Below are 66,628 nucleotides of genomic sequence, written 5' to 3' on the forward strand. Positions count from 1 at the left end.
AAGTAAGAGAATGGGCTTTGAAAGAACCTGAGGTACGGACATGAGTACCTTTTTGTTTAGGGAGTTTGGAAGACAATTCGGAAAATGACAACGGTGTGGTGCCTTTTGGGTCAGATGCAACAGGAGAGGCTTCTGATGGGTCTTCTTCAGATTCATTCTCCTCCGCCAAATCATCAAGAGGAACATCAGGATTTGGCTCAGTCAAGGAAGGGTCCAACTCAGGCTGAGAGTCTTCCGTTTCAGGAGAAACATCCTCTGATGAGGTGCAAGGAGGTGGGTTGATTTTTGCCTTCAATTTAAATCGGGATAAAGGAGATGAATCAGAGATGGAGCGGGTACCTTTTGTTGGAGCCACTTTGGCCTTCTTGGCTTTCTTTGTTCCAGTAACTTTGGTCTTGGGTTTGCCCTTTGCCTTGGGGGTCAACACATCAGGAGATAATGACGATTCAGAGTCATGATCAGATGGATCAGACACAACTTTAGTGAAGATTGATTGGGAATGACTTGTAGCCAAGGCCGGTTTGGCTTTGATTTGACATTCGGAATAGGCGAGTGGAACCGCCGAGGCTAGGATTGGCTCAGCATCCAAGTTGGGGAACGTAACTCCTTTACTTGAAGCTCCAAGAACAGTAGATCCTATAGGACCTGAAAGAGCAAGAACCTTCTTTCTTGCTGTGGTTTTAGGTCGACGGCCTGTAGGAGGCGAGACAGCAGGGATTGATGCTGGGACGGGAGGAGTGGCAGTGGGAACTGACTCAGGAACTGTCTCCTGCTGAGACTTCACAGATTTGGAAGATGAACCACGGCCTCGAGTCTTCATGGATGCTAAAAGAGAAACAAGTGAAACACACAAAGAAAGAAACCCTAAACTCTTCGGTTATAAGTGAGAGATTCAACAAGAAAACACTGAGTATGAAACAACCAAAGTGAAACCGAATATATAGAGTATTCGGTGCACAAATGAGGCAAGTTCAAAAATGGGTAACCGGATTTTATGTGATAAATACCAAAATATCTCCTTTTTAAAACAAATTCTTTCACACCTCAAAATTGGAAACTTTTTTAATATTTTATAATATATTGAGATAAAACAAATAAATTGCATCAATTAATTTTTCAAACCCTTTTTTTATTTTTAAGTACACGGTTCAAAACAGATTTTATTTTACCAAATTTTTTTATTTTATTTTATTTTATTACAAAATTGCCGAAAATAAAGTGTAAATTGCCATACCATATGTGTCCATGTAAAAGCCAAGTCCTATTCAAAAGAAACAAGATAACCATATTTTTCACAAATTAGATAAATGAGTTATAATTCAAATACTAAGTGACCATAATTCGAAAAATATACCAATCACAAATCATATTTGAATCAATTCATTATATGTATGAGTCTTGCAACCATCTTACACAGTCTAGTCAATAGGCATGTGTGTGTGCATGTGTAATCAATTTGGCGACTCTTTTTGGCCTTTTGAAGCTAGGGTCATTGCCCATGTTTGGCAATGGTAGCCTTTTTCAAATTGTAACCATAATGGAGGCTATAACTCGTATACTGATGGTAGCCCTTTACATTGGTAGAGTATCCTCCAATATAATTTCTAATTACCTGGTACCAACTTACTCAGTGTCAGCTTTCACACATCAATATAGGTAGCACTTTTCCAAAATGGAGCCTGAAAAAGAAACTAGATTAAGGAAAGCTCATACACACAATGATTTGATCAAATATAAATTTAATGGTCTATAATTTTTCAAATATGGTTTTTTATTCCAAACAAGGTATAAGATTTATAACGATCATTTTCTAACCTACAAAATATATGCCCATCAAATTTCTTCCAAACAGGACAAGAGATTTACACAAACACATATGCAAGGCAAGATAATCAATTTATTGGCAATTTCAAATAAAACAAACCCCCAAAGATTTCCTGAGGGAATCGAATCTGACCATGTCTAAAGCTTTAGTAAAAATATCTGCAATTTGTTTGTTAGTCTCAACATATTCTAAAATCAATGTTTTGTTTTCAACAAGTTCCCTAATAAAATGATGACGAATATCAATATGTTTGGTGCGAGAGAGCTGAACAGGATTTTTGGAGATATTAATAGCACTTGTATTATCACAAAAAATGGTTAAAGTTTTAATATCAAACCCATATTCTGCCAACATTTGTTTCATCCACAAAAGTTGAGTACAACAGCTTCCAGCAGCAATGTACTCAGCTTCGACTGTTGACAAGGAGATGGAGTTTTGTTTTTTACTATGCCAGGAGACCAAATTGTTTCCTAAGTAAAAATAATCACCACTTGTACTTTTGTGATCATCAGCGTTTCCTGCCCAATTTGCATCACTATAACACACAAGGTTAGAATTTCTTTCTTTGGAGTACCAAATGCCTAAATCAAGAGTATTATTGATGTAACGAATAATTCTTTTTACAACAGTCACATGAGACTCCATGGGGTTCCCTTGGAAACGAGCACACACTCCAACACTGTAACTGATGTCAGGGCGACTTGCAGTTAAGTAAAGGAGACTCCCAATCATACTCCTGTAAAGAGTTGGATCAACTTTCTTCCCATTTTCATCTTTAGATAATTTGACCGTAGTACCCATTGGAGTTTTAGCAGGTTTAGATGCATCGAATCCAAATCTTTTCACTATACTTCTTGCATACTTGCTTTGTGAAATGAAAATTCCCTCATCTGACTGCTTCACTTGAAGTCCTAAGAAGAAATTGAGTTCTCCTACCATGCTCGTCTCAAACTCTTCCTGCATTTGTTTCACAAATTCCTGCACTAGAGAATCATTAGTAGAACCAAACACTATATCATCAACATAGATTTGTGCTATCATAATATTTTCATCAACATTTTTTATAAAAAGTGTTTTGTCTACTCCCCCTCTCTTGTACCCCTTTGAGACCAAAAAATGAGTTAGTCTATCATACCAAGCCCGTGGGGATTGTTTCATCCCATACAAAGCTTTTTGCAATTTAAAAACATGATTAGAATTGTAAGGATTCTCAAACCCTTTGGGTTGTTCCACATAAGCTTCTTCATTCAAAAATCCATTTAAAAAGGCGGATTTTACATCTATTTGGAACAATTTAAAACCAAGAACACATGAAATAGCTAGTAATAATCTTATGGATTCAAGTCTTGCAACAGGGGCAAATGTCTCATCAAAATCAATTCCTTCAACTTGAGTGTACCCCTGTGCAACTAGTCTAGCTTTATTTCTTATTATGGTCCCGAATTCATCAGTTTTATTTTTAAATATCCACTTTGTACCTATAACATTAGTATGACTCGGTCTAGGGACAAGAGTCCATACCTTATTCCTTGTGAATTGATCTAGCTCTTCTTGCATAACATTGATCCATGATTCATCATTTAAGGCTTCCTTCACATTTTTTGGTTCCAAAGTATAAGTAAAACAAACAAATTGAACCAAATTTACATACCTCTTTCGAGTGACCATACTCTCTTCAAGATTTCCCAAAATACGGTCAGAAGGGTGATTCTTTTTTACTCTAGTTGATGGTTCTCTTTGAACAGAGTCAAAGGAAATAACTGGATTTTCCTTCTCTGTTTGCCCAGTTGTTGTTTCGACAAAATCAACATTTGATACATCAACAGTGGCTGTTGTCACCTCCGAAGGCTGTGCTGTCAGATCTGTCATTTATTTATGATATTGAACATCAATGAGCCTGTCAATTTCCTCCTCATGGGAGTACTTAGAAAAATCTTTTAAATCATCTACAACCACATTAGTTGATTCCATAATAGTTTGGGTTCTCATGTTATAGACACGATAAGCCCTACTATTGGTGGAATAACCAAGAAAAACTCTCATATCGCTTTTGGCATCAAATTTGCCCAGATTCTCACGATTTCTAAGAATATAACACAGACACCCAAATACATGAAAATAATTGACAATGGGTTTTCTACCTTTCCAGATTTCATAAGGAGTTTTATTTGTACCTAGACGCAGAAAAACACGATTAATTGTGTAACAAGCTGTATTAATTGCTTCCGCCCACAATTTCTTTGTGAGTTTTTTGCTATTAAGCATAACTCTGGCCATTTCCTGCAAGGTACGATTTTTCCGTTCCACTACCCCATTTTGTTCAGGGGTTTTGCGAGCAGAAAATTCATACAAAATTCCAAAAGATTTACAATATTCATCATAAACAGAACTTTCAAACTCCTTACCATGATCACTTCGTATTCTTACAATCTTTCCAATGTTACAATTTTTTTCAACTCTAAGTCTTGTGCATAGTGTTTGAAAAGCTTCAAATGTATGTGATTTTTCTCTTAAGAAATCTACCCAAGTAAATCTAGAAAAATCATCCACACATACAAAAATGTATCTCTTACCATTAATACTTTCAACTTGTATAGGACCCATGAGATCCATATGCAATAATTCTAACACATTTGAAGTATTAATATCAGATAATGCTTTATGGGAAATTTTCAACTGTTTTCCCAATTGACATGATCACACTTACTGTAATGCCCCGAATTTCCTAATAAGGTTTAGGACCTTGATTAGGAGGTCGGGAGGGCCATAATTGATTTATTATGCTACTCAATGATTATATGCATGTCTATGTGAATTATATTATAATATGATGTTATATACATGCATGTGGGTCCACAACTGTTTATTAAACTGTTTTGGCAATTTGGGCCGTTTAGAGCATAATTGTGAATTTGGGTGCATTTTTTGATTCGTGAATGAGATCCCATCATTATGGAGATATGTTTGAGCCTTGAGGCATGAGACGATCAAGAAATACAAGTGTTCGGTCTAGTCATAACGGGTTTAAGTTTGGGGCTCGGGGTGAGTCTCGGGGTGGTTTTAATGATTAAAGCATTACCAGGAATTAAAGGGTAATGGGATATGGATTATTGGTGTTTGAGAATATTGAGAATAGCGGGAATTGGAGAGTGCTACTTATGATTAACGAAATAGGTGCGAAAGGACGGTTTTGCCCTTGGTGGCTGTTAAGGTTTTATTTTAGGCTTAAGGGAATTTAGGTCTTTTCACCCTTAGAGATTTATATAAGCCATTAAGGCTGTAGAAGAGAAGCAAAAACAGATTATCCTTTCTCCTTCTCTCCCGATAGGTTTTCTCCTTCATTTCTCTTTGGATTTTCAAGCTTTGTTTGAGGAATCAAGCCAAGGAACGAAGCCGGGATAAGCTAGGGTTATGCTCCACCATTGAAGAGGGTGTGTTGCTGAGATTGAGGTGAGTTTTTAGCCATTAGAACTATAGCTTTTTCTCTGTTTTCTGAGTTATGTTCCAGCTGGTTTTTGAGTTGGAAAGTTGAGTTTCAATGGGTGTTTTGGCTAGGGTTCTTGGGGTTGTGATGCTTAGGGCATGTGAGGATGGTTTTTAGGTTCATTTGATGTTTGGATGTTTGGAAGCTTTTGATTTGGGTTGGAAATGGTAGAATCGAAGGAGGAAATTTCTGGGCTGAAGGTAGCGCTACAGCGCCCAATGTAGGGCGCTACAGCGCTACCTGCAGAGGAGGTTGGGCAGTTGTGGTTCTGAGTAGAGCGTTGGGGTGCTAGGAGGGCAGCGCTGTAGCGCTACCCTGTTTCTTCAAAACCCTGTTTTAAGTGTTTTTAAGGGTTTTTTGGCTCGGGGTTTCAATCCTTAAGGCCCGGGATCGAATCTACTCACCGTGTGGGCATGTTTCGAGGTCCCGAGAGTAGGGTTTAGACCAAGACCCTATCATTGTTGATTTTCATTAATTGAAGATTATATTTGGTTATGACTAGGTGACTGCTAAGGGATTAAAGGATCGATCGTTCTCAAGGGTCGTTCTTGTTCTAATTCTCGCTCGAACCAGAGGTAAGAAAACTGCACCCCATGTGTGACATGCATGGTCATTCTTGATGCATGTTGGATGTTTAAATGTAAACATTGATAACATAATGAATGCTTAGCAATCTTTCTCATTTGCATATGACTATTATTGAGGCATGCTGGATGATTAAGTGTGATGCATGTGATGCACGAGAAACATGTGATTAGGGCATGCCATGAATGATGAATATGAGATTGGCCAGAGCTTGAGTCCCTGTGTTTGTGCATGATCATAATTATGCTAGCAACTGTTAAGTAAGCATGATGAATGCCCTACTCTTAGATAATTGACGTATGATACACATTGATAGCATTGCTTACTTGTGCATGGTACTGACTTATTAGTCAGATTTGGCAAAGGTGTCAGTATCAACTGTGAAGCTGTGACTCATTAGTCAGGTTCGGCAGTGGTACTGGGCACTGGTCACATGGTGCTGACTCATAAGTCAGGACAGCCTTAGCGTGTTCAATGCAAGCCAACAAAGATTAGATCTAATCGACAATCTGCATTGGATGACTCAAAGAGCATTAATGCCGGACCGACCTCAAGTTCGATGAATATTATAAGTGCTTGTGTGGCTTACCCATCAATCACTCATTTGTTAAGTTAGAGACTTACCCACCAGTCTCTCATCTGTTTAAGGCTAGTGGCTTACCCAGTAGCCACTCTTCTGTTTAAGCTAGTGACTACCCATCAGTCACTCATTTGGTTAGAGCCATTCAGGAAAACCCAGGTAACGGTGTCGTTACACGGGTACGGGCACTGAGCTCCTAGTGACTTGTTTCGCAGTAACTCATTATGGTTTAACAGAACCTCAAAGTTATATTCACTCATCTGATCAGAGCTATGAGCTCTGTATGATCATTTTGATCATCATATGCATGGCTTTGGGTGCTGAGCCCCGTAGTGATGTGCTTGTTGGTCACTCAGTATGGTTTACCAGAACCTCAAGTGTTGAAACACTCATCTGATTAGGATTGACTTGATAGTCATCCCTTCAAAAGGGCAGGATTTCTTATCCTGGATACCCCAGCATTGTTTGAACTCATTTGCACGCTTGAATAGAATTATGTTTGTTAGGCATGCCATATATGATTTGATATCATGATGTGACTGTTTATGAGCTTATGAGTGTTGGGCTTCGGCTCACGGGTGCTGTGTGGTGCAGGTAAAGGCAAAAGGAAGCTGGACCAACCTTGAGTTGAAGAGCTTAGGTGATGACGTGTACATATGCGGCTGCTCGACCAATACTTGGACGAGGTTTGAAAGAGGAACTAGGGTTAAACCCTGTTTTTCCGCTTAGAACGGCCTGATGTAAATATTTTCTTGTAATAGACCTTTAAATCATATTTTTGGGATCCCAATGTATATAGTAAACGTTCTAATGAAACGTTATATCTTAACCAAAAAATTTAACCCCTAAATCACTAATCATACTTAGTTACACGTTTATGGCCAAACGACTCGATTAGCGAGTTTAGCACTGTTTGCAATGTGCACTGTAGCGGTCCCTGGAGTTGGGGCGTTACACTTACCAAGCGATTCTTTACCCAGCTTGGGTATACCACGGATGAGACCTGCATTAGCAATCTTTTTCAAGTTTTTGAAATATACATGTCCAAGTTTTTCATGCCACAAGTCAGTAATATTAAAACTTGATGAAGACGCATGACATGTGAATTTTTGTGTGAGAGTGTAACAATTATCCAAAGAACGAGAACCTTTGAGAACAATATCACCACTTTGATTTAAAACATTACACTCATCATGCGAAAAATTAACAAAAAAACCTTGGTCACAAATTTGACTTATGCTAATTAAGTTGGCTTTCAGCCCATCAACAAGAAGCACATTTTTCAGTTTCGATAACCCTTCAATGTTTAGAGTACCTTTACCTAAAATATTTCCTATCATTCCATCCCCAAATGTTACTACTCCACACTTCAAGGATTTGAAGTTGGTAAGTATGTTGGCATCACCAGTCATATGTCTTGAACAACCGCTATCAAAGTACCATGAACTAGATGCATGCATTTTATGACAAGTAAAGGTAGCCAAGCAGATAGAGTTAACTTTCTTGACCCATATTGTTTTTTATTTTGAATTTCTTTTGGTCAAGAATTGATTCATACTACCAAAGTGTTTAACATAATTCATTTTAAACAAATTTAACAGAGAAAAACACTTAGGTCTTATGTGTCTTTTCATCCCACAAAAATGAAAAATGGTACAAATTGTCCAATGTTTCTTTTTTGAGAAATTTTCTTTAGTAATAGATCTGTTGGAACAGATGACAACTTTGTGGTCTCAGCAGAGTGACTGGTTCCTGCATAACGGTTAGTTGGCACAACAGTCGGATAATTCATATATTTTACAAAAACCATTTTTCTTGAGGATTCAGATCCATTAGATCCTAATCCACTATAATCACCAGCATTTTTTCCTGCAGAAAGAATATCATCCAATATTCCAGATCTAGGATTAAGCATTTTGACACCTTTTTGCAAAAGATCAATTTCTTTACTCAAAGAATTAATTTCATCATTTTTTGAAGCAATAATCATCTCAATTTCTTCAATTTTTTCAACAAATTGTTTATTATTGCTAGCCATTAGACGATTCTCAGAACACACTTTCAGCCATTAATCATACATTATTTTATAAGACTCTTTTAATGACTCCTCATCTAAGTCAGAATCAATGTCAGAATTCTCATTATTCTGAACAGAATTATTAAGGCATAACACATCCTTGTAATCAATTGAAGAGAAATCCATACCTTTGTGAACAGAGGTTAAGGCAACACTATTTTCCTCCCCATCACTCTGTTCAGAGTCTTGATCACTCCACGTGGCTGTCATGATTTTCTTTTTCTTTAAGGTATTTGCACACTCATATTGAATGTGTCCAAATCCTTCACATTCCCTGCACTGAATACCCTTTTTATTAGTCTTAAAGGGTTTAGAAAAATTACATTTTGGGTTTTTTGGATATGGCCTTTTTGTTTCCCAATTTCTTTATGTATTTTTGGAAATTTTTTGTCAACAGAGCCATCTCATCATCCGAACTTTCCTTCTTTTCTTTAGAAGATTTCAGGGCAATAGATTTCTCCTTGATTTCTTCTGTCTTACATTTTTGTCTAATTTGTTGGTTTAGTTAAAAAGTTCGAAGTGAACCCATCAATTCTTATACTTTTATTTTGTCCAGATCTTTTGCTTCTTCAATTGCAGTTAGCTTCGTCTGAAACCTGTCAGGGAGAACTCTAACAATATTTCGAACCAAAATATTCTCTTCAAGTTTTTCACCAAGAGGAAAATATTCGTTAGCAATATCTGACAATTTCTCATAAAATTCAGTGAGGGTTTCATTTTCATTCATTTTCAAATTTTGTAGTGAGCATAACAAGCCTAGAACGCTTGACATCAGCAGTTCCTTCAAATTGAGTTTGAAGGATTTGCCAAGCATCTTTGGCCGAAACACATGAAGAAATCAATTTAATGTAACCTTCACCAACACCATTAAAAATAGCATGCAATGCTTTATTATTGTAACTGGACAGTTTATCTTCAGCATCAGTCCAATCAAGTTCAGATTTTACCTTAGTTACATCATTGTTTTCTACTGGAGGAGTCCAACCACTTAAAACAGCTCTCCAAGCCTTTTCATCTTGAGATTTGATGAAGGCTCTCATTCTAACTTTCCAATATGGATAGTTCGAATCGTTGAGTAAATGGGGGCGAGTTATGGAGCCTCTTTCTGTGAAAAAAGACATTGCAAGAACAAGAAAAACAAACGGAATAAACCAAGATCACACTCAGAAATGAGTGACCCACTCTGATACCAATTGAAATTCCATTTTTAGTAATTACCAAATTAATTAAACCATTTGAATTAATTAAAGTGCGGAATGGTAATTAACTGTTTACACAGATTCCAGTTCTGTCGAGACAGAATCCGAACTTGTCACGACAGAAACTTAACACAATAAAAAGACAATGCAAAACCATAAAGAACACAACGAATTTTGACAAGGTTCATAAACCCTTTCGGATAACCTACTCCTTGAGGCCACGCCCAGAGAATAAAACCAATTAATAAAGAATCAAAAGTACAAAATATTAACTTAAACAAAATAAGACTCCCTCTTGAGATTTGCCGCAACTTTGTTGTACTTCTCTTCACTAATCTGATCTTGATTGAAACACTCAACCACTTGAACTCCCTTCAATGGTCAGCGAGTGCTTGCATCCTCCCGACGCAAGGCTTGTAAAAATCTTCTCCCGAAGACTATAAACGTTGTGTTCAAATTACAATGTGTATTCACTCATGAACGTGGTATAAACTCACCACTAAAAACTAAACACTCATATGTCTACAAGATCACGTGAATACTTATGATCTTGAATACAAAGAGGAACTCTCACAAATATTACAATTATGCTCACAAATTATGCGTCTCAGAGTTCACTTTTCTCTCTCCCTTTAGAGCCCTATTTATAGAGTCATTTTTCGTGCTCATAAAGGCTGAGAAAGAATCTCCTAATAAAGGCAAGAATCATTGAAGATATTCTTGATTGATGAAGAGTTACATTTTTTAGAAGATGCTGATTCGACAGATACGCTTTTGGTGGGGATAGCTCAGACCTATATCGGATCCAAAACAAGCTCAAAAAAGAAACAACAATTAATGACATTAAGGATTCAGTTTCTTGTTTTTCAATTCTTGATCTGCACGAAAATATATAAACAAATATTCCAGAAATGACTTTGGGTAAGTACTGAATATTTACAAGATATAACTTCCATTTATAAATAAATTGAGACAATATAAAGCTAAATAAAGAAGCTAATATAATCCGAAATTCGGGAAAATAAATTTCCGAAAATTACAATAAAAAGAAACAACCAATTTATCTTTTTAAAAAAGATATTTCTATAAAATATATCAATTATAGGATTTACAAAAACAAACCACTCTCCCTTTCAAGAGAGAAATACATTATTGTACAATTTCTTTCTTTAGAAAGGAAATGAAAAATGGACAGTGATCCTAAATGAAGTATTTTTACAAGAGAGAAAGTAAATCATATTCTGATTTGCATTGACTAATATTATAAAGATTATTGATCAATGATCATCATATGTAAAAGGATATATAAATTGTTTAGTCAATATATAATTATTTATGTATATCTATTGATGTGGGGTCGAACTTTTCCTTTTTTTCTTTTTCTTTTTTCTTAATGGTAAACAAGACAGAGTAGATAAGAAACTAGGTGACAAAGTAAATAATTGAAGCAGTAGAGAGAGAGTGTGAAGACAAAGAGAAGTTGGGTTTGGGTCGCTGTGCTAGGGCGCACATATGATATGGCATCTGAATCAGACCATCATTTTCGTAGCTTGTGATTGGCTAAAGGGCCTCAGATAGATTTCATTGGGGTTTGCTTTTCCATTTCTACTGAAACTCTACGTGGAACTATCATTCCCTTACATATATTATTATGTGTGCTCTTGTTTTTTTACATCTACTCAACAAGTCTCATATAACTTTACTTTTTCGAGTCATATTTGCGGCGAACGGGTTATTTATACAAAATATTACACTTAAGTACTTAAGTTATCTTTTTGACGATAAAAGTACGCATTTTCAATTTTTATTTACATTGTTAATACACATTATTACTATCTAATGACAAAATTAATGACGAAACTAACGGTGTAGGTGCAGGTATAAGTTAAAGTTTGATACTTTTACCGCAAAAAAAAACTTGGGTACGCAAATATTATTTTTTCATTAACTTTTATTATGAACTTGTAAATTCATAATCTCTATTAAAATAAAAAAACAAGATATCAATTTTTCTTTTTATTTTAAAAGATATGATAAATATGATTTTTATTTTATTTTGATTGTATTAATTAATAGTTCAAGATAAAAAAATTGGTAAAAATGAATTAATATGTCAAAATTTTAACTTTTTTTTTAAATGGTAAAAATGAATCAATTTTCTAGGATAAATAAAATTAAAATATAACTTTGTTTTAAATAAAATAAAAAAAAATTAGATATCTTTATTTTTATTATTATTTTAATGGGTTGTTATTCTTTTAGAGATTATGAATTATTAAGTTTATAATAAAAATTAATGAAAAAAAAATTGTGACGAAAGTGCTAAAATTTATTTTTTTTGCAGCAAAAATATCAAAATTCAACTTTTACTTGCACTGTTAGTATCTGCCGTTAACTTTGCTGTTAGATAGTAATGGCAGGTACTAACGGTGCTAGTAAAAGTTGAATTTGTGTACTTTTGGGGTCAAAAAAACAACTTAGGTACTTAAGTATAATATTTTGTATAACTTAGGTATTTTCACTGCAAATATCTCATTTTTCAATAATGTGTGTTAACTATGTATAATTTTAACCGTGCATGTTTATTATATAAATGCAGTTAGAGAAATTGTTAATCCAATCCTTTCTAAAATGAAAATTGCTTTGGGATGCAAATATATATATATATATATATTACACATAATATTTATATTTTTTTTAAAATAAGATTTATTATATTATGTGTAATGTTTCTGTGTATTATTTGTGCACTTATATATTTCTAGATATAAACAACGTGCAATATGCACGTTTGCTTAGTTTTATTTATAGAATTTATTAATTATTTTTATTAAATTTATATTAATGTCATATAAATTTTGAAATAAATATCATATTTTAATTAAATAATTATTTATTTTTGTTTAAGTTTTTGAATTTGGGAGAAACAACAAGAGATTATATATTATATGTTTAATGTAATATTAAATATTATACGTTGATTTTAAATTTAAGTTTCTTCTTAGTTTAAAAAAATTGTTCCTAATTCACAGTAGATTATATTATATGTTTAATATGATATTATTCTAATAAGTGAGTTTAAGTTTAATTGAATTTTATTTAAGTTATAAAACGTATGATTTTATTATTTTTAAATAATTATCATTGTAAAATATCTCAAAAATATCATATTTTAATTTGTTTAACTATTTATTATTTTTAAATAATATCATTGTAAAATATCTTAAAAATATCATATTTTAATTTTTTTAATTATTTCTTTTATTTTATTTAAGTTTAAGTATTTACAAACTACCGTTAAATATAAAAATATTCTGTTAAATATAAGAATATTTCATTAAAGTTAATATTAAAAAAAAGTAAAAAACCGTTAAAATCAGGAATTTTCGTTATCTACACACTTATTATATAGAAAAGATTTTAAGAGTGTTATGGAGACTCTCTTACTTACTTTCTTTTGCACTCTCTATAATTTTATGACATGTGTCATCTTTTAAAATAATTATATTTATACAAAATAATCATTTATAACATTTTAGTTTTATTACAATGCCACCGCACAGATTTCATTTTTCTATATTTAAAAAAAGTGAACTTTAAAAAACATTTTTTAAATAAAAACATTTATCTACATATATTCATTATTACGCTTCCATTAATAATATGTCTTGCTAATAATGTATCTTAAGAAAATTTTAAAAATTAAAACTATACTTAGTAAAAAAATCATCATTCGGTAGGCATATAACAAGTCATAAAAAAATATCTAATTACATACAAATTGTCTTGAATCTAAATATCACCATTCACGTTTTTTTTCAACAAAAACAATAATCACCACTTCATATTTTACAGAGGGTGTATACTTTTTTGGACCTGTATTTTTTTCCATTATCTGTTTGGACCCTGTATTTTGACAAATTACTTTTTGGACCTTATATTTTATAAAATTATTAAAAAAGAACCCTAAACTCAATTTTGATGAAGAAAAAATTAAATATAACAACACAGTTTTTAAGCAGCATGATTTTATTTTTGTTCTGAATTGTTAGTTTGGAAAATAATATTTGATTTTAGTTGAGAAAAAATTGACAAAAATCGAGTTTAGGGTTCTATTTTAACTATTTTACAAAACATAGGGTCCAAAAAGTAATTTTTCAAAACACAGGATCCAAACAGGTAATAGGAAAAAACACTGGGTCAAAAAGGTATAAACCCTTTTACAAATGCATTATATCTCTTGTATATAAAAAGTGTGTAGATAATAAAAATTCTTGATTTTAACGGTTTGTTTTGTTAACTTTAAGAACATATTCTAAATATTTAACAGAATATACTTTCAAAACTAACTAAAAATAGATATTTATTAATTATATAAATATAAATTCAAATATTATAAAATATCATTCATATAATAATATATAATACAAGAATAGATAGTTAATAATTATATTAATATAAATTTAAATGATATAAAATATTATTATGATAATAATATATAATCTTTTTTTTTACAAATTATATTAATATGAATTCATATATTATTATAAAATATTATTATAATAATATTTAATATAAGACTAGATATTTAATACTCATGTTAATATAAATTTAAATATTATAATAATAATAATAATAATAATAATAATATATAATACATAATCTTAATTTCAATTAAAAATAATTATCATTTATGTTTAAAAATGTTATTGTTGACCCTCCATTTGGTCAACGACACGGAGTTAAATATACAACTGAAAATGAGACAACAATTAAGAGTTTAATATAATGGTAAAGAAGAAGACACCAGCGATTTATAGTGGTTCGGGCCCAAGGAATGGTAATGACCTACGTCCACTTAGTGATATTATTAATATTGAATCCCAAAGCCGTGATCAAAGAACTAGGATTCTTGAGTTTCACAAACCTTGGAAGAATTACAATGAAACAATGGATAATCGCACTATAGCTCTCTCTCAATATTCAGAAAAAGATTCAGAGATCGAAAAAAAAGTCCCTTCCTTGAGCTATTTCATGCATATTTATAGGCTCAAGGAGGGTTACATGGGCTAATGGGCCTTAACTTTCCTTAATAACCGCGTATCAAGGTAATAAAGAGGAAATATTTAATGCAATTATTATAGGATTACAATCTTAGAAGTAAATAAATCAAATTATACGACCAGACTGGTCGTATCTAATAGTTAAGCCTGGCGAAGTGATGTGCCTCTGGTCGATAGTCGAACAACACTTCTGCCACGTGTCAACCACGTGTGAGAAATCCTTGCCACATCATCAGCAGCCATTTTTTGGGTAAACATTTGCCCCCCAAGTTTATTTATTGCGAAAAGCAATAAGTAAACTTAGGAAACTGACCCTTCGCTTACTCCACCAAACCTGTTAGAGCCGCTCATGCCCTCTTGGAAAAAGCAATTAATCATGTCTAATCAAGCCCTTTCGATTTCCCAAAAATTTGTTTGACGGCTATTCCACTTCCCCATACTCAGAAAAAAGTAATTCATGATTACCTATTTTATCATGTCGCAGTCACTATATATAATACCCCAAATCTATATTTTTACTTTTCACTTGCCATCTTCTTGTCAAGAACTCCTAAGAACCTTGACTTTCAGAGCCCAAAAAGTTTGAGGAGCCTCCATCGTTGTTCTAAGGATCCACCGTTCGAACGTTCAAAGCTCTTGTTTCAGACCCTCTTTTCATCCAAGTAAGTTGTACGAACCTCTTGGACACTTGAGATGCCATGCAAAACTGTTTTTTATGTATTCAAATCTGTGTTCTTGACTGAAACTGTTTTGGGGTAATGGGCATATTGATTGATGCTTGATAGGGAAGTGAAATAGTGTTGTATAGGAGTTAAGAGACAGTTTGATAGTCAAGATCGTAGATTTAAGGCATAAAATCAAAGTAAAAATTCAATTTTTAAGCTAGTTAAAAAACTGGATTTTTTCCGCCCTCTCGGAGTTGAAAAAGTTTTTTCTGAAAAACTTTTTACTTCCGCTTTTTAATATGTTTCCCAAACTACTCGTAAAAGACTGAGTGCTTTTGTTAGAATGCTGCTGGCCGTATAAAAGCTTAACTTTTATACACGGGCAACGTTATTCCAACTCTCAACACAAGCTTTTAGGCTTTAAGTTCTCATCTCCCCCTTTTTCTGTTCGCAGCTTTTCATGCAAGTTCCACGGGGAGGTGAGAGACCCATCAACGACGACTTGCTAGCTAAATTGCTCGAGGACGAGGAGCAACCATCGTTGCTAATACCTGAAATTCCCTTTTCTCGCACCACTTCAAACACTCCATCGACCCTCCTACAAAATATGGCTCGAGCAAAAACTAAAGCCCAGAAAAAGAAATCTTCTAATCCTTCAAATCAGCCTGCTCCTCGGGCTGAAATTCCCTCGACCAGTGGTCGAGAAATAAATATCCCCAACCCTAGCATCCAAACCCATGCTCAACTTTGAAACGCCATTCAACCAGATGTTGAATGGTACGTCACCCCTTCTAGCCGAGTAACAGTTAGGATGATTGCGAATTATATCAAAAAATACGAACTTCCTGGGGTAACCTTAGTCCAACCCACCAAAGACCAAAGGGCAAACTTGGCTGGAGGCGCTTTCAGCGCCTGGTCGATGTATCACATCGAGGCAGGAGCTATCCTTCCTCTGCACCCTTTCTTCCAAGGAGTGGCCAACTATTTCGGGGTCGCTCCTTTTCACATAACCTAATGGATATAGAATGCTCTTGGCACTCTATATCCTTTATAGCCATAAGAAATGGCATGTCCCCACACCACAAAAGGTCAACTATCTGTTCGACCTAAAATCCAACCCCAACCAGGAAAACACGGGGTTCTTCCACTTCTATGACCAAGAAACGTCCCGTACTTTCCTGAGTGACACAACTTTTATTTCCAATGTGAGGAGGTACCACCTTGAGTACTTCCTGACTACGGACATGGTTTCCAACAATCTGGCCTTCACCCAAGGAGGTAATACTTTAACATCCCTGGTCGCTTATTTTTCTTTAATTTTTTCCTGCACTTTCCTTAGATTTTTAGCGCCTTTCAGACCCATGGTTGCGACCAGACCCTACTCCAGACATGGAGGTTCGATCAGCCCTCTTGGGCAGCCTGACTGACGTAGAGAAGAGCGTCAAGCATCTGGTCACAGAGGCTAACCTTAGGCTAGTCGGGCTTCTGGCTCCTCACCACGATGTGGGGGAGTAAACAGCGGGCAGTGCCACTGGCGAGGAGATTCCCGAGTAGCACCCAGACGTATCACAACCTCCAAGGAGGAGGACGACTGGAGTGACAATCAGGGAACCCTCCAGCATCCCGCAAGCTGTCGCTCCCTCTGCCCCACTGGGGAAGGGAAAAAAGAAAGCCACCGAACCTCCCGCTCCCATTGACGAGTCTTCAGATGAGAACGCTACTAATCTCTCGCTCTTAGATAGTTTGCCAATTCCTTGTCACTTATTCAACAGGGATGACAACTTTAAGTATACTCCAAACTTAAGTTCAGATTTCTTCCAGGCAGTAAGTAGTTCAGTAAGTAATGTAGCAACTAGTAGTTGTAGCACGGGTACTTTACTTATAATCTCTTTACTTTCATTTTTAGTTCTGTCTATATATCTTGTCTCACTGCTCGTGTTGTTTCTTTTGTGCAGATATATCATCTGAAGACGTGTTCGAGCATTACAAGGTTGTCGCTGCTTCTTCAGGCAGGAAGAAAGACAGCAAGAGGAATCGGGGGGAAGCAGTAAAACCGCCTCAAAGAAGGCCCGAACTGAGGACCCTCCAGCTACTGTTCCTTCGAAGGAGAACACGCCACCTCCATCGCCACTCGAGCAATCGGCCTCAATGCCTCCGGTCAACCAGAACTCCACTCCTCCAACACCTGTCGACCAGCACCCCACACCTCAGGACCCTACCAGCCGAACACACCGCACTCAGCCCTCTCAGCCCGAAGGCTCCTTGTCCAGCTCTGTGGTCAGCTCAGCCAGGGAGAGGATATACAAGCTCTCCAAACACAAACGCAGTCAAGAGGCCATTGACAGCACCATCTCCATGGAGACCGACCAAATACCCAACCGAGGGCTGAATGAGATAGTCAGCGTAAGTTACTTTCCGATGCTGAATATTTTGCTTTTGAATTTCTACCGTCGTCTTACTTTTTTCATCTGATTGTAGGGATTACTGACCATGACTGCTGGTTGGCGCAGTGCGGGTGCAATGGTGTCCAAGACTAAAAATTTTGACACCAGGCTTGCTGAGGCTAAGAAAGCACTTGAAGAGAAAAATGCTGACCTGCTTAAGAAGAACAATGAGCTAACCAAGCATAATGGCGAGTTGCTTGAGAAAAGTGTGGAGCTGTCTAAGCAGAAGGAGGAACTGCTCGAGCAAAAATCCACTTTGACCGAGGAGCTGCTTGAGAGTCGGGACGCCCTGAAGAAATCTAATGAAGACAAAGAAACATTCAGGGAAAGGGCCAGACTCAACTTCCAACACTCCAAACAGCTTGAGCTTGATTTGATTGCGAGCAGGCATGAGATGGAGGAGCTGGAAAAGCGCGTGAAGGAGCTTGAGAAACTTGAAGCCAAGAACTTGGAGAAGTACAAGGAAGCCACCCATCTTTGCTTCTACGAGTTCTGGAAGCACAACCGGAAGGCTAACTTTAGCTACCTGTCAGATCGTCTGAGGCGGACTATAATGTCTCAGTGTGCCATCCGCCTAGAGGAAGAAGAGAGGACTAAAGTTCCTGCTGCCCCAGAGATCTCCCTAGTAACAGGGATAGATGGTGCAGATAATGAGGCTGGCGCGGCTGTCGACCAGGACGCTCCTCAAGACCCTCCAGCCTCTTAGTCTTTTTTCTTTCTATCTTTTAATCTTTTGACTACACGACCTACGAGTCGTGATGTAAAGACACTTTAATTTTCTAGTTAAAATTTTATTGCTGCATGGGCAGCTTTTACTTTTAATTAAACAATTACATCTGAGCAGTAACTGATCGCGGTGTAAAAGGTTTCCTTAAGATATTATAATATTTGCATTTTATTATAACATTTGTTCGCATGACCGAACTTAGCATAGTACTTTGGGTTGATTTAACAAAATACAAAATTTTGAAATTTTGAAAAATACTCTAAGTACCTTAGCATGCTTTCACTTATTTTGCTCATGTGTTTACATACCTTTCGATATGCTTTGCTTACTAGATGCCTTATATGCCCCCCAAGTGATTGAGGAGCTTTAGGTCCTTAGTCACTTGCCTTGACCAAAACATGTTTGAACATTACTGCTCGAAGCAAAGGAATTAAACGATAATACAGCAAAACAACACACGTAATGAGAAAATACTTGTAATAAATACAATAATTGGCAAGAATGACTGGCAGCGCACAGTCCCTTATATTTCTCGTAATAAATGGACAAAACGTGTCTATACGAGTGATCAATAAGATCTTACACTTATAAACGATTAGTCACACAAAATGACCAACCCTTTTTCATAACTTGTAAAAAGTAAAATTAATACAAGCCAACTCTTTTAAGAAAAATTGTTTATTGATAGTACTTGCGCAGGTGTTCTCTATTCCAATAGCGAGAAATAAGATCTCCATTTAAGCGAGCAAGTTTGTAGGTGCCTGGATGGAGGACTTCTTCAATCTAGTATGGTCCTTCCCAATTAGGTCCGAGTACTCCAACAGCCTGATCGCGGGTATTTAGGAAAACCTTTTGAAGTACTAAATCTCCGACGTTGAATTTTCTCTCGCGTACTTTAGAGTTGAAATACCGGGCGACTTTTGCTGGTACGCAGCTACTCGGAGTTGGGCTTGTTCATGTTTCTCATCGATCAAGTCTAGGGATTCCATCAATAGTTGGCTGTTAGAGCCTTGATCGTACGTTATTCTGCGATGTGAGGGCAGATCTAACTCCACAGGCAACATAGCCTCATACTCATAAGCCAAAGAAAATGGAGTATGGCCAGTCGCTGTTCTGTGGGAAGTTCTGTACGACCAAAGGACTTCAGGCAATTACTCTGCCCATGCACCCTTAGCTTCTTCTAGTCTTTTCTTCGGGGTATCCTTTAGCATTTTGTTGATTTCTTCGACTTGTCCATTTTCTTGGGGATGAGCAACTGAAGAAAAGCTTTTGATAATCCCATGTCGTTCGCAAAAGTCCGTGAATAAATCACTATCAAACTGTGTGTCGTTGTCTGAGACGATTTTCCTTGGCAATCCATAGCGACAAACAATGTTTTTAACCACAAAGTCCAGCACCTTCTTGGTCATTATGGTTGCAAGTTGCTAGGCTTCAGCCCATTTAGTGAAGTAGTCGATGGCAACTACAGCGTACTTGACGCCGCCTTTTCCCGTAGGTAGAGATCCAATCAAATCTATCTCCCATACTGCAAACGTCCACGGACTTTGCATCTATTTCAGTTCATTAGGGGCTGCTCGCGGGATTTTGGAGAATCTCTGGCACTTGTCACACCTCCGTACGAATTCTATCGATTCTTCATTCATTGTTGGCCAGAAATACCCTTGCCTTAAGATCTTTTTTGATAAGCTTTGCCCCCTAGTGTGGTTTCCACAAAAGCCTTCGTGTACCTCTTTCATCAATTCTTTGGATTTCTCTTTCGAAACATATCTGAGGAGTGGCATTGAGTATCCCCTTCAGTACAAGACTCCATCGACCAAGATATACCTAGCAACCTGTCGCTGAAGGGCCCTAGCTTTGTTTCTGTTCGTCGGCAACATGCCTTGCGTCAGATACTCTACGTATGGTTCCATCCATGTATCTGCCCCCTGGAGTACCAAAGTGGTCTCCTCTGCTTGGATGCTTGGCGCAGATAGCCGTTCAACTAGCACTATGTTCAGAGTATTAGCATCTTTCACACTTGCTAGCTTGGCCAAAGCATCAGCGTTTGAATTCTGGTCGCGAGGTACCTGCTGGAGGGTGTACTTGTCAAACTGTGCTAATAGATCCTTTGTTTTGTTTAAATAGGCAGCCATCTTTAAACCTCGGGCTTGGTACTCTCCCATGACCTGATTTACCACCAGCTGAGAGTCACTATAGATGTCAAGTATCTTTATATTCATGTCCCTGGCTAATCGTAACCCAGCGAGCAATGCTTCATACTCAGCCTCGCTGTTGGAAGCAGTGAAGTCAAACCTGATTGCACAATGGAAACGATGCCCTTCAGGCGTAATCAAGATCACCCCTGCTCCTGCATGATGCTCATTGGAAGAGCCGTCTGTAAATAACTTCCATGAGGAGGTTGATTTTGAAACTCAAGCTCTTCGGTCTGCTCGCTAGCTGTAATTTTAGTGAACTCTGCAATGAAGTCAACCAGGGCTTGCCCTTTTATCGCTGCTTGCAGTAAGTAAGAGATATCGAACTGCCCAAGTTCGACGGCCCATTTCAACAATCTTCCCGCAGCCTCTGGCTTTTGCAAAATTTGCCGCAGAGGCTGGTCGGTCAAAACTGTGATTGGGTGAGCTTGAAAGTAAGGTCGCAGCTTCCTTGAGGCCAAAATTAAGCAATAGGCTAACTTTTCAATTGGTGGATATCGCAGCTCTGCTCCAATTAGCCATTTTCTTACATAGTAAATGGCCTTTTGTACGCCTTCTTCTTCACTTACTAAAACAACACTAGCAGCGTACTCTGTAATCGCCAAATAGACAAATAAAGTTTCTTCATCGACCAGTTGTGATAGGATGGGTGGTTGCACCATGTGAGACTTTAATGCTTGGAAAGCCTGCTCGCATTCCTCCGTTCATTCAAACTTTTTGTTGCCTCTAAGTAGATTAAAAAATGGAACGCACCTATCGGTTGATTTCGAAATAAACCTACTTAGAGCGGCAATTCTTCTGGTCAAACTTTGAACATCCGTAATCTTTGCTAGCGATTTCATATCGATCATGGCTTTGATCTTCTCGGGATTGGCTTCAATTCCTCTTGAGTTAACTATAAATCCCAAGAACTTCCCTGATCCTACTCCGAATGAGCATTTTATGAGATTCAGCTTCATCTGATATTTGTTCAAGACGTTGAAGCACTCTTGCAAATCCTCTATATGTCCTTCTACCTTCTTTGACTTTACCAGCATGTCATCGACATAGACCTCCATGTTTGTGCCGATCAGCTCCTTAAACATGCGGTTGGCTAATCACTGGTAAGTCGCACCAGCGTTTTTCAAACCGAAGGGTATTACTTTGTAACAGTAAAGCCTTGTATCAGTCCGAAAGCTAGTGTGATCCTCATCAGGAGGATGCATACTAATCTGATTATACCCAGAGTACGCATCCCTAAATGAAAGAATCTCGTGTCCTGCAGTGGCATCAACCAGTTGGTCGATTCTTGGGAGTGGGAAACAATCTTTGGGGCAGGCTTTATTACGGTCTGTGAAATCCACGCATGTTCGCCACTTGCCATTTGGCTTGGGATCTAGTAGGGGATTAGAGACCCATTGTGGATAAAACGTCACCCTGATGAACCCATTCTCCTTCTGCTTCTTGACTTCTTCTCTTAAGGTCTTTGATCTATCCTTGTCGAGCAGCCTTCTTTTCTATTGCACCGGTGGAAAACTCTTGTCGATGTTCAAGACATGGCTGATGACTGCAGGGTCTATCCCAACCATGTCTTTGTGCGACCAAGCAAAGACTCCTTGGTTCCTCCTAAATAAATTCCATCAATGCTTGTTTTGTTGTTGTCTCTAAGTTTTTACCGACTTTCACAACCCTGGTCGGATTTTCTTCATCGAGTTGGACCTCCTCAAGATCCTCGATGGGTCCTACTCCTTCCTCAAAATCCCCCAAGTGAGGTTCCAAATCTCTATCCTCACTTTGGGCAACGCCCTATTTGGTGACATTATCACCTGAATGGGCCTAAGCATCAATTTCCATTTGCAACTCTTTTCCTGGAACATCTCTCGATACACTTTTCTTTGCCTTGGTTATCAAGGCGTTGTAGCACTCCCTCGCTTCCCGCTGATTTCCCAATACGCATCCTACCCCTGCATTTGTTGGGAATTTCATGGCAAGGTGTCATATTGACGTGACGTCTCGTAGGCCGACCAGAATTGGCTTCCTAATTACAGCATTGTATGCCGAAGGACAATCAACTACTATGAAAGTAGTGAGTAATGTCTTGTTAGCAGGTGCAGTACCTGCTGTAACTGGAAGCCTAATCAACCCAATTGGGGCAAGCCCTTCACCGGAAAAACCATAGATGGTTTGGTTGCATGGCTCCAAGTCCTTGACGGACAGTTTCATTCTCTCCAGCAAATACTTGTATAGGATGTTGACCGAGCTTCCTGTGTCAACTAACACCCTCTTCACCATCATGTTGGCAATTTGAACGTCCATGAACAACAGATCGGAGTGCGGGAATCGTACGTCCTGGGCATCGTCTTCAAAGAAGGTTATTAATTCCTCCTCTATTTGAGCTTTCTTTGGTGCTCGATCCTCCACACTCATCATCTCAATGTCCTGGTCGTGGCGTAGGGTTTGAGCGTATCGTTCCCTTGCCTCCCCACTATCCTCTGCAAGGTGTGGGCCTCCACAGATGGTGAGTAAAGTGCCTGCCACAGGAGCTGGTTTTAGGGGTGGCGAGCGTTGGCGTGCAGGCGCCTGCTCGTTGCCACTTTGAGCCTCTTGCTGGGATCCTCCTGCAGCTCGTACATATCTCCTTAGATGTCCCTTCCTAATCAGGAACTCAATCTCGTCTTTCAACTGGTTACATTCATTGGTGTCGTGCCCGTAGTCGTTGTGAAAACGACAGAACTTCGTCGTATCTCTCTTGGAGATATCTTTCCTTATAGGTGCGGGTCGTTTGTAAGATACGATGGAGCTGGTTGCCTGGTAGACTTCATCTCAGCTTTCGACAAGGGCCGTGTAGTTGGTGAATCTTGGCTCGTATCGACTGCCTTTGGGGCGTTTATTCTCAGAAGTTGAGGGTTCATTGTTTGCCCGTTTTCCACCGTTCCTACCATTGCCATTCCCGTTGCCCTTTCCGTTGCCATTGGGTTTTTCAGACCCGTTGGCGGCTTTGGCAGGTTCTTCCTTCGACCCCTTGTCTTTTGTTGGCGATTTCCCTTCATTGGCAATCGCATCTTCGAGCTTGATATATCGATCAGCCCGATCCAAAAACTCCTGGGTACTTCTTACCCCATTCTTTCTGAGGCTACTCCAGAGGGGTGAATGGCGCCTAACCCCAGTAGTTAGAGCCATCATCTTACCTTCATCACCCACTGTCTTGGCTCCAGCTGCTGCTCGCATGAAGCGTTGGACGTATTCTTGTAAGGGCTCCCCCTCCTTCTGGCGTATCTCGACCAGCTGGTTGGCCTCTGTGGGGTGTACACGACTCGCATAGAATTGTCCGTAAATTCTTTTACGAACATCTCCCAAGATACTATACTAGCAGGAGGGAACTTAAAGAACCACTCCTGGGCAATGTCAGACAGTGTCACTGGGAAGATCCAGCAGCAGGCATCTTCCGACACTTTCTGTATATCCATTTGTATCTCATACTTATTAACGTGAGATACTGGGTCTCCATACCCGTCAAAGTTTGGCAATGTTGGCATCTTGAACTTACTGGGGGTTTCAGCCGCAGCAATCCTCTGTACAAAGGGAGTGCCCCTCCTCCTATCGTACTCAATATGGGATGTTCATCCCCCGACCAGCTGTTGTACCGCCTGGTTCAAGGCATCAATTTGAGCCTGAACGGCTTCTGGGACTGCTGGGGCAACCGGTGCCGAGGGAGCGTACTTGTCGTGCCTTTCACGACGGTCGTTAAGTACGTCCCTTAAATCATCTTCCCTGCGTTTCTACTCGCTAACTCCTAGCCGATCAAAGACGTTCTGCTGCCTGGGTTGCCCCCCAGCGTTATGCCTAACTGGGCTATTTTCTCTAGGTGGGGGGCTTCTGCCTCCACCTCTTTCCTCATTTCTCCGACCAGCATTTCCTCTGCCAGAATCGACTTCATTATAGTCATGGCCATCTCTAAATTGTGGCTGACTATGGCATGACCGGCTGTTCACGCTATTTCCTCTTTGGGCTGGCATCTCCCGAGCGTCAGGGGGAGGCCTGCACTAGTCGTTGGGTCCCCATGCATTGCTATGCCTTGGGGGGCCCCTGACCGCAGAGCCTGACTCAATGTTCCTTCTGTTGGTGGAAGGACACTGTCCCCTGCTCGGTAGATTCGGCTCTTCATCCCCTCGGCGTCTAAGGCTGCGGGGCGGTTGCCCGGCTCTATTCTGCCTCGGGCGCTGGGGATTGCCTCGACCAGCCTGAGACGGAGGATGCTGCTTAGGATCCCTAGGTGGGACATCATCCTGAGCCACAGGCGCCTGCTCCGGAATTTGAGGGCTTGCTGGCTGGAGTGGAGGGCTAGGATTGGGAGCCCTCTGAGACGGCACACTCAGCGGCTGATCTGGCTGAGAGGCTGGAGCAGCCTGACTCCTAGCCAATTGGATGGCAGCTTCAAGAGCGGCCATGGCATCCCTCTGCTGACGATCCATGTCCGCTTGCCGCCCACTCAGCTCTTGGCGTTGGCGTTCTATTTCTCTTTGCTGCAGTGCCATTGTCTCCGCAGCATTCTCCTGATTGGCCCTCAGATTAGCCAACTCATCCTGCAACACCCCCAGCGTTGCTCTCAGCATTTCAGAATCAAACTCCTCCTCTTCAAACTCCAAATGTGGTTCATTCTCAGCCACATTTGGGGGAGGAGGTTGGGATGGTGCAGCGCCAGCGGCCTGTCTAGTCTTCTTGGATGTTTTTGCCATTAGATTTTCTTACAGTTTTTTATCAATCTCTCAATGAAGCACCAGAATGTTGACCCTCGATTTGGTCAACGACACGGAGTCAAATATACGAAAGAAAATGAGACGACAATTAAGAGTTTAATCTAATGGTAAAGAAGAAGACACCAGCGATTTATAGTGGTTCGGCCCCAAGGAATGGTAATGACCTACGTCCACTTAGTGTTATTATTAATATTGAATCTCAAAGTCGTGGTCAAAGAACTAGGGTTCTTGAGTTTCACAAACCTTGGAAGAATTACAATGAAACGATGGATAATCGCACTATAGCTCTCTCAATATTCAGAAAAAGATTCAGAGATCGAAAAAAAGTCCCTTCCTTGAGCTATTTCATGCATATTTATAGGCTCAAGAAGGGTTACATGGGCTAATGGGCCTAACTTTCCTTAATAACCGTGTATCAAGGTAATAAAGAGGAAATATTTAATGCAATTATTATAGGATTACAATCTTAGAAGTAAATAAATCAAATTGTATGACCAGCCTGGTCGTATCTAATAGTTAAGCCTGGCGAAGTGATGTGCCTCTGGTCGATAGTCGAACAGCACTTCACCACGTGTCAACCACGTGTGAGAAATTCTTGCCACGTCATCAGCAGCCATTTTTTTTGGGTAAACAGTTATCATATTATATATATATTTAAAAAAATCATAAACACTATTTTCGTTTAATTTTTCTTTTAATATGTTTATGTTTTTCTTTTATATATAATATTATTTATTTATTTAAAATTTATATGACAATGATATAAATTTAATAAATTTTATAAATAAAACTAAGCAAATGTGCAATTCATGTTGCTTGTATCTAGTATACAATATATGTATGTTTATATATTTGCATAGGATGTGCATGCACTAGATAATATATCTTATTTATTTATTTTTATAACTTATTATATGTAATTGTTATTATTTATATTATTTTTCTTTTACATATTCATTTTTTTAAAATAGAATAATAAATATTTAATGGTGGTATAATTATAATAAAATTAAAATATCACGACTAATTATATTGTAAAAATAGACACGGTTTAAAAAATGAAACATGTCATCAAATTGAAGAAAGATTGCAAAAGAGTGAGCAAGATAATCTAGCACTCCTCATATTATTTTGTGATATTTTGTATGCACATATTTTTTTTTTTTTGCCAATGAGATTTATTCATTTGAAAAAATTCATAATGTGGTACATATTTTGTATGAATGTTATCACAACAAGTAGGCTATTATATCATGAAAATAAATACAAATTAATTAGATTATTATTCTCACAAATAAGCTATCAATTTTACTTTATATAAATAATAATAATTTTTTTGATCAATATTTAAATAATAATAATTGGAGGCAAAAAAAAGTAAAAATAGTAATAATGAACATACTTAAAACAAAAGCTTAAATTAATTCAAGCTCTACTCTTTGTATATTGCCTGAAAAAAAACTTCACTAATGAATTTTTTTTAAATATATATAAGAATAGGTGCACTTTTAATGGTTACTACCCTTGGATGGTTACTGTAATGTTAACTGTTGGATTAAGATCAATGATTCATATTTATAGTTGTTAATTAATATTTCTAAAAATAAATTTTGATTATTTCAATTTTTTTGAATAGTTACCTGATGAAAACGTGTATTTATTATGAAAATATAATATTGTAAAATTTTCATTTTTCAAATGTATATTAGTTTCTAAATGTAGCTAGTGTTTCTCATTAGTTAGAAACATCATTAATTATGACAAAAAAAATAATTAAATTCGAAATTAATGCAGAAAAAAAATATTTACCTGTTGGTGACTTGCTATACCAAATCATTATGTTGCCACATTATCATAATTGTTAGTACCCGTAGTATCTATTGAGAAGTCATCCATATAAGAATATATTTCAATAATTAATAAATATTATTAAGTATATAAAAAAAATTATAATACTACATATAATATAATGGGGAATTCTCCTATAGGGGCTTCACTTTAAGCCCTACCAGTAGGGCTCTCAGTGTTTACAACCCGTGAACAGTTTTCGGCGCAATTTTTTTTTATGACCGTGTATGTTGTAGCTATTTAGAGCATCCTACAAATTTTCAGAAAATTTCGAATAGTTTACAGTACCAAAAACTAGGTTCAAACATGTTGTTGCACATGTGACTAATTTTTTTTATGCGCGTGGAAAACAACATGTTTGAACCTAGTTTTTTGTACTGTAAACTATTCGGAAATTTCTGAAAATTTGCAAGATGCTCTAAATAGCTACAATATACACGGTCATAAAAAAAGGTCGCGCCGAAAACTGTTCACGAGTTGAGAAACACTGAAAGCCCTACCGATAGAGCTTAAAGTGAAGCTCTTATAGAAGAATTATTCATAATATATATGTTTCTCAAATGTATTTGTATGATTATTTAGTTAAAGCTTAGCGAAATTCATTCCATATTTTTTCAAATATCAATTCATATAAATAGTGATTGGACATTCTTGAATATTAAGCATAAATAAATAATCTCTATATAAAAATTGGAGAAAAATCATAAATATCAATATCATAAATAAAATAAAAAAATCATTAATCATCATCTTTCAAAAGTAAATTCATAGAACACACTACGAATAACGCGCTGTTACCTAACAACTATCAATAGAATTATCTCTTCTATATAAAAATTGTGTGGATAACGGAAATTTTTTGTTTTAATATTTTTATATATTTTTTTTCTGTTAATTTTAACAAAATATTCTTATATTTAACAGTAGATTATAAACATGACTTAAACTTAAATAAAATAAAATAAATAATTAAACAAATTAAAATATGATATTTTTGAGATATTTTACAATGAGAATTATTTAAAAAATAATAAAATCACATATTTTATAACTTAAATAAAATTTAATTAAACTTAAATTAATATTATATTAAACATATAATATATAATCTTTTATTGTCACTGCCAAATTCAAAAACTAGAACAAACATAAATTTAAACAAAAATACAATATTTTAAAGAAATTTTATAATAATTGAAATATTAAATCATATTTATTTAAAAATAATAAAGGCATGCATATCATTTTTTTATTTTATAAAATTTGTGTGATAATTTATTTTTTATCAAGTGATTATAGCTCTTTTTCTTATCAAATTCCTCAAAGGACATTGTGAGATACATTAGAAACTAAAAATAGTTCATGCATGTATACTACTGTCTACACTATGACTTTTTCTATTCTTATTTTATTTCTATAATTAATTTCTTTTTAAATAATATTGGATTTCATATATATGTCATGTAGTCATATATATATACTAGATACAAACAACGTGCTATATGCTCGTTTGCTTAGTTTTATTTATAGAATTTATTAATCATTTTTATTAAATTTATATTAATGTCATATAAATTTTACATAAATATCCTATTTTAATTAAATAATTTATTTATTTTTGTTTAAATTTATGTTTGTTCTAGTTTTTGAATTTGGAAGTATATTATATGTTTAATGTAATATTAAATATTATACGTGGATTTTAAATTGAAGTTTCTTGCTAGTTTTTTTTTAAATAATTTGTTGCTAATTGACAGTAGATTATATTATATGTTTAATATGATATTATTCTAATAATTGAGTTTAAGTTTAATTAAATTTTATTTAAATTATAAAACGTATGATTTTATTATTTTTAAATAATTATCATTGTAAAATATTCAAAAAAATATCATATTTTAATTTGTTTAATTATTTATTATTTTTAAATAATTATTATTATAAAATATCTCAAAAATATCATATTTTAATTTGTTTAATTATTTATTATTTTTAAATAATTATCATTGTAAAATATCTCAAAAATATCTTATTTTAATTTTTGAGATAATTTATTTTATTTAAGTTTAAGTAGTGTTTACAAACTATAATTAAATATAAGAATATTCTGTTAAATATAAGAATATTATGTTAAAGCTAACATTAAAAAATAAAAAATTGTTAAAACCAAGAATTTCCGTTATCTACACACTTATTATATAAAAGAGATATATGACAACGTTGTGTTTATATGTCATATATGTAGATATAAATATACTATATAATTATAATTCACTCTATCATATATATATATATATATTTTAAAAAAATACCGTGAATAATTTTTTATTAAAATTATAGACAATATTTACAACTTTAAAACTAAACAACTTATATAGTATGCAGAAAATATTGTGTAAATTAACTATATATCATGTGGTTACTGTATCAAATGTACAAAATAATATATAGAAACGTATATGAATGATGTTTCATATAAGCAACATAGTTACTTTACATATTTAATAAGAAATTCATATTTTTGAATATATATCATTGATTTATTAGATCTCTCATTTCAACTTTGTGTAGTTAACTACACAATATTCTTGTTCCATACACTGATAGATTTTATAGATGATAATCTAACGAAATCAATAATTAACGTCCCTTTAATTTACCTACATATATGTTTTAATAATATTTATCATAGTGATTAACAAGTGAAAATAAAGTTGATAATTATAGTAAATAAAAAAGTTTGTCGGCACTACTGCTAATAACATAATAAGTTTTACGATCATAGCCCATTCCCTTTATTTATATATATATATATATAAATTGAAATTATGTTTTTAGTAATTACTAAATTAATTAAACCATGTGAATTAATTAAAGTGCGGAATGGTAATTAACTGTTTGCACAGATTACAGTTATGTCGAGACAGAATCCAAACTTGTTACGACAGAAACTGAACACAATAAGAAGACAGTGCAAAACAATAAAGAACACAACGAATTTTTACAAGGTTCAGAAACCCTTTCGGATAACCTACTCCTTGGGGCCACGCCCAGAGAATAAAACCAATTAATAAAGAATCACAAGTACAAAAACATTGACTTAAACAAAACAAGACTCCCTCTTGAGATTTGCCGCAACTTGTTGTACTTCTCTTCACTAATCTGATCTTGATTGAAACGCTCAACCACTTAAACTCCCTTCAATGCCAGCGAGTGCTTGCATCCTCCCGACGCAAGGCTTGTAAAAATCTTCTCCCGAATACTACAAACGTTGTGTTCAAATTACAATGTGTATTCACTCATGAACATGATATAAACTCACCACTAAAAACTAAACACACATATTTCTACAAGATCACGTGAAAACTTATGATCTTGAATACAAAGAGGAACTCTCATAAATATTACAATAAAGCTCACGAATAATGCACCAAAGAGTTCACTTTTCTTACTGCCTTTAGAGCCCTATTTATAGAGTCATTTTTCGTGCTCACAAAGGCTGAGAAAGAATTCTTCTAATAAAGGCAAGAATCATAGAAGTTATTCTTGATTGTCGAAGAGTTGCCTTATTTAGAAGATGCTGATCCGACATATGCGATATCGGTGGGGACAGCTCAGACCTGTGTCGGATCAAAAACAAGCTCAAAAAGGAAACAACAATTAATGATATTAAGAACCAGTTTCCTGATTGCAATCCTTGAGCTGAACGAAAATATATAAGCAAATAATCCAAAAACAACTTTGGGTAAGTACCGAATATTTGCAATATACTTTTTCTCTTTATAAACAAAATGAGACAATATAGGCTAAATAAGGAAGCATATTATTGTCCAAAATTCACACAAAGGGAAAGTGGATTTCTGAAAATTGTAATAAGGGAAAACAAACAATTCCGAAAATTATAATAAAGGGAAACAAACATTTCCAAAAATTATAATAAAGGGAAACAACTAAATCAACCAATTTATCTTTTAAGAAAAAGATATTTCTATAAAAATGCCAATTATAGGATTTACAATCTCCCTCTTTGGCAATTTTATAGACAAGGAATATCTATTTTTAAAAGATCCCTGCAAAACACAAGTAAGTGCTAAAAAACATAAGAGCCACAAAATGATCAAAAAATGACTCCCCCTGCGATAGATAACCAAAGCACAATTAACAAAGAACAATATGAAACAACAGGTCAACATAATCAAAGTGCCAAAAATAGAGCTTTCTCCCCCTCATTGTCTGAAAAAATGCCAAAGAAAGACAAAAGTACAAGTAAATGAAAGAACAAGGAGATGAAGCCAAAAGACAGACACAATAAGTGTTCTTTTACAACTAACAAAAGAAAAATAGAGCAAGGGTACTGGGATCATCATGGGGCAGGAGAGTTGGATGCATTGAGAATGGCCAATGCAGCGAGAATGTTGCGCTGAGTCTCCTCCATTTGAGAGAACCGGTCAGAAAGACTTTGAATCCATGTCTGGACAGTAGCAAGATCTGTTGGGACAGCAGGTGAGTCAGTCACAACATTGCCAGAAGCAGGACCAGCAAGATTAATTCCTTTGACTTTCCGAGCTGTGGATGGAGGATGATCATCTTTGACTGTATAGGTGGGACCAACCAAGGGAGAAGTCAAGGTCTCATGAGACTTCTTCAGAGGACCTTGAGAGTCCAAAAGTTTGTAAATGACATGTGGAAACATCAAGTGTTGCCCCTTACGTTTGGCACCACTTAGAGACATGATTTGGTCAAAAATAACAGCTCTAAGATCTATGGAGATTCCAGTACCAATTTTGAACAACAGGAAGGCCATATCTTGAGTGATGGTGGAGGAATGTGTGGTAGGCATCCAATTAAACATGGCAAATTTGAAAAGAGCACCATAATAATGAGTGAGATCCGTGACTCGAAGAGAGGTGCTCCGTTCCCACACCATAGCCTGACCAACCTGTTCAGACAAAACTTGGTCCTTTGTAAATTCAATAGAATCATTAATCTCCACAGGGACGAGATTGAGAGCCTTAGCAATTTCGGACAGGCTAAAATTATACCAATGACCCCTAACATAAACTTTATGGAACATAAAAGAAGATTGGCCTAATAAGTCATCATTCAAATTTGCATAAAATTCTTTAACAACCCGAGGCACAAACCCATCAAACCCAGACAAGGATCGCAACCAACCTCTTTCCTCTAAAGTAAGCAGTACCCCAAAAACACGATGAGGAGCAAAAAGAAAATTGCGCTCACTTATAAAATGATGATGGTCATAAAACTGCATGTTCTTCTCATTATCATTAAAACAGAATGGGCTTTGAAAGAACCTGAGGTACGGACAGGAGCACCTTTTTGCTTTGCAAGTTTGGAAGACAATTCGGGAAATGCCAATGGAGAGGTGCCTTTTGGGTCAGATGCAACAGGAGAGGCTTCAGATGGGTCTTCTTCAGATTCAGTCTCCTTAGCCAAATTATCAAGAGGAACTTCAGGATTTGGCTCGGTCAAAGAAGGGTCTAACTCAGGCTGAGAGTCTTCCGTCTCGGGAGAGACATCCTCTGATGAGGTGCATGGAGGAGGGTTGATTTTGGCCTTTAATTTAAAACGAGATAAAGGAGATGAATCAGAGATGGAGCTGGTACCTTTAGATTGAGCCACTTTGGCCTTCTTCCCTTTCTTCGTTCCAACAGCTTTGGTCTTACATTTTCCCTTTGCCTTGGGTGTCAACACATAAGGAGATAGCGAGGATTCCGAATCATGATCAGATGGATCAGACATAGCTTCAGTGGAAATAGATTTGGACTGACTAGTTGCCAAGGCCGGTTTAGCTTTTATATGCCCTTCAGGAGAGGCGAGTGAAACCGCCGAAGCTGGGATTGGCTCAGCATCCGAATTCGGGAACGTAACTCCTTTGCTAGAAGCACCAAGAACAGATGAACTTATGGGTCCCGAAAGAGCAAGAACCTTCTTTCTTGCTGTGGTTTTAGAACGACGGCCTGGAGTAGGAGAGACAGCAGGGATTGATGCTGGGACCGAAGGAGTGACAGAGGGAACTGATTCAGGAATTGTCTCCTGCTGAGACTTCACGGATTTGGAGGATGAACCACGGCCTCGAGTCTTCATGGCTGCTAAGAGAGAAACAAGTGAAACACACAAAGAAAGAAACCCTAAACTCTTCGGTTATATGTGAGAGATTTAACAAAAAAACACTGATTATAAAAACAACCAAAGGGACTCCGAATATATAAAGTATTCGGTACACAAATGAGGCAAGTTCAAAAATGGGTAACCAAAAATGGGTAACCGGATTTTAAGTGATAAATGCCAAAATATCTCTTTTTCAAAACAAATTCTTTCACACCTCAAAATTTGAAACTTTTTGAATATTTTTTAAAAGAGATTGAGATAAAAACAAATAAATTGCATCAATTAATTTTTCAAACCTTTTTTTTTTAAGTACACGGTAGATAACAGATTTTATTTTTCAATTTTTTAATTATTTTTTATTACAAATTTGCCAAAAATAGAGTGTAGATTGTCATACCATATGTGTCCATGTAAATGCGAAGTCATATTCAAAAGAAACAAGATAACCATATTTTTCACAAATTAGAGAAATGAGTTATAAATCAAATACTAAGATACCATAATTCGAAAAATATACCAATCACAAAACATATTTGAATCAATTCATTATATGTATGAGTCTTACAGCCAAATTACACAGTCTAGTCAATAGGCATGTGTGTGTGCATGTGTAATCAATTTGGCGTTTCTTTTTGGCCTTTTAAAGCTAGGGTCATTGCCCATATTTGGCGATTTTAGCCTTTTTTCATATTGTAACCATAATGGAGGCTATAACTCTTATACTGATGGTAGCCCTTTACACTGGTAGAGTATCCTCCAATATAATTGCTAATTACCTGGTACAAACTTACTCAGTGTCGGCTTTCACACATCAGTATAGGTAGCTCTTTTCCAAAATGGAGCCTGAAAAAGAAACTGGATTAGGAATGCTCATACAATGATAATGATTTGATCAAATATGAATTGGATGGTTTATAATTTTTTAAATATGGTTTTTTATTCCAACAAAGTATGGGACTTATAACGATCATTTTCTAAAATACAAAAAATATGCTCATCAAATTTCTTCCAATCAGGACAAGAGATTTACAAAAACACATATGCAAGCCAAGATAATCAATTTATTGGCAATTTCAAATAAAACAAACCCCCAAGAATTTCCTGAGGGAATCAAATCTGACCGTGTCTAAGGCTTTAATAAAGATATCTGCAATTTGTTTGTTAGTCTCAACATATTCTAAAATCAATGTTTTGTTTTCAACAAGTTCCCTAATAAAATGACGACGAATGTCAATATGTTTGGTGTGAGAGTGCTGAACAGGATTTTTGGAGATATTAATAGCACTTGTATTATAAAAAAAAATGGTTAAAGTTTTAACATCAAACCCATAGTCTGCCAACATTTGTTTCATCCACAAAAGTTGAGTACAACAGCTTCTAGCAGCAATGTACTCAGCTTCGGCTGTTGACAAGGAGATGGAGTTTTGTTTTTTACTATGCCAGGAGACCAAATTGTTTCCTAAGTAAAAACAACCACCAATTGTGCTTTTTCGATCATCAGTGTTTCCTGCCCAATCTGCATCACTATAACACACAAGGTTAGAATTTCTTTCTTTGGAGTACCAAATGCCTAAATCAAGAGTATTATTGATGTAACGAATAATTCTTTTTACAGCAGTCACATGAGACTCCATGGGGTTCCCTTGGAAACGAGCACACACTCCAACACTGTAACTTATGTCAGGGCGACTTGCAGTTAAGTAAAGGAGACTCCCAATCATACTCCTGTAAAGAGTTGGATCAACTTTCTTTCCATTTTCATCTTTAGACAATTTGACCGTAGTACCCATGGGAGTTTTAGCAGGTTTAGATGCATCAAGTCCAAATCTTTTTACCAGACTTCTTGCATACTTGCTTTGTGAAATGAAAATTCCTTCATCAGACTGCTTCACTTGAAGTCCTAGGAAGAAATTGAGTTCTCCTACCATACTCATCTCAAACTCTTCCTGCATTTGTTTCACAAATTCCTGCACTAGAGAATCATTAGTAGAAACGAGCACTATATCATCAACATAGATTTGTGCTATCATAATATTTTCATCAACATTTTTTATGAACAGTGTTTTATCTACTCCCCCTCTCTTGTACCCCTTTGAGACCAAAAAATGAGTTAGCCTCTCATACCAAGCCCGTGGGGCTTGTTTCAGCCCATACAAAGCTTTTTGCAATTTAAAAACATGATTAGGATTGTAAGGATCCTCAAACCCTTTGGGCTGTTCCACATAAGCTTCCTCATTCAAAAATCCATTTAAAAAGGGAGATTTTACATCCATTTAGAACAATTTAAAACCAAGAACACATGAAATAGCTAGTAATAATCTTATGGATTCAAGTCTTGCAACAGGGGCAAATGTCTCATCAAAATCAATTCCTTCAACTTGAGTGTACCCCTGTGCAACTAGTCTAGTTTTATTTCTTATTATGGTCCCAAATTCATCAGTTTTATTTTTAAATATCCACTTTGTACCTATAACATTGGTATGACTCGGTCTAGGGACAAGAATCCATACCTCATTCCTTGTGAATTGATCTAACTCTTCTTGCATAGCATTGATCCATGATTCATCAATTAAGGCCTCCTTCACATTTTTTGGTTCCAAAGTGGAAGTAAAACAGACAAATTGATCCAAATTTACATACCTCTTTCGAGTGACCATACTCTCTTCAAGATTTCCCAAAATAAGGTCAGAAGGGTGATTCTTTTTTACTTTGGTTGATGGTTCTTTTTGAACGGAGTCAGAGGAAGTGACTGGATTTTCCTTCTTTGTTTGCCCAGTTGTTGTTTCGACAGAATTGGCATTTGATACGTCAGCAGTGGCTGTTGTCCCCTCCGAAGGCTGTGCTGTCGGATCCGCCATTTCTTTATGATGTTGAACATCAATGAGCCTGTCAATTTCCTCCTCATGGGAGTACTCAGAAAAATCTTTTAAATCATCTACAACCACATTAGCTGATTCCATAATAGTTTGGGTTCTCATATTATAGACACGATAAGCCCTACTATTAGTGGAATAACCAAGAAAAACTCTCATATCACTCTTGGCATCAAATTTGCCCAGATTCTCACGATCTCTAAGAATATAGCATAGACACCCAAAAACATGAAAGTAGTTAACATTGGGTTTTCTACCTTTCCAGATTTCATAAGGACTTTTGTTTGTACCTGGACACAGAAAGACACGATTAATTGTGTAACAAGCTGTATTAATAGCTTCTGCCCACAATTTCTTTGTGAGTTTTTTGCTGTTAAGCATAACTCTGGCCATTTCCTGCAAGGTACGATTTTTCTGTTCCACTGCCCCATTTTGTTCAAGGGTTTTGGGAGTAGAAAATTCATGCAAAATTTCAAACGATTTACAATATTCATCATAAACAGAATTTTCAAACTCCTTACCATGATCACTCCTTATTCGTACAATCTTTCCAATGTTACAATTTTTTTCAACTCTCAATCTTGTACATAGAGTTTGAAAAGCTTCAAACATATCTGATTTTTCTCTTAAGAAATCTACCCAAGTAAATCTAGAAAAATCATCCACACATACAAAAATGTATCTCTTACCATTAATACTTTCAACTTGTATAGGACCCATGAGATCCATATGCAATAATTCTAACACATTTGAAGTATTAATATCATATAATGCTTTATGGGAAATTTTCAACTGTTTTCCCAATTGGCATGATTCACATTTACCAAACGATTCTTTACCCAACTTGGGTATACCACGGATGAGACCTACACTAGCAATCTTTTTCAAGTTATTGAAATTTATATGACCAAGTTTTTCATGCCACAAGTCAGTAATATTGAAACTTGATGAAGATGCATGACATGTGAATTTTTGTGTGAGAGTGTAACAATTATCCAAAGAACGAGAACCTTTGAGAACAATATCACCATTTTGATTTAAAACATTACACTCATCATGTGAAAAATTAACATAAAAACCTTGGTCACAAATTTGACTTATGCTAATTAAGTTGGATTTCAGCCCATCAACAAGAAGCACATTTTTCAGTTTCGGTAACCCTTCAATGTTTAGAGTACCTTTACCTAAAATATTTCCTGTCATTCCATCCCCAAAAGTTACTACTCCACACTTCAAGGATTTGAAGTTGGTAAGTATATTGGCATTACCTGTCATATGTCTTCAACAACCGCTATCAAAGTATCATGAACTAGCTGCATGCATTTTGTGACAGGTAAAAGTAGCCAAGCAAACAGAGTTAACTTTCTTGACCCATATTGTTTTTTATTTTGAATTTCTTTTGGTCAAGAATTGATTCATACTACCAAAGTGTTTATCATAATTCTTTTTGAACAAGTTTAACAAAGAAAAACACTTAGGTCTTATGTGTCCTTTCATCCCACAAAAATGACAAACTGGTACAAAATGTTCAATGTTTCTTTTTGGAGAAATTTTCTTTAGTTGTAGATCTGTTGCAACAGATGACAACTTTGTGCTCTCAGCAGAGTGACTTGTTCCTACAACACGGTTAGTTGGCACAAGATTTTACAAAAACCGTTTTTCTTGAGGACTCAGATCCATTAGATCCTAATCCACTATAGTCACCAACCTTTTTTCCTACAGAAAGAATATCATCCAAAATTCCAGATCTAGGATTAAGCATTTTGACACCTTTTTGCAAAATCTCAATTTCTTTATTCAAAGAAATAATTTCATCATTTTTGGAAGCAATAACCATCTCAAGTTTTTCAATTTTTTCAACAAAATTTTTATTATTGCTAGACATTAGAAGATTCTCATAACACACTTTCAGCCATTGATCATACATTATTTTATAAGACTCTTTTAATGACTCCTCATTTAAGTCAGAATCATCAGAATCACTATCAAAATTCTCATTATTCTGAACAGAATTATTAAGGCATAACACATCCTTGTAATCGGCTGAAGAGAAAACAATACCTTTGTGAACAGAGGTTAAGGCAACACTATTTTCCTCCTCAGCACTCTGTTTAGAGTCTTGATCACTCCATGCGACTGTCATGACTTTCTTTTTCTTTAAGGTATTTGCACACTCAGATTGAATGTGTCCAAATCCTTCACATTCCCTGCACTGAATACCCTTTTTTTAAGTCTCAAAGGGTTTAGAAAAATTACCTTTTGGGTTTTTGGATATGGCCTTTTTGTTTCCCAATTTCTTTATGTATTTTTGGAAATTTTTTGTCAACAGAGCCATCTCATCATCCTCATCATCCGAACTTTCCTTCTTTTCTTTAGAAGATTTCAAGGCAATAGATTTTTCCTTGATTTCCTTTGTCTTACCTTTTTGTCAATTTGTTGGTTTAGTTCAAAAGTTCGAAGTGAACCCATCAGTTCCTCTACCTTTATTTTGTCCAGATCTTTTGCTTCTTCAATTGCAGTTAGCGTTGTCTGAAACCTGTCAGGGAGAACTCTAACAATTTTTCGAACCAAAATATTCTCTTCAAGTTTTTCACCAAGAGAAAAATATTCGTTAGCAATATCTGAAAATTTCTCATAAAATTCAGTGAGGGTTTCATTTTCATTCATTTTCAAATTTTGTTGTAAGCATAACAAGCCTAGAACTTTTGACATCAACAGTTCCTTCAAATTGAGTTTGAAGAATTTGCCAAGCATCTTTGGCCGAAACACATGAAGAAATCAATTTAATGTAACATTCACCAAAACCATTAAAAATAGCATGTAATGCTTTATTGTTGTAACTAGACAGTTTATCTTCAGCATCAGTCCATTCAAGTTTAGATTTTACCTTAGTTATATAATCGCTTTCTGCTGGAGGAGTCCAACCACTTAAAACAGCTCTCCAAGCCTTTTCATCTTGAGATTTGATAAAGGCTCTCATTCTAACTTTCTAATATGGATAGTTTGAATCGTTGAGTAAAGGGGGGCGAGTTATGGAACCTCCTTCTGTGAAAAAAGACATTGCAAGAACAAGAACAACAAACGGAATAAACTAAGATCACACTCAAAAATGAGTGACCCGCTCTGATACCAATTGAAATTCCGTTTTTAGTAATTACCAAATTAATTAAACCATGTGAATTAATTAAAGTGCGGAATGGTAATTAACTGTTTACACAGATTACAGTTCTGTCGAAACAGAATCCAAACTTGTCACGACAGAAACTGAACACAATAAGAAGACAGTGCAAAACAATAAAGAACACAACGAATTTTTACAAGGTTCAGAAACCCTTTCGGATAACCTGCTCCTTGGGGCCACGCCCAGAGAATAAAACCAATTAATAAAGAATCACAAGTACAAAAACATTGACTTAAACAAAACAAGACTCCCTCTTGAGATTTGCCGCAATTTTTTGTACTTCTCTTCACTAATCTGATCTTGATTGAAACGCTCAACCACTTGAACTCCCTTCAATGGCCAACGAGTGCTTACATCCTCCCGACACAAGGCTTGTAAAAATCTTCTCCCGAAGACTACAAATGTTGTGTTCAAATTACAATGTGTATTCACTCATAAACATGATATAAACTCATCACTAAAAACTAAACACACATATTTCTACAAGATCACGTGAATACTTATGATCTTGAATACAAAGAGGAACTCTCATAAATATTACAATAAAGCTCACGAATAATGCACCAAAGAGTTCACTTTTCTCACTGCCTTTAGAGCCCTATTTATAGAGTCTTTTTTCGTGCTCACAAAGGCTGAGAAAGAATTCTTCTAATAAAGGCAAGAATCATAGAAGTTATTCTTGATTGTCGAAGAGTTGCCTTATTTAGAAGATGCTGATCCGACAGATGCGATATTGGTGGGGACAGCTCAAACATGTGTCGGATCAAAAACAAGCTCAAAAAGGAAACAACAATTAATGACATTAAGAACTAGTTTCCTAATTACAATCCTTGAGCTGCACGAAAATATATAAGCAAATAATCCAAAAACAACTTTGGGTAAGTACCGAATATTTGCAATATACTTTTTCCCTTTATAAACAAAATGAGACAATATAGGCTAAATAAGGAAGCATATTATTGTCCAAAATTCACACAAAGGGAAAGTGGATTTCCGAAAATTGTAATAAGGGAAACCACACAATTTCGAAAATTATAATAAAGGGAAACAAACATTTCCGAAAATTATAATAAAGGGAAACAACTAAATCAACCAATTTATTTTTTAAGAAAAAGATATTTCTATAAAAATGCCAATTATAGGATTTACATAAATATATATTATATTAATTAAATCAGCATATTCCCCCACACAGAAAAAATTAATAAAAAAAAAAAAAACCTAGTTAGTCCTTCATGAACTTCTTAATTTGTTTTAAAACTAAAAAGAAATGGTTGTAGAGACAATATATGATGTCCAACACTACTTAATATGACATACGTTTACTGATACAATTTAATATCATATCATACATATTTTATTTAAATTAATATATGTGTGACCAAATAGTTGTCTCTGAATTAATTTAGCTATTTTTATCTAACATTTTGCTATAATGCTCTTATTGAAAAAAAATTATTTTATTTTTACATGTAATTTTTATAGTTTGGTCCAAATTTGTACATTTATAATATTATATATTATATATAAATGTTAAAATATATATATTTTAAATTTTTGTGCTTAATGTACAAAAAATTTGGGTCTGCATATTAAATTGTATTAATCACTACAAAGAGTGTTAAGAAAATTCTCGATTATACTTTTTTTATACTCTTTTTCATATCTATTTGTCATTTATTGATTTAAAAGATTATAAAAAAAAATAGTATAATATAAAATATATTTAGCATTTCTCTAATTACTATACACTATATGTGGCATCAAAATTGGGCACCAAAGATACCCGATAGACCATAGCAATACTCAAACTATAAAAAAAAAGTATGTTAACGGGGACTAGGGGTGTTTGTGGTGCAGTTGATGTAGTTTTTCTCTAATTTTTTGGACCACACTGCATATGCAATTTGAATAATTTTTTAAACCGCAACCCACACCGCATAGACCTCAAACCGCATAAACCGCACCGCAAAAATGCGGTGTGGTGCGATGCGGTTTTGGCGGTTTATATCTATCACCAAATAATTTAACAATTAAATATTATAATTAAGAAATATTTATAATAAATCTCATAACCATAGAGTGTTTAACAAAATAATTAAATGTACAACAAGCTAATAAACTTTAAGCAAAACAATAAAAATATAACAAACTAATAACAAATAAAAAAATGTAATATAAAAGTAAATATTATTTTAATTAAGGAGGAATATCTTTAGATTGAAGTAGAATATGTGTTAGCATCCTATAAAACATTATATTTCTTTCTAGATATTGTGTATATTATATTATACTATATAAATATTTATGCATTAACTTTAAATGTAATAAAATTGAAAAAAAAATAATATAAAAAAGTTAATATATATAATGATGCAGTGCGGTGTGGTTTGAATCGCATTTATAAAATTTAAATCCGCAAACCGTACCGCACCGTGCGGTTTGGCAAAAATACAAACCGCAACCACACCACGAAGGATTCTAAACCACAAATTGCGGTGCGATGTGGTGCAGTATGGGTGGTTTATGCGGTGTGGGCGGTTTTATGAACACCCCTAATTAGAACTATTAACATATATATTTACACTACACACCGTTTCTTTGCTCTCTCATCTCTAGACCCGGTTACTATTATTATATACTCGGTCAACATTTACGACATATTTTCCAAATTCTCTTAGATTGTAGATAAAAGCAACTACATTGTCATTTTTTTCAACTTTATTTTTATTATATATTGAAATATCGTATAATAAAACACGCTAAAATAATATAGTTTTATTTATATATGCATACAACTTTTTTGTAGCGGGTACAGTGTTGGGAAATGCTTTGTCAAAAAATATATGATTCTAATTTTAAAGAATCAGATTCCATTATTTTGATAAACAAGAAACAATATGATGACACTGTTCAATTTTATTATTATTTTTTTTTTGGAAAGGAACTGTTAAACAAAAATTTGCAGTATACATAAAGCATTGCTATTAATATTAACGAACAAATTCATGACAATCCAATAATAATCGGTATAGTAAGAAATAATATAAATGAAATATTATTGTGTGTTTGTAAAAAGAAGCGAGTACGGAGAAGAAACAATAAAAAGCTAGCTAGCGTATCTTTGAGTCAGCCACCTTAAGCACACTGTCAATTTTCCACAACTAATAGGTTGATAGTGCAATCCATGTCTAATAAGAGAGATATGTATATATATATATATATATTTATAGAGAGAGAGAGAGAGAGAGAGAGAGAGCAACGTCGATTTTGGATTTGAAAATTTGAGTGTCAAGGTGAAGGGTCTGACAAATTGGCAATAGAAGTGGGTTTAGAACAAAGGAATAGAACATGGAATTCTCTAATTGCTACTAAGGAATAGTACTATACTACTACTACTACTACTACTACTAGCCAGCCTATATATACCAATATTTCATTATTGTTTGGGGTCTTTATTTACCATTATTATTTGCTAAAATATAATATTTTCATCATGTGTATGTAAGTACACAATGTGAATGTGTATCTTTTATAAGCATTTATATAATGAGGATCTCCAATATATAATGTTGCTTTTTCTTCAAGAATAGTACTACAAATATGGAAGGGAAACCGCATATGAATAGTTCTTGGCATTTGTGCCTAATCTGATTGATCTCACTATACGTACCTACACATTAGAATATAGATAAAGAAGAAAAATATTCTTCATATACATATCTACATGTCTAATGATCAATTATATGGTAGATTAATGGATCGGGTCGGGTCGGGTTTTCCAGATTGAGCATGTTAGTGAATATTTCAACAAGCCAAAATGAATCTATAACTTATCCAAGATCATATCTATATATACGTATGTACTCAATAACACATAATAATTAGTATCATGGAGAATAATAGTATACAATATATAAAATAATATATATATGTGAGATTAATTAAGTTCATACATGGCATGGGGCCTTAAGCTATTAATGATGAGCAATTTCTTCTTGTATAACGCCTAACACATTATATCTTATCTTCTAATGTTATAATTTGCATTGCCACAATCTAAAGGGGGTGCCCTATAAAACAAATGCCTAATAATTGAAACTTTTTTCTGTTATCCACAATTAGTGGAAAATCAAGCTGGTCTAATTAGATACCACATTTGTGTTCTTTTAAAATTTCTTGAACCAATAAGCTTCACTTACGAAAATAGGCAGCTTTTGACTAACTTATGGGGCATTTCTCAGCAAAAGTCCGAAATGTCCTGGCTCCATGCATGTTCAATTGTAAAACCAAGATGGTCCTGGTAGTAAAATAGGGGCCTTGGTAGTAAAATAGGGAAACAAAATATGCAAAATTGAAAGTTATATATAATATAACCGTATCACAAATGAAAACACACCCAATATAAAAGAAGAAAACATTGATTGGTCATGTGTAAGTTATAATAATCATGACAAATTCTATTGTATATATATATTATATGCCCTCTAGATGGCCATTACTTTCAAATATTTTAAACTTTGTAATTGTTTTTATAACATTAATTTTGGTCCCACTTCAATGCATCTCACTTTAAATAAGCATATAATTCTCTTTACAAAATCTTCATGAGAATTAAGAGCATACATACATGTTGGGAGGGAGGGGAGTACTTAGGTAGCTAGCTGACTAGTCATACTTGCCGGCGGCGGTTTGGTGAGAAACTTTCCGGTGAAGCTTTCTATTTACATCTATATAAATATATTTTTATATATATATAACCCACTATAACTATATATGATGCCCTGTCAAGTGGAGGAAGCATAGGAAGGTATATGTGCAAAGGATATTTTAGAATGTGCTGTCGAGCATCGGTACGAGCACATCAACCAAAATTCCTTTTTCACCCCCTTAAATTGTCACACCATGGCCTCTCATTGAACCACTCATCACAGTACAACACTATCTAACTCTCTCTTCTCTCTTTTCTGAGTAAGTTTATCTCTCGGAAAAGTTTTAGAGAGAAAGAATAGCTGAAAAGATGGTGAAGTTCTCTAAGCAGTTTGAGGGCCAATTAGTCCCTGAATGGAAAGAAGCTTTTGTTGATTACTGGAAACTCAAGAAGGACCTCAAAAAAATACATCTTCTTAATTCTAACAACAACAACAACTCTCAAAATAAGCACCAAAACAACTCTTTGTCACATACCCTTTTGACATCTCTGAAGAACTTCTCTTTGTTTGGTCCTAAACGTACAGATCACCATGAAGTTATTCATGTACAGCTAGCTCTTTACTCTTGTCATTCTTGTTCTTTTTGCATGATGTTTTTCTTCTCAGTGTTGTGAACTAATGTGGTGTTCAATGTTGATCACTACGTGCAGGTTCACAAGAAACTTGCCTCCTCAGCAAGTAAGGGAGACGTATATGAGACCGAACTGTTGGAGCAATTCGCCGATACCGAAGCTGCGAAAGAGTTCTTCAACTGTTTAGACCTTCAGCTCAACAAAGTGAATCAGTTCTATAAAGCCAAAGAGAAGGAGTTTCTTGAGAGAGGAGAGTCTTTGAAGAAACAGATGGAGATTCTCATTGAGGCCAAGACTGCATTCAATCAGCAGCGTGCCAAAGCAGCTAATTCATCTCAGGATTCCAAGGAGGATGCCTCCATGTCATACACACTTTCCCGCGGTATATATACAATATATCTAAAAATATTATCTTGCTTATCACAATAGCTAAAAGATGCACATAAAAGTTAGTACTAGCCAGCTTTAAGATTGCATTTGTTTCAACTTTGCCAAGATATTGTTCTGTTTTTTTATTGAACATATTTGTAAAGCATGTAATATAGTTCTAAGTTGATTTAATTCATTCTCATTTGAAAGAAAAATAAATCTAAAGACTAGCCTTTTAAGTTTACTACTCTGTATTTACTATACAATGAAGCTTAAGAGTTGTTCAATGTGGTAACATAGAACCATCTTAGGGGTTGCAATCATTAGAATTTGTAGTATAGTTTATTGAATATTGTGGTGTTATGATTAATTGGAGCAACTTGTTTCTTATAATTATTATTTCTTTGAGTTTCAGAGGAGTCCATCAATGGGGAGAAAACAGAACAAGAGCAAGAGCAGGACAGCAATAGCATAGATGATCAGATGGAGAAAAATGATGTGCCATATGGAGATATCTGCTCAAAATCATCTGATGAGCTTGGAAAATCAATGGGAATTAAGAGAGAAGACAGCAAATTAAGAACTCTTCCAGGACAGGTTTTCAGTGTCCAAGGGAAGAACTTTGGCATAAACATTCCTCTCACAACACCCTCGCGTACCTTATCGGCGATCAGCTACTTATTCAAAGAAGATCTAGGAAATCAGTCCTCAAAGAAAAGCACTCAGGAAGGTAGCAAGCTTAGAATCAATAAAACTAAGCTTCATCATGCAGAGAAGATGATCAAAGGAGCTTTTGTTGAACTCTATAAAGGATTAGGATATCTCAAAACTTACAGGTATTAAACACACCTTAATTCTCATGACACAACTAAACAGAAGTGGGTTGAGTTTTGATTTGGGAGATAATGATCTAAATATTTCTTCTTGATGATGATTATTTCAGGAACTTGAACATGCTTGCCTTCATAAAGATTTTGAAGAAGTTCGACAAAGTAAAAAAAAAAAATTGAATGGCTTCATGTTCATGCACTTTTTAGATGTCAAACTTTTTGGTTTTGCATACTGACATAAAAGGAAATTTGCCTTTGTTTCTTGCAGGTTACTGGAAAACAAGTTCTCTCCATTTATCTAAAAGTGGTTGAAAGTTCATATTTCAACAGCTCAGACAAGGTAAATTTGGCCAATGGTAGCTTATTGTTTTCTATTCAGACATTTTAGGATATTGTTAAAGATGTTGGCCACAATATATATCATTTCTTCTGAGTAAATTTTCCGACAATGTCAAGTGGCCATTGATCCTAACAATTTTTGTATGAGACAATGGATATCATTAGATTTCATAATATAACAAAGTCAGATATGCTTGTCTGACTCATATTGATTTGAAGTTCAAATTTTCTAGACCAACAAAATATATTTTCTCATTAGTTGAAAAATGACAGGTAATAAATCTAGCAGACGAAGTTGAGGAGCTTTTCATCAAAAACTTTGCTGATGAAGACCGAAGAAAGGCCATGAAGTACCTCAAACCACATCAACGAAAAGAATCACACTCTGTGACATTCTTCATTGGTGAGTGCTCTGCTTAGAACTTAAAATAACCAAATCTTTAATTAAAGAAGAAAAAACAAGAAAGCCCACGTCCTTTTTCATTAGACCTCAAAATTTGTTTAGTGGAGAACTTTAAGCTCGACCACTTTATGAAAGTATAAGTGTTAAGAAGCCCAGGTGAAAAAAATAAACAATGGTCCCACTTGGCCACTAGGCTGAAATTTGAGGCCGTGGCTGATTTACTTTTCCTTGGTGGGATGATAAAGCCAGGTCCCATTCTACCCCATAGCCATATTTGGAGACAAACCTGGTTGTACAAGGTTTAACAAAAGCTCATCAAAGCCTATAGGGAAACACTATGTTTTGTTGGTGTGGTAGCTAAGCTTGTGGAGAATCGTATAAGGATTGTTGGAACCTTTTTTTTTGTATTGATTTCACTATCTATTACTATCCACTAGATTTTCCCACTGTTCTGAAAATATCTAGTGGTGATGGGGTCTGTGTGTTAAGTTTCACTTATTTTAGGCCAATTTTCCATTAGTCAATAGTGTGTCCCCAGATACTAGTTCGGCAAAATTTCACCATATTATTTGCTTACTATGAGAACGAAATTTGAATATGACAGTTTAAACATTATGACAAATGACTTTGTTTTCCTTGTTCTCAATCAGGGCTATTCACTGGTTGTTTGATCGCACTCTTCACTGGATATGTCATCATGGCTCATATTCTGGGATTGTACAAAAAGCAACCAAAGACTTCGATCTATATGGAAACTTCCTATCCTGTACTTAGGCAAGTATAGTTAAATTTTCTTTGCTGCCATAAAAAGATCTTCCAAGACTTTATGCCTTAAAGCAAATCAGCATTATAAACCTGAGCCTTGTTCTTTTTGCAGCATGTTTAGCCTATTGTTCCTGCACTTCTTTCTGTACGGTTGCAACATCTTCGCATGGAGAAAGACTCGTATAAACTATAGCTTCATATTTGAGCTGGCCCCAACAAAGGAGCTCAAGTACAGAGATGTATTTCTAATCTGTACCACATCAATGACTGTGGTAGTGGGGACTATGTTTGTTCACTTGTCGTTTCTAACAAAAGGGTATTCCTATACTCAAGTTCAAGCAATCCCTGGCCTTCTGCTTTTGGTAATTTCATTGCTCTTATCAACCATTAATAAGCTCAATACTCCTTAATCAATCTTTTAGCAAACTATTTATTGATATCTAATCTTCTTCAATATGAACAGGCCTTCTTACTTTTACTAGTGTGCCCCTTCAATATCATCTACCGATCAAGCCGTTATCGCTTGCTTTGTGTCATAAGAAACATCATTTTGTCCCCTCTCTATAAGGTACTTCTTCATTTTAACACTTTATACAATCTTACCACCAAAAAAGAAGAAAAAATCTTTCAAATTATATTCTTAAAGTGGTTTTGTTTATTTGATTTTCGCAGGTTGTCATGCTGGACTTCTTCATGGCTGATCAACTATGTAGTCAGGTAAATCTTGAGCACCAAATAAAAAAACACAATACCGCGATTTCATTCGACCATTGTAGTTTGTACTGACAAAATCTTCTTTTTTTTTTCTTCTTGGATAGGTTCCAATGCTGAGAAACCTTGAGTACGTCGCATGTTACTACATAACTGGAAGCTACAAAACTCAGGATTATGGTTACTGCATGAGAACTAAGCACTACAGAGATCTTGCCTATGCAGTTTCCTTCCTACCTTACTACTGGAGAGCTATGCAGGTATAGTACCACCAAAGACTCTCCTCTTTACCTCTTTGGTGCATTCATTCAGTAATTTGTTTCTTGTTCTTTAAATACATATCTCTAAGTGTAACAATTTCTTAAAACTGGGGACTCTGCAGTGTGCTCGCCGGTGGTTCGATGAGGGACAGAAAAATCACCTTCTGAACCTGGGAAAATATGTGTCTGCCATGTTAGCTGCGGGGACCAAAGTAGCATTCGAGAAAGAAAGGACTGTGGGATGGCTTTGTCTTGTTGTGATCATGTCAAGTTTTGCAACAATGTACCAATTGTATTGGGACTTTGTAAAGGATTGGGGTTTACTGCAAACCAACTCCAAGAACCCCTGGCTTAGGAATGAATTAATCCTTCGCCGAAAGATCATTTACTACATCTCTATGGTACAATGTCATTGCCCTTTCTCTCTTTTCAAATCTATAACATGGGCCATTGCCACCAAACCTATAATTTCTCTCTCACAACATTTCATAATGAAAGAACAAATGGATAGATATGACTAGTATTATAAGCTTATAGCTAAGCAAAGTGGAGAATGAACATATATATTCTTAAGGAAATAAAAACATTGGCACTGCCATTTTACAACATGAAAGATTCCAAGTCTAATTCAAATAAGATAAGATGGGATTTTCTGAGATTCAATAGAGTTTATTAAAAGCAATTCAATAAAGGGTGTGTTGTTTAGAATGTATGGCATTGAACTTGGATTATTGGTATGTTATGCAGGGATTGAATCTAGTTCTCAGGCTTGCGTGGTTACAAACTGTTGTCCATTCAAGCTTTGGACATGTTGATTACAGAGTAACTGGACTATTTTTAGCTGCCCTTGAAGTCATTAGAAGAGGGCTTTGGAACTTTTTCAGGTAAAACAAATATAGATTTACATAAGACTTGATTTTTGGTTCATACTTACATAATGTCAAGAGAAAAATTAAATTATTCTCCCACAATAAAAATATTGAAGAACGGTTTATTTATTTAATACTAATGATAATGATTTAGGCTGGAGAATGAGCATCTAAATAATCAAGGCAAGTTTAGAGCAGTGAAGACAGTGCCATTGCCTTTCCATGAAGTGGATGAGGAAGACTGATTATGCCACATTGGCAAGAACAAAATTTAGTAGAAAACAGAATTGGATTCTGGATTTTTAAGGGCATTTTTCTTCCAACAAATGTTTCCAAAAGGAGCTCTTGTTGTACTAATTCATGTGGACCAAAATAAGAAGTGATGTAAACCAAAAAAAAAAAAAGTGAAAAATCTTGAGAAAGAGAGAGAGAAAAAAAAAGAAAAAGAAAGAACAGAACATTAAGTTGCTTATTGACTTAAATTTAGGTGGATTTTGGTAACTTAGTCCTCCAAACTTGTACACAAAAAAAAAAAATTCCTCATCAATGAAAAGAAAAATAGTGTAAAAAAAAACGCAATTGCGCTAATATCTAGTTAACGCCCTTGACGTGTATATATTGACATGTCACACATGCACTATGATACTCTTATGTTGATTTATGTGTGTATTATCTTTGATATAACTCAAAAAGTTACCAACTTAAAATTGCAATTAACCATTGAAAACTTGATGAAATGACAAAAAAGAAAGAAAGAAAAAATTGTCATACAAGTGTTACTATGTTGGCACTGGTATTTAATTTTTTTATGTAAATATTTTAAATCAATTCATCAAGAAAATTAGAATTTCTTAATGAAAGTAGTGAACAAGATTACTATAAAATATTGGACATTGGAAATAAGGCAACTATCTATGTGCTTGGGTATGAGATTATGTATAAACTTTCATGTTTATGTCTTAGTGCTAGATTTGTTTATGTTTAATAATGTTAATTTTCACCCTCGTCTTTGCATGACACTTCGGCTTTTATCATTGTTTAGTTCCGGTCCTTATCTCCTTTTTATAGAATGTTAAAGTGTTCTGGTTCTTTTACCAAAATATTTGCCAATTTACCCAATTATTTTATGTCTTAAAAGCAAGTTTGTCGGGTCCCCTTTTATTTGTATGTGACAATTTAGTTTGGATTATCGTTTTGGTTGTTTTCACCTTATTGGGACCAGTTTAGTAAAGTTGTAGTTTATTCAACAAACAGTCTTAGTTGTGCTATAGTAAAAAACAATTGAAGCATGAATCTAGTGCGTATTTAATAAATTATAATTCGAAAATTCGTTAAGATGCAAAAATAATATTTTAGTATTGAGATATTTGTGGTAAAAATACTTAATGTATATATAATGTAAAAGTAAATACCCAAAGTTGCTAAAATGTAGCATTTAAATGCCGAAACTTATTTTTTGGCTCCAAAAACACCTAAAATTGCTAAATTGTTGCACATTTACTACCCAGATAAGTTAAAAAAATAATACAAATGTATTTAAAGTTTTAAAAAATTATTAAAATTAGGAATATTTGCGGTAAAAATACTCAATTTATTATGTTTGTAGTACTTAAGTACTCAAGTTATTTTTTAGCGGCAAAAGTATCTTTCATTCATGTTTTTGTGCCGTTTAGTACAACCGTCAATTTTCATTGTTAAGTTCGATTGTAACACGTAGACGAAAGTACCCAATTAAATGGATAATTGCTGCGAAAGTACACAATTAAAGGGATATTTGTGGCAAAAGTACCCAATTCAAAATATATTTGCGGCGAAAGTGCCCAATTTAAAAGATATTTGTGGTGAAAGTACCAAAGTTATATGTAAATTTTATGCTATGGTGACGGACTTAATGACGAAACAAATAGATGCACTAAACTGCACCAAAACATGGACGGAAGGTACTTTTGCCGCAACAAAAATAACTTAGATACTTAAGTGCTACAAACACAATAATTTAGATACTTTCACCACAAATATCCCTTAAAATTATATAAAAATATAAAAAAAAAATAGTCTTAATTAATTCTAAAATTAAAAATAAATAGTTTATTTAATGAAAAAAATTATTTTTGATTGAAATAGTTAAAAGAAAAACGAATAACTAAAATACTAGTAAAAGAGAAACAAATTTATTAAAAAGCGTTAATATAATAAAAAAATTATTTATATACTATTTTCATTAAATAAAACTATTCTTTAATTTTAGAATTAATTTAGACTATTTTTTTATATAATTTTAATGATTTTTTACAACTTTAAATACATTTGTATTATTATTTTTAACTATTTGGGTAGTAAATGTGCAATATTTTAGCAACCTTGGGTATTTTTGCCGCCAAAAAACAAGTTTGAGTGTTTAAATGCTACATTTTATCAATTTTGGGTACTTTTCCCATAAAAAATGAGTATTTAAATGTTACATTGTGTAAATATGGGGTATTTTTGCCGCAAATATCTCTTTTGTTGACGCCACTTTTCGTCAACTTAAATAGTAGAGCAATTAAACAAATAAAAACTGGAGCAAATGAATTTAAAAAGGAAGACCAGAAGATTTTTACGTGGTCAGCAGTTAATTCTGCCTAGTCCACGAGTCTATGTTATTAAGACTTTGAGTTTTCTGGAAATTCTTCAGAGATGAATTACCCAGAACTTTCTCTCAAGAAATCAGAAATCGGCCTTTACAAGTGGTGATCCCTTCTCTATTTATAGAGAAGGTTGAAGAATTCATTCCCACATATTTCGGGAAGATATTCTGTATATCAATTGAAATAATGATATTAAATGCAATATATCTTATATACATAGAAACGTCCCATGAAGATCAGGAACGGATAATAGATTAAATGACATCCCTTAAATATTGGGATTGCACAGCAATAATTATGTTCACACGTAATAGGCTATCCCAGGTGATTCATCAGGTCTTCGAGATCAGCGATCGACATCGAGTCCGTCAGGACTTATGGATCAATCACGAACGTGTCACCCAACTTCACACTACGCTCGGGATAGGTAGGCACTACCGAGGCTGTCGTCCCTGAACTTGCACTTCCCGAGCCCGAACTACCTCGCCTGAGGACACTCGGTAAAAGATATATTCAAGTGTCGTGCCATTGCCATCGCGAGCTCAGAGAATATCCGAGATTATACATCCTCGAGGTCGTTGTTTTACTTCAGAGGGGTTTAATGGTCGAACCATATGATGTCTGTACATATTTCGAGCTCACACCTGACGAGCCCAGTTTTCGGGGTCATAACATCTTATCTCGAAATCTGGGTGTAACACCTTTAATATTTAATAAATTATAAAATTAGAGTAATTAATTGATATGAAATTAATAAAATAAAGGAAATTTTAAAATATTTAATAAATATAAAAAAAATTTAGAAAAAAATAAAATAATATATTTTAGTTTTAAATATTTTTTGTTATGAAAATTTTAATTAATTTTAAATATTTATATAATAAAAAGGTAAATATATAAAATAATTATTTTATCAAAAATATATATATATAATTGTTTAACCAAAATTTGACATGATGATGTGACAGTTCAAAATGACACATGACAGCAGTAATTATTAAATGTGTCAGTGCTGGGTCGATTTACTTATGTTTGTTGATTGTACTTGATCAAATGACACGAAGTTGTCCTTATCAAATAAAGAGATTAAATATCATCACATAAAGATCATTGCTCGATTACACTCAGATTATATAAAAGTCATTTCATTATAAAAATCATTAAATTACATTATGAAAGTCATTTCATTAATAATTTAACAATTAAATTAGACTGAATATTTGATTTTACCATTAAATTACATTACAAAAGCGACCCTTAGGGTCTTTTATGGTCGTGTAGTGTAATTTAAGGGTCGCTAAATGCAATTTCAAAGTTGTCAAGATTAGTCTAAGCGACTCTTAAGATATTTTATGGTTGCTTAGTGCAATTTCAGTGTTACCAAGATTAGTCTAAGCGACTCTTAGGGTCTTTTATGGTCGCCTAGTGCAATTTCAGAGTTACCAAGATTAGTTTAAGCGACCCTTAGGGTCTTTTATGGTCGTTTAGTGTAATTTAAGAGTCACTTAGTACAATTTCAGAGTTGCCAAGATTATTCTAAGCGACCCTAAAGGTCTTTTATGGTCACTTGTTGTAATTGCATTTATAAAAACACGAGTCCATTTTAGGAGACCACCATGAAGATGCCTCATCAAACACAACATTCATAGATACATAGCATCGACCACTAGTAGGATCGCAACATTTCCACCCTTTTCTTTTACTGTCATATCCCACAAAGATGCACATGATAACATTTTTATCAAATTTTCTACCCAAGTGATCTGGTATGAAGACATAGCATACACAACCAAAGACACGAAAATGACTAACTGTGGGTTTTATTTTCCACAATTTCTCAAAGGGTGATACAAAGCTAAGCTTGGCTTAAGGAAGCATGTTAATGATATGGGCTGTTGTTTTCATTACTGCACCATTTTGTTGTGGTGTATGCGGACACGTCAACTGATGACGTATCTTACACTTTTGTAAATATTGAGAGAACTCATCAGATGTATATTCTCTCCCATTATCAGTGCGAATGAATCGAATTTTTCTTCCTACTTCTCCTTCTTCTTGTTCTTTAAATTCCTTAAAATTTTCTAGAGTTTGAGATTTTTTTTTCATGAAGTAAACCAATACATGTTATATTATTTTATAATATAATGTAATATTATATTATATTATAATATAATGTTTTAGATTAAATAAATGTGACAAAGAGTGTCACATATTGTAACATATAATAGAGTGTCACATATTGTAACATATAATAGAGAGTTACAATATTTAGATATATGAGAAATATCAAAATATGTAACATATTTGGTGTTACAAATTCAGCTACAAATTTGTAACTTCCAAATATTACCCTTTATTGTGTAAATTTGGTGTTACACAATATTGAGATGAATTTCATAAATTCATATGTGAAATGGCTGATAGAGATATGATTTTAACCCCAATGATGTGTTTTGGGGGTTACAAAATCATTTGTGAGAGTTTGGAATCGTTTGGAAAAATAGCACAAATTTTTGTGCTGAAAATGGTCAGTGGTCGCGGCCACTGAATGTTGGTGGTCGCGGCCTATGGGACAGAGAGCAGTGGCCGCGGCCACAAGCCAAAAACTGACCATTTTTTCAATTTTTTCAATCTTTGTTGAACAACTCAAAAAACACAAATAACTCTCAAATCTAATTTTTAATTCCATAATAATTCAATTAATCATTGGTAACAGTCATGGGGGTTGGTGGAATTTGAAATTCAAATAGTATCTCTAAACTCTATAAATAGTAGCCTATTGCTCACTTGAAAGACATAATTTTTTCTATCCATTAGAGCGCTTGGCTAGAAACACCTTGAGGCTTGATAATTCCAGAAAGCATTTCCTATAATCTGTGAGAAATCCCTTAGTGCTTGAGTTAGGGGGAAATAAGCTTTTGGACAAAGGTTTCAAACCTTGTTCAAGTTGGTGATCCCCAACACTCTTCACTTTGGTAGTGTGAGTGAGAGTTGTTTATCTTTTGTTTCTTGTTCCTTTCTTTCATTCTATTGCTTTTCATCTTTATATTCTTCTTCTCTATTTACTTGTTTTTCTTGTTTAAGAGTTGTAATCTTTTCTTTTCTTTTGTTTCAAACACTTTACTTTATTTGTAATCTTTTGCTCAGAGTTGTATTTCACTATTCTCTTCCTCTTCTACTACTTTTGTTCATTTGTATTTTTAGTTATAGAGTTGTAACACTTTATTTAATCAATCCTTGTCTATTGTAATATTTTGCATAGAGTTGTAATTTTCTTACCATTTCCATTGAGACAAATACATATTTTCCTAACATTCAAAAGCTTACCCTTGTTTGTTTCAATGGAAGGTGAAACCATCAAGATAATGAATCAAGACCTAGTGAGGTTGGATAGGTTTGATGGGTCCAATTTCACTAGGTGGCAAGACAAGGTGAGATTTCTTTTTACCACTCTCAAAATCGCCTACATTCTAGAATCAACTCTAGAACCTCTCCCAATGCCATCCGACAAGGACACTTCCGAGGAAGTGGAGAAAAGAAGGAAGAGATAGGAGGACAATCTCCTTTTTAGGGGTCATATCCTCAACGCCCTTTCCGATAGGCTCTATGACCTCTACACTGAGACCAAATCGGCCAAGGAGATATGGGATGCACTTGAGACAAAATTCAAGGCGGAAGAGGAAGGTACCAAAAAGTTTTTGATATCTCAATACTTTGATTTCAAATTTTTTGGTGATAAACCTATTATTCCTCAAATACATGAATTGCAAATAATTGTTAACAAATTGAAAGTGTTAAAGATTGAGCTTCCCGAGGCCTTTCAAGTTGGTGCTATAGTGGCTAAATTACCACCAACTTGGAAGAGCTATAGGAAAAGAATCCTTCATAAAAATGAGGATTATTCTTTGGAGGGAATCCAAAAACATATTCGAATCGAGGTTGAATCGATATGTAGAGATAAACTTGTGGAGGGGTCTAATGGAGAGACTTCCAAAGAAAATGTGGTGTCACAACCAAAACATCCCAAAAACAAAGGGAAAAAGGGTAACGAGAAATCCTTGGGTCCAAAAACCATCCCAAACAAGTTTAAGGGCGAGAAAGGTCCTTGCTTTGTGTGTGGGAAAAAGGGTCACTATGCTAGAGAGTGTAGGCATAGAAAAGACCAACAAGGACCTAAGGTGAATGCAACTCAAGAGGAAAATATAGTCGCTACCCTTAGTGAGGTGAATGCGGTCCAAGGCAAGGTGAAAGGGTGATGGTATGATACATGTGCCATCGTCCATGTCACCTACAACAAATCATTGTTCAAGACATTTGAAGAGTCAAAGGGCAACCATGAGATTCAAATGGGCAATGAGGGCAAATCCAAGGTACTTGGAAAATGTACCATTAAAGTCTTTTTCACCTCCAGCAAGAAAGTTACATTAGTGAATGTACTTTATGTTCCTGAAATGAGTAGAAACTTGGTGACTGGTGATTTGCTTGGCAAGCCCGGCATTAAAGCCATTTTTGAGTCTGGTAAACTTATACTTACCAAATCAAGTGTATTTTTGGGAAAATGGTACTCTTGTGAGGGTATGGTTACATTGTACACCAATGTTGTAACTTTCAATTTTATCAATAAAAATGATAATTCCACCTATATTGTTGAGTATGATTCTTTATTTTTGTGGCATCTTAGACTATCGCATATAGGTTTTTCAACCATGAAAAGAGTTTTAAAATGTGGTATGATTGCATGCAATATTAAAAACTATGGTAAATGTGAAACATGTGTTAAGGCAAAAATGATTAAGAAACAATTTCCTAGATTAGAAAGATCATATAATTTACTAGATTTAATCCATAGTAATCTTTGTAAATTAAATGGTGTTTTAACTAGAGGTGGTAAAATGTATTTTCTTACTTTTATAGATGATTTTAGTAGATATACCTATGTGTTTCTTTTAAAGCATAAAGATGAAACTTTTGATGCTTTTAAATTATATAAATTAGAAGTTGAAAATCAACTAAATAAAAAGATTAAGGTGCTAAGAAGTGATAGGGGAGGAGAGTACTTCTCTAATGAATTTAATACATTTTGTGAAGAAAATGATATAATTCATGAGTGCACCGCACCTTATACACCACAACACAATGGTGTTGCCGAAACAAAAAGTAGGACTTATCTAGAGATGATAAATTCTATGTTGTGTTTTCTAAGTTGAACTTCAACTTATGGGGTGAAGCGCTATTAACCGCTTGTCACATTCTTAATCAAATACCGATGAAGAAAAATGAGATATCTCCATATGAGTTATGGAAAGGAAGAAAACCCAACATAGGGTACTTCAAAGTGTGGGGTGTCTTGCATATTGCAAGAAAAACGAACCTAATAGAACAAAGTTAGGTTCAAGAGCCATAAAGTGTGCTTTTGTTGGTTATGCCAACAATAGTAAAGCTTATAGGCTATTAGACTTAGAGTCTAATATTGTGATTGAATCTAGAGAAGTTGACTTTTTTGAGAATATGTTATGTGACAACAATTCTCAAGCTTCAACATTTCTAAAGGAGAATTTGTTATATGAGAACAATTCTCAAGCTTCTACATCCAAAGTTGATTCTCAAGAGGAGAATTCTCAAAATAATGTAAAGCAACCCTTTGAACTTAGAAGAAGTCACAGACTTAAAAAGGAGAAAAGTCTAGTAGTGGATGAGATAGATTATCAACGAATTTCATTCTACATGGTAGAAGAAAATAGAAAGGAAGTCATTAGGAAAATCCCTATTGTACTTCTCGTTGAGGATGATCCTAAGACTTATAGAGAAGCTATCCAATCGAGAGATAGTGCATTTTGGAAAGAAGCCATCAATGATGAGATGGATTCCATTCTTTCCAACAACACTTGGGAATTGGTAGATCTCCCATCAGGGTCTAAGACAATTGTGTGTAAGTAGGTATTTAGGAGAAAATACCACACTGACGGCACTATCCAAACCTTTAAAGCTAGATTAGTAGCTAAAGGGTTTAGGTAAAAAGAGGGTATTGATTATTTCGATACTTATGCGCCTATTGCAAGAACAACTTCTATAAGAATTTTGTTCGCTTTGGCTTCTATACACAACTTGTATGTTCATCAAATGGATGTCAAAACGACATTCCTTAATGGTGACCTCAATGAGGAGGTCTATATGGAACAACCCGAAGGGTTTGTCCTACCAAAATATGAACATAAAGTATGTAGACTTGTAAAATCCTTATATGGATTGAATCAAGCTCATAAGTAATGGCATGAGAAATTTGATCAAGCCATCATGTCTAATGTGTTTAGACATAACAATGGAGACAAGTGTTTGTATTCCAAAACTTGTAAGGGATATGTAATCATTGTTTGCTTATATGTGGATGACATGCTTATTCTAAGTGATAGCATGAAAGGGATAGAAGAAACAAAGAGGTTTCTATCATCAACCTTCAAGATGAAAAATATTGGAGAAGTTGACACCATACTTGGTATGAAAGTAAAGAAACATAGTGGTGGTTTTGCGTTAGGGCAAGCCTACTATGTTGAGAAAGTATTGAACAAATTTAACCATCTTAAGGTTAAAGATGCCAATACTGCATTCGATCATAGTGTAAAACTAGAGAAGAATGAAGGAAGAGCGGTGGCTCAGTTGGAGTACACTAGTGTTATAGGGAGTCTAATGTACGCTGCCCAATGTATTAGACCTGATATAGCATTTACGGTAAGTAAACTTAGTAGGTTTACAAGTAATCCAAGTGTGGATCACTGGAAGGCGATTGGGAGAGTTCTAGGTTATCTCAAGAAAACCAAAGGATTAAGCCTTCACTACTCCAAATTTCCTTCAATTTTAGAAAGATATACAGATGCAAGCTGGATATCCAATCTTGGGGACAACTTGTCCACAACTGGTTGGGTATTTACACTTGGTGGAGGTGCAATTTCTTAGGGTTCCAAGAAACAAACCTGTATATCTCATTCCACTATGGGAGCAAGTGTATAATGGGAAATCTAGACACATTAGTCTAAGACATGGATATGTAAGAGAATTAATTCAAAGAGGAATCATCTCAATATCCTATGTGAGAACAAGTGAAAATCTGGCGGATCCTTTCACTAAGCCACTAATGAGGGATTTAGTGGCTGCATCATCTCGAGAGATGGGACTTAAACTCCCTAAAGAGATTCACGATTGATGATAACCTATCTTAACACTAGTTATTTAACTAGTGTTAGGTTCAATAGGTAACAACAAGTCTATAAGGTGAATATTAGTTGTACTCAAAACAAGTCCTATCTGAGATATTGAGTACTTGTGAGTTACCAAGTTGAGGGTTAAAACCAAAAGGTTTTTAATAGAATTCAGTCTTGTGAAGACAAGTATTTTGGTAACAAAATACTGTAAGAATTCTACCTATGTGGACCTAGGGGTGGTGCCGCCTCTCATGAGAATTAGGAGTATTCTCAAGAACGTCCATGAATGGAAAGTGCACATGGCCATTAACGGTGCAAAGCGAGACATAGAGGTCTTAAGTGAACATCGCAAAAGTGTGTGTGTTATCACCGATTTGTTATCATGAAAAGATGGTCCAATGCCTAGTGCAACCAAATTTTTGACAAATTTTGTGATAATTATACTATAGTAAAGTTCAAGTTGACAAACACTTTACTTGATGCACTAATGCAATGACTCCTATAAGAGAGAATTCTTATTTAATCAAGTGGGGGATGTGTTATATTTTAAATATAATGATTGATTAAATAAGTGTTACAATTAATAATTATTTAATCTAGTGGGGGAATGTTGTATTATTTAATAATATAATGTAATATTATATTATATTATAATATAATATTTTAGATTAAATAAATGTGACAAAGAGTGACACATATTGTAACATATAATAGAGAGTTATAATATTTAGATATATGAGAAATATCAAAATATGTAACATATTTGGTGTTACAAATTTGTAACTTCCAAATATTACCCTTTATTGTGTAAATTTGGTGTTCCACAATATTGAGATGAATTTCATAAAGCCACATGTGAAATGGATGTTAGAGATATGATTTTAACCTTAATAATGTGTTTTAGGGGTTACAAAATCATTTGGGAGGGTTTGGAACCGTTTGGAAAAACTACACAAAAATTTGTGCTAAAAATGGTCAGTGGCCGCGACCACTGAATGTTGGTGGCCGTGGCCTGTGGGACAGAGAGCAGTGGTCACGGCCACTAATGTTCCTGGCCACGACCACAGGCCAAAAACTGACCATTTTTTCAGTTTTTTAATCTTTGTTGAACGTCTCAAAAAACCCAAATAACTCCCAAATCTCATTTTTAATTCCATAATAATCCAATTAATCATTGGTAACAGCCATGGGGGTTGGTGGAATTTGAAATTCAAATGATGTCTCTAAACTCTATAAATAGGAGCCTATTGCTCACTTGAAAGATATAATTTTTTCTATCAATTAAAGCACTTGGCTAGAAACACCTTGAGGCTTGATAATTCTAGAAAGCATTTCCTATAATTTGTGAGAGATCCCTTAGTGCTTGAGTTAGGGGGAAATAAGCTTTTGGAAAAAGGTTTCAAACCATGTTCAAGTTGGTGATCCCCAACACTCTTCACTTTGGTAGTGTGAGTGAGAGTTGTTTATCTTTTGTTTCTTGTTCCTTTCTTTCATTCTATTGCTTTTCATCTTTATATTCTTCTTATCTATTTACTTGTATTTCTTGTTTAAGAGTTGTAATTTTTTTCTTTTCTTTTGTTTAAAACACTTTACTTTATTTGTAATCTTTTGCTTAGAGTTGTATTTCACTATTCTCTTCTTCTACTACTTTTGTTCATTTGTATTTTCAGTTAAAGAGTTGTAACACTTTATGTAATGCCCCAATTTCCCTAATAAGGTTTAGGACCTTGATTAGGAGGGCGGGAGGGCCATAATTGATTTATTATGTTATTAAATGATTATATGCATGTTTATGTAAATTATATTATTATACAATGAAAAATAAATTCATATGGGTCCATATTTTACTATAAGGGCATTTTGGTAATTTGGCCCGTTGAGGGCGTGATTGTGTATTTTCATGCATGTGGATGAATTATAAATAATACCACATTATATGTGGATTTTTTCAAGCCATTCGGCATGAGACGATCATGGAATGCAAGTTATCGGTCTAGTCATAACGGGGTTAGTTTCGAGGCTCGGGGTGAGTCTCGGCGTAATTTGGTGATTAGAACGTTGCCGGAAATTAAAGGGTAACGAGATATGAATTATTAGCATTTAAGAATATTGAGAATAATAGGAATTGGAGGGTGTTAATTATAATTAACGAGATAGGCGGGAAATGACAGTTTTACCCTTGGAAGCCTTTAGAGGGATTTAATTGACCTAGAGGCAATATTGTCTTTTTACCTAAGGGTTATATTCATTTAGAAGGCTGTAGAAAAATTGAAAGCAAAACAGAGCATCATTATCATCCTCTCTCTCTCTTCTCGATCATCATCCTTCCTCTTCTTCCTATGTTTTTTTTTAAACTCCCTTTGAGGATCCAAGCTAGGAGAGCAAGGTTTGAGGGCTTAGGACCTTGGTTCAACCATTGAAGAGGATCTAAATCAAGCTTGAGGTAAGAAATTCAGCCATGAAAATCTTTGGTTTATACCCTGTTTTTCTGTTAGTTTCAACTAAGAATTTTGAAGTGGATAGTTGGGGATTCAATGAGGTTTTTGGAGAAGTTTTCTTGGGTTTTGATGAGGTTGAGGTATGGATGAAGTTTTGGGGTTAAAGTATAGGTTTGGATGATGTTTGGGGTTTGTTTTGAAGCTTGGTTTTCAGGGGAAATCGCAGGGGAGAAGACCTAAGTTTTTCTGGTCTGCCAGTGGCGCCCCAGCGCTAGGCAGAGCAGGAACTGGGGGTTCTCTCTGACTTGGGTAGTGCTGCCCAAGTGCTAGTTCACTTTCCATCAAACCTATTTTTAGGGTTTGGGATGACTTTGGGGGCTCGGGGGATGGTTCCACTACCTCATTTGGGTGGTTTAGGAGTCTCGAGAGCACGGGATTGGTCCCGGGAGTGAGGTTTTAGATTATAAACCTTTCTATAATTTATTTTATTGATGGTGTTGACCCTTGTTTTGGTCAACTGACACGAAGTCAAAACGCTTGATGTGGATAGGTGTGTTGAAATGAATATAATGATAAAAACAGTAAAGAACACAAGAAATTATAGTGGTTCAGCCCCAGGAATTGGTAATGACCTACGTCTACTTATGCTATTATTGATATGAGATCTCAAAGGAGTGATCAAAGAACTAGGGTTCTCTGAGTTTCACAAACCCGAGAGGGATAAGCAATATAATCGTAATACAATAGCCCTAATTCTCTCGTAAGTGTATAACTTCAATTAATCAAAAGCCAAAAGTCCCTTCCTTGAGCTATCTTTCTCTATTTATAGGCTCAAGGAGGATTACATGAATTTGTTACAGATATTCTCTCCTAATTAATCGGATAATCAGGAATCATTGGAGATAATCTTGGAATTGATTATGATCTCCACAAGATCATCTTGAAATATGCGGAGTGTACGACCATGCTGGTCGTAAGGAAAACTCAATTGCCACGCCAGGAAGGTCTTACTGGTCGATGTTCGAACAGAATTCTGCTAGGTGTCAGCCACGTGTTTAAAATGCCTGCCACGTCACCCGTGCCTGTTTTTTGGATAACATTTGCCCCCCAAGTTTATTTATTACGACCAACAATAAATAAAATTTAAGGAAAACGACTCTTCGATTACTCCACCAGATCTGTCAGAGTAGTTCGTGCATCCTTGGGAAAAGTAACCTACCCCTGTCTAATCATGGCTTTTCGGTTCCCAAGTACCCTACTGACGGCTGTCACCCTTCCCCATGCTTCGAAAAAAGGAAACTGATGATTACTTCTTCTTTCATGCCACGGACAAAAAATATATATAGCCTTCTCAAAGTCTTCTTTTCCTTTTTACGCAAGTTATTTCTCCTTCAAGAAACCCTAAATCAGAACCATCATTCATTCTGAAGACCATCTTTCAGCGTTTCAAGAACCAGCCGTCCATTCGTCTACGCTTGAAACTCCTTCAAACCTCCACGATCTTTGCTTTGGTAAGTTTCAGAACCTTTCTGCTCTTTATTTTTGTCGCGCATGCCTCAGTGAGTTAACTGTTAAGTTCTGGTGTTGTCTGTGTTCCTGTGTTGAGATGCATGAAAGTAGGGGATTTGTCGGGTGATACTTGATAGGATGATGTTTCTTTGCCATTTAGGAGTTACGAGTTAGTTTGATAACTGAGTTCATAAATTTAGGACGTAAAACCGAAGTAAAAATTCGATTTTTATGCTAGTTGAAAAACTGAGTTTTTCCCGCCCATAAAGGAGTTAAAAAAGCTTTTTCAAAAACTTTTTACTTTCACTTTTTGATCTGCTTTTCAAACTGTTCATGTGAAAAATTGGTTTTTTGTTAGAATGTTGTTGTATAAAAGTTTGACCTTTATACACGACCAGCGTTATTCTAACCGACTTTCTAGATTCTCCATCCTCACCTCCCCATTTTTCTGTTCGCAGATTTTAATGCCAGATTTGTGGGGAGGTGAGCGGCCAATCGAAGACGATCTTCTTGCGCAACTGCTTGAAGGTGAAGAACAGCCAGCTCAACGTGTTCACGAGATTCCATTCTCAAGACTTTCTTCTTCTAGAACTCAACCATCACCACCTAAAATGGCTCGCTCTAAATCTCCAGGAAAAAAGAAACCAAACCCTGAAAACAATCCAAATCCTCCTGCCCAGCCTGATTCGCAGGCTAGGGTTCCCTCGACCAGTGGTCGAGAAAACATTGCCCCGGACCCTCGCATTCAGGTCAGGGCTCGCCCTTGGCATTCAAACCTTCCTGATGTCGAGTGGTATCTTTCTCCCCTCAGCCAGGTGACTCCCAGGATGCTTTCCAATTACCTTAGGAAGTATCCTCTCACTGGGGTCAATCTCAAGATCCCTGCTGCTGACCAGAGGGCTAACTTGCCTGGGGGCGTCTACAGCGCCTGGTCGAGGTACCACATAGAGGCGGGGGCTACCCTTCCTCTACATCCGTTCTATCAGGGGGTGGTAAACTACTTCAGTGTTGCCCCCTTTCAAATTACTCCAAACAGATATACAATGCTTGTCGCACTCTATATCCTTTACAAACTCAAAAAATGGCCAGAGCCTACTCCTCACGAGGTCAACTTCCTTTTTGACCTTAAGTCCAACCATCAACAGTCCGGGACGGGTTTTTTTCATTTTTGTCACCAGGAAACAAACTGAACATTCTTGAGTGACACCACCCATATCTCCAACGTGGGGAAATACAGCCAGGAGTATTTCCTCACGTCCGACATGACTACGAACAACTTGGCCTTCGCTTGAGGAGGTAAATGTTCTTTTCCACTGGTCGCTACTTTTTCTTAGCAAATTTCTTTGTACTTCTCTAAAGTTTCTTGTGCCTTTCAGGACCATGGCTACGTCCAAACCCAACACCAGACATGGTGTTGAGGTCCAACGCATTGGCCAGGATGACTGATGCTGAAAAAAGCGTTAAGTCTCTGGTCACTGATGAAAACTTGAGGCTGTCTGGCCTCCTGATCCCTCATCAGGAAACAAGGGAACCCGTGGTGGAAGACGCCACTGCCGAGGGGCATCCCGAGCAGCAACCCCCAGCGTCCCCTCCTCGAAGGAGACCGACTGGGGTTACGATCAGGGAACCGACTGGCGCCCCCTCAGCAGAAAGGCCTTCTGCTCCCCAAGGGAAGGGGAAACAAAAGGCAACAGAAACTGTCGTAGACTTGGATGAGTCTTCAGACGAAAACGGTACTATTATTTCGCTTTTAAATAGCTTGCCAATTCCTTGTCACTTATTTAACGGGGACGGAAATTTTATGTATACTCCAAATCTAGGGCCAGACTTCTTCGTGCTAGAGAGTGTGTGTATGACTAGTAGAGTCAGTAGTGTAGCGAAAAGTAGTAGTAGCTCGGGTATTGGACTTTGTGATTTTCCTTACTTCTTTTCTAATGTACCATAATCTGTCATCTATTTTTGTCTTACTATCTGCATGCTTATCTTTTTCTGCAGAAATGGCCTCCCCCAACGTTTTCGACTTGTACCAGACTCAAGAGGAGGAGGAAGTTCCCCTGGTCCGACGGAGGAAATCGGCCAGGAGACAAGATGGCGAGTCTAGCCAAGCACCCTCGGCCAAGAAGGGTCGAGCAGCTGATCCTTCAAAGGATGGACCCTTTGGCCAACCTTCTGCTCAACCATATGCACCTGTTGAGAAGGAGGCCCCGCCGGTCGCCACAAATCCTTCGTCTGCGGCTCCAAAAGAACAGGCCCAGCAAGCCAAACTTCCTGGGGCTAGACTCTCGAGCCGCTCCCTGTGATCAGCTAAAGATCGCCTTGCTCATATCCTGAAGCATGACCGTTGTAGGGAGGCAATGGCTGAGGCTGAGAACATGGGGGTCGATCAGATCCTCAACAGGGCTCTTAATGAAGTGGCCAGTGTAAGCACTCTTTCTCTTTTTGCGATCTTGGTTTTTGTTTTTTCTTCTTGTAATATAGCCTAACTCTTATTCTTTGACTGCAGGCCATGCTAACAATGACCGCTGCTCGTACTCGCGCTGGTGCTAGCATCGAGCAGTCTCGGGTAAAGGTCATCGAGGAGCTTCAAGCTGCAGAGGCTAGGCATGCTGGGGAGTTGGAGATGGTCACCCAGCAGAAGGATGCCTTGGTGGCAGAGCTAGCAGAGAAGCAAGCTTCTCTGGAAACTCTCAAGAAGCAGAGGGATGATTACCAGGAATCCACCCGAATCCAATGGCGTGAAGTCAAAAAACTTAGGGAGGAGCAACTTGCTAAGGACACGATCATTGTTGTTCTTCAGAGCCAGGTGGAGCAGCTTAAGCTTACTAATGCCAAGGACCTGGAGAGGTACAAGAATGCGACACTTCGGTGTTTCTACGATTTTTGGAAACACAACCAAAGTGCCGATTTCAATTACCTTCTAGAGGACGCTAGGAAGGCCGAGCTAGCCCGCTGTACTACTCGGTTGGCCACCGAAGAGAGAGCCAGGATTCCTGCTTCCCCAAACATTCTGCCGGCCACCAGAGTGGAGGGAGGAGAAGCTGCAGGAGGCGTGATTGATAAGAATGCTCCACAGGATCCTCCTGCTCCTCAAGCTTCGTAAAATTTTTCTTTTATATTTGTTTGATCACACGACCTACGGGTCGTGATGTAAAGACTATGATTATTTTTTCTTTAATTTTGCTGCACGGGCAGCTTATTTTACTTTTATTTTTGAACAATTACATCCAAGCAGTACTGCTTGCGGTGTAAAAGAATTCCCTTTGATATTATAATATTTCTGCTTATTATAACATCTGTTCGCATGACCGAACTTAGCATAGTACTTTGGCTTGATTTAACAAAATATAAATTTTGAAAAATACTCTAAGTACTGTAGCATGCTTTCACTTATTTTGTTCATGTGTTTACATACCTCTT

At 35.6% G+C, this 66,628-nt stretch overlaps 1 protein-coding gene across 1 annotated transcript; it reads left to right on the forward strand.

Moving 5' to 3' along the window:
• Window positions 1-44,424: 44,424 nt before the first annotated feature.
• Window positions 44,425-50,098, forward strand: LOC133822803 (phosphate transporter PHO1 homolog 1). Its single transcript, XM_062255245.1, has 14 exons — window positions 44,425-44,868; window positions 44,974-45,277; window positions 45,680-46,100; window positions 46,208-46,256; window positions 46,363-46,434; window positions 46,707-46,836; window positions 47,487-47,610; window positions 47,714-47,963; window positions 48,065-48,169; window positions 48,274-48,318; window positions 48,420-48,572; window positions 48,695-48,973; window positions 49,320-49,456; window positions 49,596-50,098. The coding sequence occupies exons 1-14, from the start codon at window positions 44,632-44,634 to the stop codon at window positions 49,684-49,686; spliced, it is 2,397 nt and encodes a 798-aa protein (XP_062111229.1). The 5' UTR covers window positions 44,425-44,631; the 3' UTR covers window positions 49,687-50,098.
• The last annotated feature ends 16,530 nt before the right edge of the window (window positions 50,099-66,628 follow it).

This window comes from Humulus lupulus, chromosome 3, assembly GCF_963169125.1.
Source record: "Humulus lupulus chromosome 3, drHumLupu1.1, whole genome shotgun sequence".
In the NCBI taxonomy this organism is placed as follows: domain Eukaryota; kingdom Viridiplantae; phylum Streptophyta; class Magnoliopsida; order Rosales; family Cannabaceae; genus Humulus; species Humulus lupulus.

What these genes read in the sequence shown, in the direction of transcription:
- LOC133822803 (XM_062255245.1), top strand. Translation starts at nt 44,632, where the DNA reads ATGGTGAAGTTCTCTAAGCAGTTTGAGGGCCAATTAGTCCCTGAATGG. An exon ending in TCCCTGGCCTTCTGCTTTTG is followed by an intron (nt 47,964 to 48,064) that starts GTAATTTCATTG and finishes CAATATGAACAG; the next exon opens with GCCTTCTTACTTTTACTAGT. An exon ending in TTTTGTCCCCTCTCTATAAG is followed by an intron (nt 48,170 to 48,273) that starts GTACTTCTTCAT and finishes TGATTTTCGCAG; the next exon opens with GTTGTCATGCTGGACTTCTT.